At 28.3% G+C, this 72,089-nt stretch overlaps 3 protein-coding genes across 13 annotated transcripts; 1 reads left to right on the top strand and 2 right to left on the bottom strand.

The window, feature by feature from the left end:
• Positions 1 to 1,581: 1,581 nt before the first annotated feature.
• On the bottom strand, positions 1,582 to 3,881 carry LOC119608613 (NAD-dependent protein deacetylase Sirt2). The gene is made up of 4 exons (XM_037963091.1): positions 3,605 to 3,881; positions 2,921 to 3,012; positions 2,759 to 2,855; positions 1,582 to 2,702 (listed from the first exon to the last, which is right to left on the bottom strand). Exons 1-4 carry the CDS (start codon positions 3,678 to 3,680, stop codon positions 1,813 to 1,815), a joined length of 1,155 nt encoding a protein of 384 aa, XP_037819019.1. The 5' UTR covers positions 3,681 to 3,881; the 3' UTR covers positions 1,582 to 1,812.
• Positions 3,882 to 4,216: 335 nt separating this feature from the next.
• Positions 4,217 to 9,935, top strand: LOC119608608 (zinc finger protein 184). Of its 2 annotated transcripts, XM_037963084.1 has the most exons (6): positions 4,226 to 4,569; positions 4,646 to 5,365; positions 7,609 to 8,196; positions 8,344 to 8,891; positions 8,964 to 9,098; positions 9,194 to 9,935. In XM_037963084.1, the coding sequence occupies exons 2-5, from the start codon at positions 4,747 to 4,749 to the stop codon at positions 9,000 to 9,002; spliced, it is 1,794 nt and encodes a 597-aa protein (XP_037819012.1). In that variant the 5' UTR covers positions 4,226 to 4,569; positions 4,646 to 4,746; the 3' UTR covers positions 9,003 to 9,098; positions 9,194 to 9,935. The 2 variants fall into 2 exon arrangements, with proteins under 2 accessions (XP_037819013.1, XP_037819012.1); XM_037963085.1 differs by having other exon boundaries at positions 4,217 to 4,569; positions 8,344 to 9,098.
• Positions 9,936 to 23,057: 13,122 nt separating this feature from the next.
• On the bottom strand, positions 23,058 to 71,830 carry LOC119608607 (oxysterol-binding protein-related protein 8). 10 transcript variants are annotated; one of them, XM_037963075.1, is made up of 13 exons: positions 71,723 to 71,830; positions 68,548 to 69,167; positions 45,691 to 45,792; positions 32,401 to 32,459; positions 30,429 to 30,575; positions 27,944 to 28,175; positions 27,645 to 27,875; positions 27,086 to 27,547; positions 25,801 to 25,976; positions 25,548 to 25,729; positions 24,519 to 25,383; positions 24,154 to 24,446; positions 23,410 to 23,952 (listed from the first exon to the last, which is right to left on the bottom strand). In XM_037963075.1, the coding sequence occupies exons 2-13, from the start codon at positions 68,975 to 68,977 to the stop codon at positions 23,724 to 23,726; spliced, it is 3,408 nt and encodes a 1,135-aa protein (XP_037819003.1). In that variant the 5' UTR covers positions 68,978 to 69,167; positions 71,723 to 71,830; the 3' UTR covers positions 23,410 to 23,723. The 10 variants fall into 10 exon arrangements, with proteins under 10 accessions (XP_037819009.1, XP_037819011.1, XP_037819003.1 ...); XM_037963077.1 differs by having other exon boundaries at positions 71,632 to 71,723; XM_037963073.1 differs by lacking the exon at positions 71,723 to 71,830 and adding an exon at positions 71,108 to 71,614.
• Positions 71,831 to 72,089: the final 259 nt, after the last annotated feature.

The raw sequence follows: 72,089 nt of genomic DNA, 5'->3' as shown, positions 1-72,089 counted from the left end.
TAAAAAATTTGGCACAAATATTTATTGTTAAATTTTGGCACACATATACTTAGTTTGGGGATCCACTGTGTTAAAAATCGAAATCGGTCCACAATTTCTTGTACCACCCATAGGAAGTAAAAAAAAAAATGATTATTTTTCGCAAAAAAATTAAATAAAAACTGTCCAAAACGAACAGGATTCGAACTTAAAATCTCCCAGTTGCTAGTTCTACGTCATATTAACTAGCTTCTTAACTGTTTGCAACTAATGATCACATAGAAATTTCTTTCCTGTTTGTGTAAAAAATTGTTGCTAACCCAAGATCAAACAAAATATGCACATTGAGAAAGTATAACTGTTTAATTTTTATGCTATTCAGCAACATCAGTGTTAATAAAAGTTATTCAGCAGCAATGTTTTGTACAAACAGAAAATAACATCTCATTTGTATATGAAAACAAGTAAGAAAGTATAGTCGGGCGAGACCGACCATATGATACCCTACACCAGTTATGAATATTAAATGTGATTTATTTTTCATAATAAAGCATTTATCTTCAATATTCCCTTGTTCCGATACATTTAAGCTATTTATGGATGAGAAACTAATTTATATGGGGGCTAGGGGCAAATATGGACCAAGCCCGATAAAATTATGTGAATATATTTATATTTACATAATATTTTATTGTGCTGAATTTCATCGCGATATTTGTGTTTATAAGTTAATTTGGGACATTCAAGTAATTTTCTGAAGGGGACCTTATATGGGAGCTAGGGTCAAATGGGGCCCGATCTTTATGAAATTTGGCAGAGTCATCAAGACTTCTATAAAACTTAGTTGTGCAGTATTTTATCGATATATCTGTATATTTAACATAATTATTAGCTCAGAAGCCCTTTTCGGGGGGTTCTGTTCTATGGGGGCTAGGTGAAATAATGGACCGATTTTAACCATTTTCAATAGGCTTCGTCCTTGGGTCAAATAAAACGTGCGTGCCAAATTTAATTCAATTATCTTGAATTGCGACCTGTACCTTGCGCACAAGGTTTACATGGACAGCCAGACGGACGGACATAGCTTAATCGACTCAGAAAACGATTCTAAGCCGATTGGTATACTTTAAGGTGGGTCTAGGACGAATATTTTTGTATGTTACAAACATCAGCACAAATCCAATATACCCTCCCCACTAAAGTGGTGTAGGGTATAAATATTAGTTAACGAAAGACAAAATAATGCAGTGGTGTAGTGGATGGAACGGATAATTAACAAACTGAACGTTGCCGGTTCGATTCCTGGTCGATTTAATCTTTTTTTGTCATAATTAAATTAAAAAAATCAAATTAAATAACGAAATTCTGTTCAACTATAAAAATTTAAAAGCAAAATTTTTAAAATATTTTTCATAGGATCAACAATATTGAAAAACTATTGTACCTCCCAAAAAAGTTTTATAACTGATCATATTGCCATACATTTTTCTCACAAATAGAAATTATTTTAAATACATAACATTTGTTAAATTTAATACGCTCTGTAACATTCTGTTAAGTGGTAGTTTTGTTTTTAATTGCATATTCTAAGGCGTAATGAAAGTAAGAGTAAAATGTTAAGGTACTACATAAATTATGTATTAGTCTTTTATTACCTCAAATTGTTCAAAACAATTATTACTTACAAGAAATATGTATAATGTAACTGGGAATAAATATTTATAGTCCTGTATTACTAAATTACTAACGAAGCTTTTAAAATTGTCCTATTACATTCAAAATATGTAAATTTACGAGAAGAACATCTAAATATTGCACCAAAACCAGACAAAATTATGAATCCACTTTTCGTGCTTCATCATTTATTTTATCCTCATCCTCTTCTTTGTCACTATTTGCGTTTTTCGCAGTATTGCCTTTATCCTTTGGATTTTCCTTATCTAAACGTTCATGTTCACTTTTTATTAACTCTTGTAATTCATCCTTCCAGCCTAAAGCATCTGCCAAAGCCAGGCAGCCATCATCACAATCGCCAATATAAGCGATATCACGGGTATTTTTGGGATTATCAAACATAAGTCCGGGACCACTCATAAACCAAGAACTTATACCCCCGAAATCATTACCAACTTTAGTGCGATTGATTAGCAAACGTACACACTTTGAGTTGGCACGATCAATGAGCGAGGCAAATGGTTGTACCTCCAACGAAGTGCCCATTATGATGAGCAAATCACATTTATTGAAATCTTTGGCTGGTAGTGTATAGAATTTCTCGGGCAGATTTTCACCAAAGAAAACAATATCAGGTTTAACCACACAATTGCATACAGTACAAGTGGGTACACTATCCGCAAAAATTTGTTCCTTCATCCATTCCATGGAGTATAGCTTACGACAACCCAAACAATGATTGGTAAAGAAAGTTCCATGAGCCTCGACCAGTTTATCATCAGGCAAACCAGCAATTCTCTCGAGAGTATCGATATTTTGGGTATAATGACGTAAGAGCAAACCTTTATCATGTAAAAGTCTTACAAAATAATGTGATGGTGTGGGATTGAAAGAACCGGGATAAAGTTCTTTAGCTAAAGCAAAGAACGGCTGAGGATTCTCTTCAAAATAATCCATTTCAAAGATGGCCGAAGGATGTGGTAAATTATATTTTTGTAAATTGTCATATAAACCAGAGCCAGGCGAACGAAAATCGGGAATACCAGCCGCTAAAAGTAGTGAAACATAAAATAATGGAAATTTAATTCGACAAAAAAATACTTACATGTCGATATACCAGCTCCCACCATAGTTATAATATTTTTAAAACCTTTAGACTTCCAATGATCACACAAACCCTCAAATGTTAAATTTTCAATTACCTGATTTAAAAAAAAAATGTTTAAAGATTTTTGTTATTTAATTTTTATTTTATTTGTATAAAAACCTTTTTGGAGGAGCCATCTTCTTCATCCAGAGTTGTTACTAAATTAAGTTTTTGAGAAAAAAATTTCCTAATGGCTTCCATTGTATTATCATCTGGAAAAAGCAATCATATTAATCTTTTGTATATAGGGATTCATTTTCCCACTATTCATTTGGGGGTCCCGTTTGCATTGAAAAAAAATAAGCTACTGATGTTTCCACCGAAAAGTAAAATGAGTGCATAATATGACAATTTTTTGCTAGTTCAAAAATATTGAAAACGAAACGGTTTTTTTTCGTTTTTCGAAATTCGATCTAGATCAAAATGTTGCACTAGTTTAAAAAAATCGGGTAGAAATAAAATGATATCAAAAATAAAAATCTCTTTATTCAAGTTTTGGCGTTTAGAAAGAAAAATTAAAATTGTTAGTCAAACATCGGACACAGTTTTCAGTTTTTTAAATGACATTGTGTATGTCCGTTAAACTACAATATTTGTTCTATTGTCTAATGAAATCATATATATCTATGAAAAGCTTAAGAAATTACGCGTAGTGATATACATACATACTATGTATATTTTATGTTAGTCCTGATTAAATAGTTAACTCAACATCAGCAACTACTATTTCGGGACCACCCTACTGTTCATGTCTGACAGCTATGTTTTGTTTTTAACATGCTTTTTTTTGCTGCATTTACTAACCTGTTTCTTCTTTCTCTCGTTCTGATAGACTTTCTTTGTTTTCATTTTTTGACGATGTTGGTTTTTCTTCACTCATATTTATCAATTGTACAATTTCACGTCGTTGTAATTGATAATTTTTTAACAATTGCTTAGTAATTTGTACTCTGGAACGTAGTAAGGACGCCGTTTTGGTTAATTTCTCAATTAAACGATTTACCAAAGAAAATATTTACTTTACCAACAAGAAGAAAAATACCAAGCAAATGAAAATAACACAACAAATGTCAAAATAAATCAAAATGGTGTTGCCAGTTTTATAATACATTCGTCAATTATATATCAAAGCTGAATGTTGTAGAATTAAGCACACATTAATGGAATTTTGTAAATTTTCTTATATTATATAAGTAATAGATTGTTGTTAAAATGTAAATAAGTAAAGTTCGTAATGTTTCATTTTACCAAAACAGCATGTTTTTTAAAAAGTTTACTCTCAATTCGGCACTGATGACTTTCTTAATTGCTGTAAATAAGCGGCAAAATATCAACTCTGAAATTTCACTACCCATAATTACATCTCTGTAAAACCACGCTTTTTTCTTAAAATGCAACTCTACAATGTTGTTTTTAAAAACTTGACAAATTGACCAACCCAGCTGTTTGTTTTCTTTTCCTGAAAATTTTTTTGTAACCAACTAAAATCCTTGAGAAAAGAAAATTATTTAATGAAAATTTACAAATAAATGCATAAAAACCCAGTAAATTTATTGATTTTCGATAATAAGTGCCGTTAAAGTTGCGAATAAAGTGAAAACATGTTGAAAATCAAGTGAAATGTGAGCAAAAGAAAAAAACGTGAAATCACAGACAAAACGAAACTCTCTATTGGAAGAAGAAAAACAAGCACACACGTTGCCACAGTGGCAGTAATAATAACGAAAACAAGACACACAGCCAGCCAGTCAGTCAAAAAGTGAAAAGGGGTAAGTTTGGCCACTTTCTCGTTGAGTTTTCTAAATGAATGTGTTTTTAAAATATATTTTTTTTTATTTACTGAAGTTTTTCTTGATTCGAACCGTCCAACTGGGACCGTATTGCGTTAATTTGTACAAGACTCGAATAGGAGAGGAAGCGACGAATCGCAAAATACCTCATGCAAGATGCATCTCAATCATGCTACAGCTGTAAGTGCGGCCGCCATGGTCAACTATCAACACTATGCACCGGCACAAATAACGACATCGCACGGCGTGACCACGTCTTCGGGTCAACAGCAAACAACAATATCTGCAGCTGGCCTGCAGCAAGCACCCTTTACGCTGCATCAATTAACAGCGGTACAAGCCATACAACATCCCACACACCAAGCCATGCTACATCCACAACACCCATTGGTTCATTTACTGGACATTTCAACAACGGCGGCAGCTTCCTCATCGCTTAACAATAATCCTGCACCCATCACTCCGATGCCAGTGACAAAAATTGAAATGCCCGAAGAGATAGTCGAGCCGATAATCGACGATCCACGCAAAAAGAAACAGTGCCACATTTGTAAAAATAAATTTCGCCAGTTGACCACACTGCGAAATCACATGAAGATACACACCGACGAAAGACCCTACAAGTGTAAACATTGCGACAAGGCCTTTCGTCAGATATCAACACTTACGAATCATGTCAAGATTCACACTGGCGAGAAACCATTTAAATGCAATATATGTTCTAAGGACTTTCGACAACAATCGACATTAATAAATCATATTAAAACGCATAAGGGTGAGTAGTAAATAAAAGTCTATTGAACTGATGGTTGTTGTTGATGTTCGTTCTTGCTTCTCCTACTGCTACTATCTACCCATCTACCTCATCCGTTTAAAACTGAAATGAATGGTTATCATTATTTTATTATTGTTTTGTAAAGAAAATAGTCTTGTATTGGCATTTATTATTTTTCGCTTTATTTAATTAATTCCATTAAATCATCATTTTATACATGTATGTAATAACATTGTTCCATGTTTCACTTTTTTTAAATCGCATAATAACACTTTTTATTTTTTTAAATCGCTTTAAGTTTTTAAGATCGCTTTAACATGAAAAACATTCTTTAACAATTACCATGCAACATTCTATAATTTTAATTTTTAGTCTTAAGTTATTTGTTTTTTGTCTGCTTAAGATCGTTTAGATCTTTTATTATTGATACAACGTATTCTATGTAGATTATAGCTTTTAAACCACTTTTTGTTTACAAAAATAAATAAATATTATATATTATTCTCAGGAATAGTCCATTAGAATTACATCAAAATCTACTTTTGATTATGTAATTATTTAGCTTGCATATTTTTGCTAAATTTTGTACAGAGTTCTAAAATTTTTACTTAAAAACTCATAAATCATTCAAAATATGAAATTTATAATAAGTCTTTATTGAGAGTAATGAAAAAATCGAATAAAATATCTTATCGATTTTATTCAAAAAAGTGTTGATTTGTTTCCAAATATCAACCGAAGAAATGAACCAAGAAGTATTTTTATTTAAAACATTTCAAAAATTCTAAAAAAGTGTTGTAATAATTTAACAACTTCAAAGCGCAAGTTGTCCTCACACTCTTTCCAATCAAATACAAATTCAATTTCAAAAAAATACTTAATGCATCAGTTTTAAAATCTTAATCCATGACTCGTTTAAAAAAAAAAAAGTTTAATTAAAAAGAAGTTCATACAATATAATAGGAAATATGAAGCTATTTTGAGATGTTACGAAAGTAAGAAATTGCTTTGTAACTTCCTTTCTTTTTTAAAAATGTTTTTAAAGCTACGGCCAAAATGATAAAATCTGTGATCACTTGTATTTCCTACTAAAACTAGAATTTTGAGTGAAAACTTAAAAGTCCATTTTCTGGCTTAACTAGAAGAGCTACGGACAAAAGGATGAAAATCTTGTATTTTACAAAGTAATTTCGTAAAATACATGATATATTATTTTTTCCTAACAAATAAGTACATTTTACTAAACAAATTTAATTTTACACTGAAAGAAAGAATTTCTTTTAAAATAACAACCGAAATGCAACAAAATAACAAGGATTTATATTGTTAAATTCTATTACATTGTCGATAAAGAGGTTCTCAAATTGAACTTGGTGACAAATGCCACGCTTTATAAAATACATAAATTTCGTCGATAAAACAGTTTATATAAATTTAAGTGGAATTTAAGAAAATAATTCTAAAAGGAAAAATCTTGTAACAAATAAGGAATTAATTTTATTTATGGGTGATTTCCTTTCATGTGAACCAACTTTTGCAACTAACGTCTTCTAATCGGGATGAAATTTGCAACTAGGTTAGTTCTATTGGATAGTAGTTTACGCAGATTCAACAAGATCTCTCAAGAACTCTCTAAGTTACAGTGGGTCAAATGTGGGCATTTTTGCTATTATTTATTCTTAGCAAAAATTTGTCCAAATTGAAAAAATAATTAAAATTTTATATGCAAAATCAACAATTTTTTGTATTTTTATTTAAAATGGTGCTTCACCTTTAAAATCTTAAAAATGTTAAATGTGACGTTATGCAAAATATGTAAAAGCATTTGTTATCAGTTATAAAATATTTATTTTAAAAGATATCACATTCGTATCCCAATAAGCGACCAAAAAGCTCTTAAAGGAAAAAACCATTCTTTACCGTTAAAAAATTCAAAAGAGATTTTGTAATAAAAAGTCTATTTTTTTTCTAATTGCGGCAGATTTTACCACACATTTCTAAAACAATAGCAGAAAAAATCCTAATCTTATATTGCATGAATTTCCTTAAAGAAACAGTTCTTTCAGAGTTGTTGAAATGGTGCTTAAACAACATAGTCTGAATTATTACATGAAATCAACAACAAGTACTACAACAGTTATTATAGATCATTTAATTAAGCCATTCATTTCATTTACAACATTCTCTTCCATTTAACTAAATAAAAATAAATAATAAAATAATATTTAATTTTGTGTTTTCAGTTTTTGCTTCACTTGCAGAATCGAATCAAACGCCAGCAGCGATACTAAACTATCAGACGCAACAAACGCAGGGTACTTCACGCAAGGGTCACTCAAAAACGATTGTACATTCAGCAGCAGCTGCTGCTGCCCAAGCTCAACTAATACATCAACAACAGATGCAACAGCAGCAGCAGCAGCAACAACAGCAACAAGGACAGGGTACAATTGTAACGTATACGCCACAGCAAAGGCAAAACATAACGAAGAGCCTGTATACGGGCAGTTACAATTCACCGCAGGCCGATGAGCTGGTCAAGCCGTATCAGTGTAAAATCTGTCAGAAACGTTTCCCACAATTAAGTACCCTGCATAATCACGAACGTACGCATATTGATCCAAAACCTTATAAATGCGATACATGCGAAAAGTCATTTAGTCAATTGGCAACATTGGCAAATCATAAGAAGATACATTCGGGTGATAAGCCCTACGCTTGTGCTTATTGTTGCATGACGTTCCGGCAACAGAGCACCCTAAACAATCACATGAAGACACATGCCAATCAAGTGGCCACCATAACAACTAACTCTACAACAGCAGGCACAGGTGAGGCGCTTGTTTTGTCGCCGTTCCACTGAGTTGAAAAAAAGTAAAATTGAACTTTATTTACGCTTAACAAAAAACTTTATTTTGAATTTTTACACGCTAACCATCAACACCAACAACAATGACAACAACATCAACAAAATGTAGGAGGGGGAGGATCAGTTGTACAAGTAGGTAACCACCATCATCCCCACCACCATCAGGCGGGCGGTAATAACATCCCTTTAGCTGCAGCTACCATAATGGTGACACCGACCGCTTCAGGACACCTACAAATACAGCCACAAGTTGAACATCATCCCTTGTTACACTTTCTAGACAGCAATACAACCGTCAGCACTCTGAGCACAAAGGAGCAGTTTGCAACGGTAAACAACAACAACACTACTAATAATAACCACAACAACACAACCACCACAAGTACTGGAGTTGTGCCCCACTGTTTGCGCAACAGTTGTCCAGATCGTCCATTTATGTGCAGTGTCTGCCGTCGGACATTCTCGCAACAGAGCACACTGACAAATCACTTGAAGACCCATACCGGTGAAAAGCCCTATAAATGTAAAATATGCGAGAGTCACTTCAGACAATTGTCCACATTAAATAATCATATGAAAATACATACGGGCGAGAAGCCCTATGCTTGTTCCTATTGTCCTAAGCAATTTAGACAAAAAAGTACACTAACAAATCATGTACGTATTCATACTGGCTGAGGCAGAGTCGAAGGAGAAGAATCATACTAAAAACTTCTTTCAATTTCACAGAAACACAATAACATCTCATTCAATCACACACTCATCTAACTTCACGCATACGCATTACATACATATGCATATGTAGTAGTACTACTATACGCGTATAGTGTACAATTTGCGCTAAGGAGGAGGCAGGCGCGGGGGGTTCGTATTAAAATTATAGTTATAATGATTCCAAGAATTCATTAATTGACATATTTCATTGTTTTGTTTTTTTTTTTTGTTTTTCTTACGTTTAGATGGTTATAAATAATCCTTGTTGCAGCAGTTGGAAATCATTTAATTTTGTAAATATATCAATGAAATTGTATGTAAATTAAATATTTATACGTACTACATACACAAACATACGAACTTATATGCATATACATACATATACTGGCTTTAAATCATGTAACAAATTTAAAATTTAATTTTAAAATCATTTTCCAATTGCAGTTAATTCTATAAGAATTAATTAACAAAATTAATCATTTTAATTGCGATAAATCAAAAACAAACTAATTGTCACTTGTCACAAATCATAAACCCCCCTCTGGCCAATATCCTATAAAACTCACATCTATACATACATCTTGCTATACATACTAAATACATCCTTAGAACAAAACCAACAACAAACGATAAGATAAGAAACAAATTATTATCTTCTTAGTAAACTAGAAGTTACTGTTTTTCTTTAGAGAATTTCTTAGAAATTCGTTAAAACTAAATTTTAGGCTTAGAATTTTGATGTTCGTTAAAACTAAATCTCTTTCCTCTCCCTCAGAGACAAAACAAAAAAGTAAAAAACACACAAAAAAAAACTAACAAAAAATCTATCTAACTAGGGTATACAAAAAGAAGCTTCTTCTTCTCTTTCAAAGACACAAACTGCTGTGCAGCCATACTCTACAAACTACATACATACATGGTTACAAAAAAACTCTTGGAGTTAATTGAAAAATTGCTCTCTTCTTGTGTAATAATAAATTAAAAAAACAAAATAAATACTATTATAAAAATAAATAAATACAGGGTGTTAAACATTTTACTTTCCTTTTTCTACTACTATTTTGTTGCTGTCTTTTATAAACTTAAGTTTAAGTTTATTGTTTAAAATTTTACTTTAATAAAGTTTAAATTACTTGGTTTTTTTCTACACTATTTTAGTTATTTTCCCTATATTATTTAAATTAAATAAACTTTGCTTTTTAACAAACATGTTTTATTTTATTTTATTAAATAAAACTATTTAGTTTTAAATTTATTTTAAAGTACATTTGTTAGTAACTATTACTGCAACTACTACTATAGCATAGATTTATGCCGAAAAATCATAAAACATAATAAACATCAGAGTAAAAATTGAACAAGAAAATATAAAATCATTGAACAATTAATAAAAAAAAAACTATATGGAAATATAAAAATTTAAACAAAAATATATATATAAATAAAGTATTTTATCATGTATAATTTTTTTTGTAATGATTTTTTTATACGTTGAATTTTTTGAAAAACAACAACAATAATAATTGATAATGTACTTAAAATTAAAAAAAAAGAAGTATATAAAAATTATAATAAACGTTTAAAAATAAAGTATGTTTACAACATAAAAATTCACATTGAAATTTGTTTTTTGGGGAAATTTATTGAAATTGTTTCAAATACAACATCTTAACTCCGATATTCATAATCAACATTTTATTTTATTTAAAAAGGTTTATGAAGCAAAATGTCCATATATAATTTCATTTTTAAACTTTTTATAAAATATACAGATTTTATTATGAATAAGAACTTAAGTAGTTTTAGTTATTATTCATTTAGTTTGGCATTTAGACTAATAACTTTTATTCGAAACTGTTATATACTGTTTTGGAATTTGTTCTTTCATTAAAGGGTTTCGTTCGAAATCGTCACCTATTGAAAATCATATCACTCTAAGGAACAGTTCCAGATTTTTATACATATACATACATATATTTTTAAAATTATCAATATTGGAATCAGTTTTTAGAAACAGTTGAGGGATTTCTATCTCTTATTATATTTTTTAGAACCCCTAGATATCACCGTAATCAAAATCTTAAATAATTCAAATTTATTTTTTTAACTTTGGAACAATTTTTTGAAATGAAAAAAAATAGAAAATGTTAAAACAGAAAATGAAGCGATAATTGTCTAAAAGCTACTAGTACTATTACTAGAACAGCAGACACTAGTACAAACAATTTTAGTATGTAAGAACGTCTGTTAAAATTAAAAATTGCAGTGATCATATTAAACTTGGGTTTAATATATATTTTATCGTACTCAAATGTATTTAAGGCGATACCTGAATGTAATTTTGAACATTATATAACCCACGCTATTAACGTTGGTGATACGGATAGAAACCAGAATTTCTACAAACTTTCAATTTACATCGTTAGGTAAATGTATTTACAAATTTTTAGTGGGGAGGGTATATTGGGTTTGTGCTGATGTTTGGAACGCACAATAATATGGGTCCTATACCCACCTTACATTATACCAATTGGCTTAGAATCATTTTTGAGATAATTCAATGAAATTTGGTACATGATCATCTATTGTCTCAGTGACGAAGTCTATTTATTGAAAATTCAGCTAGCATTAATTCACCTAGCCCCCATACAACTGAACCACTGAAAAGGCCTTGTAAACCTTGTACTAATAATTCAATGAAATGATGATCTAGAGACGAATCCTATTGAAAATGGGTAACATCGGTCCAATATTTGACCTAGCCCCCATACAACAGAACCCCCTGAATAGGGCTTTTAAGTTCATAATTATGTTCAATAAACTCGTATCTCGACAAAAAGCTGCAAAACCAAGTTCTATACCGGATAAATGACCCTGATTAATTTTTTTGATGAAAGGGCCTCATTTGGCCCTCGCCCCTATAAAAAGCCCCCTTCGAAATATGGCTTAAATGTACACAATTTCATTCAACAAAAAATGGCTAAAGTATATCTGTGACAAGGTACAATTCAACTTAAATGCTTTATTATGAACACTTAATAACATTTTATTTTTATAACTGGTGTAGGGTATTATATGGTCGGCCTTACCCTACTATAACTTCTTACTTGTTTTATTTAAATTAAATTTTTATAAATAAAGCTAATATAAAAACAAATATTGTAGTAATTTTCATATGGAACCAGACTGTAGGATTACAAAGGAGCAAAATCACCAATTATGGGGACTAGCATTAGAACTAGCAATTAACTGGTTCTAAAGGACCCAATTGGGTCCAAGTGTACTAGTATAAGTCTAGAACTAATGGTACTAGTAATTTTTTAAACACTCAAAGTTATAGGAAAGTTTACTCTTGGGAACAAGTTCTGGTGATTTTTGTACTAATAATATAATAGCTTGGTACTTGTTCCATTTCCCTATTGTTCATGAGATTTTCGAAAGTGTTTGGTGTTGTTAACGATAAATCCATTTCCCTTGAATATAGGTCTCGGATGAATTTGTTGGTGTTACATATGTACGTATGATAAACTTATACATAACCTTAATTACCACTGATGGTGGTGGAATTTAATACAAACTCACTAACTGGTTGTTTTTCTTACTGCTATTTCATATATTAACATTATCTTCTTTCTTTCCAGAAACCATCTAGATGTGAAGCTCTCTGTAGTTCTACCATATGATACCCTACACCAGTAAGCCCCAGCAAAAACTTTTAAAGTATGTAGTGCAAAGCTAATGTAATTTTTGGGGCTTTTTTTTAAAACAGTGCAAATATAATTCATTCTAAATATCTTCCTAAATTCAACCTATTCCGTAGTTAACAAGAAAAGAGTTTCAAGAAATTTCATCAAAGTATCTTCACAGAGGGAAAAAGAAATATACACGCCTGTTACCAAATTGACACCAAAGATTTTATAATTTTTCTATAACATCCGTTGTCAAAGTATATACATACGTACGACAACACTATGTAACAATTAGTTGTCGAAATCTAAATTTTGTACACATCCGTTATCTAAATGTTAACAAACGTGGTAAGCTCACTATTGACAAACAATCCCTTGCCAATAGTGAGCTTACCACGTTTGTTAACGCTTAGACAATGGATGTGTATAAAATTTAGATTTCAACAACGAATTGTTGCAATGTTGACAACGTTGCGTTGTCGTACGTATGTATATACTTTGACAACGGATGTTATTGAAAAATTATAAAATCTTTGTTGTCAATTTGGTACCAGGCATGTATATTTCTTTTTCCCTCTGTGTTAATCGACTTAGAAAGTGACTCTGTGTCGATCGGTATACTTTAAGGTGGGTGTTACAATATATATCCACCTATTATAGTGATGGTAAAGTAACAAAATATTTTAAATATTGAATTAGAATTTCTTAAAAAATCGTTAAAGATATAAAAAATCCCAATTTCATGAGACCAATCAATATTTTTTGTTCTCATTAATGTTAGTGCAGAAAATACAATCTTTTTTCATAACTTTACGTGTAAATATTGCAATTGATGTTAATTAAGCCAAGAATCCCTCACCTATTAGTTTTCTTAAGAAATCTTCACATCAGGTAGCCCTGATCACGTATCCAATAAGGTTTTTATAAGAAACATTTTAAACTAACGCCTTAAAGTCAGCAATTCATTTTATTATTATTTTAAAAGCTAACATTTGCAACTTGTATTCCTATGTTAAGAGTAAAAATTAATGTACATTAGACCGAATTGATTTTTTATAAAAATTTAAGATTTTTTCTATTATATGTATGTATTAATTTTCAGGATTACTTCTGAATTGTTATTCTGCAATTAAACAAAAGTAGCATTATATATTTTGAAAGATAATTTGATTTACAATTCATCGAAAAGAATAAAAATATCAAAAAATTGAGTAATTTCCGCAAAATTATTAAAATTTAAGAAAACTTATTTATATTTTTTGGGATGTAGAATCCCTATTGAGAACATTGTTGGTAATGATACATATGTATGTATGGTGTATGTATGTATGTGTATGTAGTATGTATGTATGTATGTATGTATGTATGTATGTATGTAGTAGTAGTATGTATGTATGTATGTATGTATGTATGTATGATGTATGTATGTATGTATGTATGTAGGTATGTATGTATGTATGTATGTATGTATGTAGTATGTATGTATGTATGTATGTATGTATGTAGTAGTATGTATGTATGTATGTATGTATGTAGTATGTATGTATGTATGTATGTATGTATTAGGTATGTATGTATGTATGTATGTATGTATGTATGTATGTAGGATGTATGTATGTATGTATGTATGTATGTATGTATGTATGTATGTATGTATGTATGTATGTATGTATGTAGTATGTATGATGTATGTATGTAGTATGTATGTAGGTATGTATGTATGTATGTATGTATGTATGTATGTATGTATGTATGTATGTATGTATGTATGTATGTATGTATGTATGTAGTATGTATGTAGTATGTATGTATGTATGTATGTATGTATGTATGTATGTATGTATGTATGTATGTATGTATGTATGTATGTATGTATGTATGTATGTATGTATGTATGTATGTATGTATGTATGTATGTATGTATGTATGTATGTATGTATGTATGTATGTATGTATGTATGTATGTATGTATGTATGTATGTATGTATGTATGTATGTATGTATGTATGTATGTATGTATGTATGTATGTATGTATGTATGTATGTATGTATGTATGTATGTATGTATGTATGTATGTATGTATGTATGTATGTATGTATGTATGTATGTATGTATGTATGTATGTATGTATGTATGTATGTATGTATGTATGTATGTATGTATGTATGTATGTATGTATGTATGTATGTATGTATGTATGTATGTATGTATGTATGTATGTATGTATGTATGTATGTATGTATGTATGTATGTATGTATGTATGTATGTATGTATGTATGTATGTATGTATGTATGTATGTATGTATGTATGTATGTATGTATGTATGTATGTATGTATGTATGTATGTATGTATGTATGTAGTATGTATATGTATGTATGTATGTATGTATGTATGTATGTATGTATGTATGTATGTATGTATGTATGTATGTATGATGTATGTATGTATGTATGTATGTAGTATGTATGTTGTATGTATGATGTATGTATGTATGTATGTATGTAGTATGTATGTATGTATGTATGTATGTATGTATGTATGTATGTATGTAGGTATGTATGATGTATGTATGTATGTATGTATGTATGTAGTATGTATGTATGTATGTATGTATGTATGTATGTATGTATGTATGTATGTATGTATGTATGTATGTATGTATGTATGTATGTATGTATGTATGTATGTATGTATGTAGGTATGTATGTATGTATGTATGTATGTATGTATGTATGTATGTATGTATGTATGTATGTATGTATGTATGTATGTATGTATGTATGTATGCAAGAACATATGTATATCTGCTATTTAAAATTAGTAAAAAGCTTTTTGTCCAAGATTTATATTAAGTTAAAAGAGAAAACAAGAAATACACTTACTTGTTTAGTACTTCCTTTTCCGTTTATGCTAAAATTATACATTTCCTTTAGATATTGATATTTAATATATTGATATAACTAATTTCTTTTTTTGCATTATTATGTCCTATAGACATAATTATTATAATTTACATATTTTTTTTTAAAGCTCTAACCTTTTTTCAATTGAAGCTATTTTAACACATTATTACACAAAAACAGCTTTTATTTATTTTTTCTAAACTTTAACGTTTTTTATTCTGACATTTTTTTCTTATAAAGCTCATTTTAATATAACACATTATTTTGCTAGCACTGAGCTTTTTTTTTCTAAACTTGAGATCATGGACATTTTTTATTTATTTGAATACATACATACATACATATTATGTATGTATAACATTTTACTTAACTTTTTTATTCTCATCTAATATAACACTAACACAACACAGAAACATACAAACATATGCACATGTTGCATGTTGTATATGTATGTTTGCATGACAGAACAGACGCAACGAACGAAGACCTTAAAAAGAATTAAGAAATTAACAAAATTTCCACAACTTTACACACTTTTTTTCAATATTAATTTAGAACTTTTTTAAATAGATTTTTATGCACAAACATTAAACAATACTTTAATGGTAATTTTATACAAAAATATTTAATTTTTCTTTATTTCTTTAAATACAAATAAAAAAATTTTCTAAGCACTTCTACTTAACAACCGAACCGTGTGAAATTTGCGCGTAAACTGAATTTGGCATTAGAAAGAAAAGTACATTGTACCAAAAGCTCTTAATATGCAAATATAAGTAAGAGTGAATGCGTTAGTATGCGCAATTAACTTAAATTCTTTTATTGTGACATTTTAGAGGAGTGGGAGTAGGACATACTTTATACAATGTGAAAAGAATATATGTTTGTCAGTTATAATGTTAACTAGAACTACAATTATCCTACAAATCATGTGGATAAATACATACATACATATGCATGTATGTTTGTTTGTACATACATAGGTGTTTTTTTTATTAAAAATATGAATTTCACATTTGTTTTTAATTTTGGAAAAAATTAATTTTATGAACATCAATTACATAAATATTGTTATTTATTTTACAGACAGTGAAGTAAGTAAAGTATCAATGGTGAACAGTGTGACCAGGTCTCAAAAAATGTTGCGGCTAAATCCCATCCAAAATAATGCTAGAAAAAATGCTAAATTGATTTTAAAATGCCAAAAAAAAATGCTAAAATATTTTAAGTGTTTTTATGAACAATTCATATTAATTTGTAACTGAAATTCATTGTTATTTATAACAATTAAGAAAGTATATTCTGCCGTGGTTGACCATATGAGTATAAAATTTGATTTATTTTTCGTAATAAAGCATTTATGTTGAATTGAACCTTGGTTCCGATATATTTAAACTAATTTTCTGAGAAAGGCTTTATACATTTGTATATGTATGGGGGCTAGGTAAAATAAAGGACGGACTTTAACCATTTTTAAAAGGTTTTGTCATTGGATCAAAAAGCATACGTGCTTATTGTTTTGAAAATTTCAACCTCTACCAGACGTCAGACTTACATATATGGCTTAATCGATTCAGAAAATGATTCTTAACCGATTAGTATACTCAAACGTAGTATAGTGGAGTAGGGTAAAAAATTAAGTTCCGTGGTATTAAGATAAACAGAAATGCTAAAAATTATTTCAAAATTTTTGTAAATTTAGCAATATGTAATGTCTCTAACTTTAAAATATTTCTGAATGCAAAAATTACATTAAAACTCTATTAATTACACTAGTTGCTCATGGTATAAAACCTATATGTGTTTTCGGAAGGAAAAGTATAATAATTCTAGTTTTACTTTTTTTATATAAACAATTTTATTTGTCTTCCTCAAAACACTTTAAAAATGGTTTTCATGTCACAAAAATATTGAAAATTCCGTTGAAATAATTTTAAATCTCGGTGAATAGATGTCAGGTTTATAACTCATATTTCCAAGATTTTTTCGGAAAAATATATATGAGAATGTATGAAATGAATTGAGAGATATATACAAATTCGTAAGTTTGTAATTCTGGAATAAATTGTCAATAATATTTTCGAAATTTATGTATTTTTTTTTAATTAAGAAAAAAAACGTGACAACAAAATTACTAAAAATTTGGTAAAAATAAAAAGAACAGAAAGTAGGATGAGAAAGTCTTAATTATATATTATTGATTTTTTCAATTCTTATTTTCAATAAATTAACAAGAACTCCTGAAGGATGATAAAAATTAAAACCTCTTTATTTCGTATAGGAAAAAATAAAATTTATTAATTAACCGCCATACATAGCCTTTTCCAAAATTATATGTGTCATTCCATGAGCAAACAAAAAGTATTAGTTTGTAAAATAGCGTACTGAACGTATTTGTAAAAATATATGAAAACTCTTGAATTATTTCTATCACCTCGAATTTAAAAAAGCATTGGGTTCTAGAAAAATATTTTAGAATACAACATTTTAAAGTATTCACTTGTGTTGGCGTAATTTTAAGTTATTTATCTTCATGAATCTTTTTGCATTATTTTGAATTACAGTGTAAATTATTACATTTCTCATATTTCTTGTTGCTTGTGTTTGGGTAGACATTTAATTCTGAAATTTTCCGGTTAAACCTATTTCCAATATAAATCTTTTTTGCAAAAATTTGTCTTTTTTTGTTTATATACTAAAATTGCAAAAAAAGCTAAAAATGCTAAGAATATTTCATAAAAATGCTAAATAAAATGCCAAATGCTAAATTAAAATTTTACAGCTAAATCATAATAAAAAATGCTAAATCTAGCTGCAAAAATGCCAAAATGGTCACACTGATGGTGAATAATTTATTTAACATTTAACAGCGTTTGAGGATATGGTACGTTTAACATTTGACTTCGTAATGTAAAGATTATTTTAATGCAAAATTATAAATAGATTTCTGTTAAATAAAATACACTTACTTGTTTTTTGCTTCCCTTTCCGTTTATGTTATAATTTAATATTTTGGAAGATACTTAAATATAAAAACAGACATTTTTGTTTCTTACAAGATTATGACAATTGAACATTTTCATTTATTTTTTTAATGAACTTTTTTATTTTTTGCTTTTTACTAAATTTTAACTTTTTTAACCTATTTTTAGCTATTTTTTAAATTGCTTTTTTACACATATGAAGCCTTTTTTCTTCATTTTAGATCTTTTCATTTAATATAACACTAACAAATAAAATGCATTTACATGCATAGACATGTATACACATACATATCTACATATGTATGTATATGTAGATATGCTTGTAAAACAGAAAACGAACGACCGCATGAAAAGGAATCAAGAAACTAACAAAATTTCAACACTTTTTTCCTACATTATTTGACAACTTTTCAAATAGATTTTTATGCACTGGCATTAAACAACATTTAAATTATAATTTTCTGCAAAAATATTTAATTTAGCACTATTATTTAAATAAAAAAATAAACATTTTCTAAGACACTTCTAATTAACATCCGTACCGTGTGAAATTTGCGCGTAAACTGATTTTGGTACTGAGAAAACATAAAAAAGGTACATTTGGCTGAAAGCTCCTCATATGACCATTGAAGTAAGAAAGAATGAGTTAGTATGCGCAATTAACTTTAATACATTGATTATATTAGTAACTGGTGTTAGATGAGTGGGAGGGAGACATATAGTCTGAACGGAAAAAAAGTGTTTTTTATGACCGCAATACAGTGGTATGGGAAAAATAGGACTAATAAATATTTGACATATTAATAAAACGTAAACGGTAAAAACATGCAATTTAATATGAATTTCTTTGAAAACTGAAAAATCAAATAAAAATGATGTAATGATTTTAGCTAGTTAGTTAGTTAGTTAGTTAGTTAGTTAGTTAGTTAGTTAGTTAGTTAGTTAGTTAGTAGGTTAGTTAGTTAGTTAGTTAGTTAGTTAGTTAGTTAGTTAGTTAGTTAGTTAGTTAGTTAGTTAGTTAGTTAGTTAGTTAGTTAGTTAGTTAGTTAGTTAGTTAGTTAGTTAGTTAGTTAGTTAGTTAGTTAGTTAGTAGTTAGTTAGTTAGTTAGTTAGTTAGTTAGTTAGTTAGTTAGTTAGTTAGTTAGTTAGTTAGTTAGTTAGTTAGTTAGTTAGTTAGTTAGTTAGTTAGTTAGTTAGTTAGTTAGTTAGTTAGTTAGTTAGTTAGTAGTTAGTTAGTTAGTTAGTTAGTTAGTTAGTTAGTTAGTTAGTTAGTTAGTTAGTTAGTTAGTTAGTTAGTTAGTTAGTTAGTTAGTTAGTTAGTTAGTTAGTTAGTTAGTTAGTTAGTTAGTTAGTTAGTTAGTTAGTTAGTTAGTTAGTTAGTTAGTTAGTTAGTTAGTTAGTTAGTTAGTTAGTTAGTTAGTTAGTAGTTAGTTAGTTAGTTAGTTAGTTAGTTAGTTAGTTAGTTAGTTAGTTAGTTAGTTAGTTAGTTAGTTAGTTAGTAGTTAGTAGTTAGTTAGTTAGTTAGTTAGTTAGTTAGTTAGTTAGTTAGTTAGTTAGTTAGTTAGTTAGTTAGTTAGTTAGTTAGTTAGTTAGTTAGTTAGTTAGTAGTTAGTTAGTTAGTTAGTTAGTTAGTTAGTTAGTTCGTTAGTAGTTAGTAGTTAGTTAGTTAGTTAGTTAGTTAGTTAGTTAGTTAGTTAGTTAGTTAGTTAGTTAGTTAGTAGTAGTTAGTTAGTAGTTAGTTAGTTAGTTAGTTAGTTAGTTAGTTAGTTAGTTAGTTAGTTAGTAGTTAGTTAGTTAGTTAGTTAGTAGTTAGTTAGTTAGTTAGTTAGTTAGTTAGTTAGTTAGTTAGTTAGTTAGTTAGTTAGTTAGTTAGTTAGTTAGTTAGTTAGTTAGTTAGTTAGTAGTTAGTTAGTTAGTTAGTTAGTTAGTAGTTAGTAGTAGTTAGTTAGTAGTTAGTTAGTTAGTTAGTTAGTTAGTTAGTTAGTTAGTTAGTTAGTTAGTTAGTTAGTTAGTTAGTTAGTTAGTTAGTTAGTTAGTTAGTTAGTTAGTTAGTTAGTTAGTTAGTTAGTTAGTTAGTTAGTTAGTTAGTTAGTTAGTTAGTTAGTTAGTAGTTAGTTAGTTAGTTAGTAGTTAGTTAGTTAGTTAGTTAGTTAGTAGTTAGTTAGTTAGTTAGTTAGTTAGTTAGTTAGTTAGTAGTTAGTTAGTTAGTTAGTTAGTTAGTTAGTTAGTTAGTTAGTTAGTTAGTTAGTTAGTTAGTTAGTTAGTTAGTTAGTTAGTTAGTTAGTTGTTAAAAAATCTTGAAAATTTATTAACTTCGAACCCTCATAAAATCTGTAGCGTTAAGTATTTGGAAATGTATATAGGATGCCTTTCTGTTTATCTTTTATTAAGAATTGCCTATTGTTTCCATTATTTTCTTACCACTGTATTGCTATCATAACATTCTTTTACTTTTTACACTATACATCTCTTTCCCACTCATCTAACACCATTTACTAATATAATCAATGCTGTAAAGTAAGTTGCGCATTCTTTCTTACTACCATGGCCATATAACGAGCTTTTAGCAAAATGTACCTTTTAAATTTTTTCTGAACGCCAAAATCAGTGTACGCGCAAATTTCACACGGTCCGGATGTCAATTTGAAGTGTCACGGAAAATTTCTATTTTTGCATTTAAATAATAGTGATAAATTAAATATTTTTGCGGATAAACATACATAATTTACATGTTGTTTAATGTCTGTACGTAAAAATCTATATGGAAATTTGTAAAATAATGTCGGAAAATTGTGTGTAAAATTGTTGAAATTTTCTTAAATTCCAGATTCCTTTTTGTCGTTCTTTTGTTTTACATGCATACAAATATACAAAAATGCATTGTGTACATACATGCATATGTATGTATGTATGTTGGTGTTTGTATTAATCTAAGATGAAAAGAGCTTAGGGTAAGATAAAAAGCTCAAAGTTATTATGATATATGATGTTATATAAAAGTGTTATATTAAAGTTATTAAAAAGGAAGTAAATTTGAAGTTAAATGAAAGCTTTATATAAGCAATATAATAGATATAGTAATATGAGCTTGATGTTAAAAAATGAAAATGTTAATTAAGAAAATAAGTGTAAAATATGCAGTTAATTGAAATAATTAAAAAATGAATAATATGATCTTATATATCTAATATCTTTTGAAAAATCCAATTACGTATGTATACATATGTATGTATAATTAAAAATTCAATGACAGAGAGGAAAAGGAAGCGAGCAACAAGTAAGTGCATTTCTTTTAACATAAAGCTATTCAAAGTAATATTAACATTGCAATGATGAATGTTGTTAACATTAGTTTGAAAAAGCTTGTTTTCTCGTACATAAAATAAGTGCAGGCATAAACCAATTGTGTTGCCAGATATTTTTTTCATCAAAACGTTGAAATAAAAATGATTAGCATTTCTTTAATTTTAATTTTTTGCTCGAAAATTGAGCATCTTGATATTTAATTTAATAACATGGACTAAATCCGATTTCTGCGCTTTATTTCTTGCTGGAACGATAATTGTATTAGTATATTATTTGTATGTACATTAGAGGCTTTTTAAGAATTTTATGTAGGAATGCCACTCAATCGATGCGTATTAATGTACTGAACACGAGACAAATAAAAAATATTTTTTGGAATGGTTCTCCGTTCCCTACCAGCGATTGAAAATCCTGACCTCAGTATAATTTTAAAAAAATAAAATATTTTCGATTTTTTCGAAATTGGTTTCAAAAATTCCGTAATTTTGAGCTGATTACGGGAAAAATAATTTTAAAATTTTTGTAGAATATTTTTTGGTCCACAAAATGATTTTTAGTGGGTTAGAGAGGCATATTGTTTTTGTTTTTTATCGAAATGGGTGTCAAATTGACACCCAAATAACTTTCAGCTTTTAAAGTTGAAATATGATAGATTTTATCACCTAAGTGATATCGTTTCGATAAAGCGTTATAATATCGTAGGTTTATTGGGTTTGAAGAAGTTAAAACAAAATCGATCAGAATAACATGAAATTAAAACCATTTCGATTGGAATATGTATTCAATGACATGATATTGTGACAAAATTTGTTGGTGATACAAAAATCTGATATCAGATTTGCTTTCAGCAGCTACATATAAATAAAAAAATATATGTAAGTCAAATAGGTTTTATTTACAAGTTGTCTGGTAGCAGTGTTTACTTACCAAAATCCAAAAACCAATAAAAACAAATTTTCTTCAATTTAAATGGAAATGTAATTTATTAAAGAAATTTCGTTATTAAATTTTTTTTTTTTTTTTTGAAATGAATAAAATAATTAATTAAATTTATTTATTTTTTGTTTTTACACAATAGTTTTCATTAATTTTTGCTTTAGTAAATATACATTTTAAACAAATTTATTATTATTAGTTTTTCCTTTTTCGAAATAGTGTGATTATTGTAAAAAACAGAGGCTCAATAATTATTAATATTTTAAAAGTGCAGTGCATTTAAAAATTCAAAAAATTTTATTGATTTAATTAAAATGTCTTAGATAAAGGGAATAATATATAGTTAGTAAAGATAGAGAGATATAGTTGCAGAAGACAAAATTAATATACAAAAATTTTATTTTAAATTATTATAGATTTTCTTTTTAAGAAAATAAATAATAAATAAAAAACATTTACTTAAAACTAAATTGGAATAGGTAAATAAACACAATAAGAAGAATTTACATACACAGAAATATATATATATATATATATATATATATATATATATAAAACAAAAATTAAGAGAAGGAAGAACACAGTTAAGAAAATACATATGTATGTATTAATAAATTGTTATAAATATAAACATACATAATAATTTTATATATTTTTTTTTTTATCAAAAGTCCAATTATAACAAAGAAATTATTAGTTTTTTTTTGTTTATAAAAAAAGTATTAAACCACACTTGTACAATTATTTTCAAAATAATCAAATGGAAATTTACCAATAATTTCGAAATGCCAATAACAGCAAAACCTGTAGCTTAGGAATAATGCAAAAATATATATAATATTCATATATTTGTTTTATATTTTTTTATATATATTTTGTTTAGACTTAGAAAAAGTTAATTTATTTATGTTATGAATTATATTATTATCATTATTTTTGCACATGTTAACTAATTAATATAAAAGCCACTTAAGGCAAAGGCTTACTAATAATGCTGCAAATGCATAAGCTGAAGCTCTAATCACCAGTGATTGGGGCAGGGCACTCCACAGCGATGAATGACTTTGTGTGCTAGCATTATGTGGTGCATATTGCAAACGCTCCAATTTCGAATTGATCAATAGCAATTGTCGCTTATGATCATCCAAAGATTTATTAATCTGATCTACGGCCAGCATAAGTCTATAAAGAAAAAAACATTTTTAGAAATAATATATTATTTTTAAAAACTTTTATTTAACTTCAATGCAATTTCAAACATTTTTAAATATATAAAATATTTACTAAATATCAGGATTCGTAAAAATATCAATTTTGTTAATTTTGAGGTCAATTTCTTAAAAAATGTTTAAATATTTTCAAAATATAAGAATTAAAACTTACTTTCTTATAGTTTGTGATGAAACTGGTTGATCACATATAGTAAAGTCATCGTGTGATTGACTAGAATCTGAATTATTTGGATCATTACTGACCAGTGCTGCTGTGGATTTATTTTTACGTTTAGCCTTCATAAGAACCATTGATGATTGTCTTGGATCTACACTCACTATGCTAGCGGTGCGCACCATGGGTGCTTGGTGTCGTGTTTTAGTTAATACTTTATAATCCCATTCATATTGTTTAACATCGTTGCGAGGATCCCAGGGTCTTAGATCGGCGTATTTGTAAATCCACTTTAAAATAGAATATGATAAAAATGTTATATGAAATATAACAAATAATAAAAGATAACAATTTTAAATTACCTTGCCAGTAATTAAATCTTGTTGAAAATGTGCCGGTTCCCATTCGGCGAATGTAGCCTTACGCTCTTTAGCCGCATTACGTTGTTGTTCTTCCAGTACGGTTTTCTCTTCGGTAGCACCTACTTGATCATCACGTGCAATGGCGGCCGACACTAAATTCCACAAGCGTTCGGACTCATTGGGCAACTGAGACTCAAGTGGTACCACATAACGTAATAAACGCTTTTTCATTGTTTCACGATTGGCTGCAAACAATACAGAATCCTCACCGGATTTACCATCTTTAATACGCATTTCACCATCCCAATGACCGCTAATGGTAGCCAACGTCTCTTTGCCCAATTTTATTTTGCCAGCAATAATATTAGTACTATCCGAACCGCCCAAGAAAGGTTTCAGCTTGAATTCCAGCTCCGTCTTGTAACCAGTATTCTCACAATCGATATTAATTTTACCACCCAATTCCATGGAAAGCGTACCCATGAGAATACCTTTGCAATGGGCATAAGGTGTGGTTAACGTATAACTTTCTCCACGCGGCAAGAGAGTTAACGTAGCCACACCTTCTAGCACCGCCGAAGTGCTATTGCCGTAAAATTTTGACTTGGCCAAGATGGAACAACTGATGCAGAAACCTTCTTGGCGATTTGTAACGTAAAATGCCGAAACCGGAGGATGATGCGAGACCTGCTCGGCTATATAGTAAGTGCGACTACCATTAGGATGTTCCCAATAGCAACGGAACGTTTCACCCAATATGGGATTGTAGGGCTTCTTAAGACCTTTAGGCTTCTTATAGAAACCCGATAAATACCATTGCACAACGAGTTTCATGCGTGTAAAAGGATCATCTTCATTAACAGCTCTGTAAGAATGAAATTTATGGGTTTTAAATATTAATATTTAGAATAGAACCATTTATTTTTAGGCTGTTTTTCCTAAATTTCAAATATTTAACAAAATTTTTATTTTTTTATACTTTTAAACTTTAAAATAAAATCAATTAAATTCAAACATATTTCATTTTACCTTGATAATATATCAGCATGATAATATGAATCCGAGAGCTTGTCCAGAAATGAACGTGGTTCCAATATGAATGTAGGTAAAACAACTTTACTCAGATCCATACCTGGACGGACTTGTTTAACCAAACACCATATTAAACTTTTATTCTCTTCAGCCAATTCTTCAACTTGTTCACCACTTTGCTAAATTTGTTTAATTTTATAAAATTCAATTAAATACAAAATTTACACATGAAAATTATTTCATTACCCACCGTATTTATTTCCTCCTCTGGCATTGGTATATATGGCGTCTCTATAGGTTCTTCATTGTCAATTTGTTGCAATTGATTATCGACACCAATGACATCATTGCCATCCGAATCAGAATCTGTATCTATGCCCGACATTATACCTGTGGGAGCCTCATTTTGACTATCGCCATCAAGATCTAGTAAGAAAACAGTGAATTGTTTACAATCGTAGTTATAAAAAAGGTTTATAGTTTCTTTTTAGTTATTAAAGGTTAATTCACCTACTGCTAAGTGATGTTTTCTAGGGAATTAGAGAATAATATGGTTTTATTTTTCTGAAATGTCTTGAGAATTTGAATATTTTAAGGTGACATTTGTTAAAAGTTTTTGTGTATGAAGAAGAAAAAAATATGTATCAACATGAAGAAAAGTTGTAAAAACTTTAAAGAGGACCTTTTAATCTTCTAATCCAGCTCACAAAATATTAACACTTGGACAAATATGTTGAGAAACTCAAGCTTTTTTAGAAGGGAACAACTTTTAACAGCATAAAACTGTAAAACTTTTAAAAATGAACGAAGCAGACTTAAGAAATATGATATACCCTAGTTGGACATCCAATTTAAAAGATGCATTTAAATCGTAAGGAATACATGGGGTCAATGAAGCATTTTCAATCCTAACATCTGCAATATTATAAGATCTCACAATTATGTAGGTACAACTCCGAAGAATGAACTAGAATAAGTTTAGGAAGTTCGTGTATGACAAAAATTTCCTACGGGGGGTTTTCGTCATTAAACAGTGGTTAGAAATTAGAGGATAATGATCTAATAGAACTAAACTAGAAGTATGTTGAAATACCCAAACTTATAGGCGTATCGTGTACAGCGATTTCTTACGAATAAAAACGTTAAGCAAGTTCGTGCTTTCGAAAAAAGAAAAGTTTAAAGTGGCGGCTAGTTAGAACTAGCAATTTATAGGTAAAAGAAGTCAAAACTACTTATAGTATTTTTAGCATTTCCCCATACTATATTACACGATCTAATAAATTTTTTTAAAGTTCTTAAAAATATCCTAATTTATACGTATATGTGGATGGTAATAAACTATATAGAAAGTAATAAAAATTCGATAAATTTTATAGTTGATTCTTAAATGATCACTTCAAATGAAAATGTAATTCTAATAGTCTACGTTAAATCGATTTGTTTTTATATAATCAAAAGAAATCTAGCCAACTAAAGTATATGATGATTTTTAATAATCCCAACCCTTTAAGTAAAAGTAGTAGTAGCATTAATACCGGGTGGACAACTAATAGATCGTGATGTTACAACATTCATTGATAGACTTTTCTGTAACATTATTGGTTCATATTCTTCATCGCTAGATGATGTTGTTGTGTGAACCGAACCCAATGATTGCGATTTGATTAGAGGAGCTTTGAATGTTTTACGTTTTTTATTCATCTTTAAAGATGTCGATAATTTTGGTGAAAAATCAACACTGGATGCATCGCTATAATCACCACCAGTATTTTTCTTCGACTTATGTAGTTTGCGTAACTTTTTATTAAACTCTAGAGCATTTGAACCAACTAAACGCTCCCAATTGGTCATGGACAAGTAGAGTTGTTGTAATAAGGGGGTTTGGGTACGAGATGATACTATACTAACTTCAGAGCCGTGTGGTGATTTATGTAGATAATCCATATCGGGTACTGTGAGATATTGTGACTTACGTATCACCAATTTGTGTAATTTTTCTTAGTTTAATTGTGTTAAGAGTTAGTGTTAAATAATAAAAAGTTTGTAATTATTTTGTTTAAAATAAAATACCAATAAAAGTATTTAAAATCTTACCTTGATCATCGAAATGTTTTTCATAATCAGCCTCGGACCATTGGGTTTCATGTGATATAGAAGCCTCGACGGTACCAGTGCCTTGATTAGTTCCTGGTGTTGAATTCGAACGCAACAATAGACCCGAACAGCGTAGTGACAACTCTAAGGCGTCCATCCAACATTTACCAGCTGCTTGACTTGGAGCCCTAAATATTAAATATGCTGTTGGCAAAGGTTGTGTAACGGCGCCTGTAAAGGATATAAATAATAGATGGGGTGATTAAAATAAGGACACTTATTTTGTTATAGGATTATACCTATAGTTTCCTTATCGGGTCCTCTGGGTGCCCATATGGATTGTTCCAAAGGATGAAATAGTTTAAAACAAAAACCATCCTTTTTACTGGGCCTCTCAATAACCTGACATGATGTCAACAATATAGTCCCCACCCAATGACTACTTTTAGTCTTAGGACTTTTATAAATTAGCAATAAGCCCGGCTTTAAGACACACCATAGTTTTGTCCACGACTTTAGGGTTCCGCGAACCTAGAAGTAAAGAAAAAATTAAATTATTATAATCAACATTTTGCATATCGCTCATTCAGTTCTTTTTCGTTTTCTATAGTTTTGTAAGAATCGGTCGAGTACACGACCCAATCCTTATTAGTTACGCATACAAGGTCTTCAAAATAAAACATTCAGTTTCATTATTTTGGAAATTTTTTTATTTAATCATTTATTTAATCTCAAATTTATATAATAAAATAGCCCTTTATAACATTCACAAAAATTCCTATATCTTTAGTGTGAAAAATGAGCTCACATGCAAATTCATTTGCTTCCGCCAACAAACAAAATTAGTATTTTTCTTGGCGATAGTCATATGAAATAATTTAATTTAAAAATAAAAAAAAAACATTTTAATTTCCTCTAAACAATAGACCTATTTAATAAATAAGATCTTTATGTTATAGTCCGTAATTTTTTTCTCCATTGCAAATTAAAACTAATTTTATTTCTAATAATGTCGTTAACACCAAGTTGTGTACAATTTCATTTCAACAGACTTGACTGAGCGATAAATAAAAATATAAATAAATTCAATTTGTTTGCAATTAAAACGCTAATCAATTTTGAGGAAAGCGTTTAATTAATATATCAATGGCAATAATAAACAGAAGAATAATAAACATTCAAAATTAAATATTTAGAAATTCAATATAAACACTGTCGTTCGTGAGTGGTGGGTGTTGGTGCGAATTTTCTTTTTGTTCATTTTTTGTGTAAAGGAAATGAAAGGGAATTATGAATTAAATCAAGGAAAAACTACAAAAGTATGAAAATTTTTTAATGTACTAAATTATGTACAAATATGTATATAATATAAAAAGTGGGACCGATTTTAAACACCAAATATCAAACAACGATTTTTTTCCGTAGGGGTATTTTCACTTTCCTATACCTTAAAAATGCAAAAAGGGAAAAAAGGAATAATTGTTCATAACTAGCCTGATAGTTTTCAAATTCTCACCCCCAGATCTATTGTGACTCACAGATGGCCCGACCTGAAACTCTATGAAAACTACGACAAATGTTAGAATCAGCTCAATATTTTAAACAATATATTCCCATAGCTTTTATTTATCTTAAAATAATTAATTGTAATAATAGTTACAAAAATCAATTTGTATAAATCCCATAATCTACTAGGATTTTCTTTATGGGTGCGTAAAACATCCTACGCGATTTATTTAAAATTCAATTTAAATTTATGTTTCTCCACACCTTTTTGTTTATTTTTACAAAAAAAAAGTACATACACCCAGCAAAAACTTACATTTGAAAGTAAGGGGTTTAAATGCTAAAATTAACTTACACAATAGCATTTCAAGTCATTATTTCAACACGGTGATGACAAAAAAATAGCCTACGATGATACGTCCACTGCGTGTTCTATTAGTTTTGACAAAAAAAAAAACTACAAACGTCAAGGCTAAAAAGCAAGTACTTATGTGTATAGTTATTTGTAAGTCATTACTAGACTTCTTCTAAGTAATACAGACTTTATGTAGTAGTCATTGAAAAGTAACCCAGAGAAAAATTTGTAATGACTTGCAATTGTAACCACTTACCTATTAACATACTTTTCAATGACTACTACATATCGTTCTGATTACATAGAAGTATTTTAATAACTTCTTATTAATAATGTGTTATATAAATACTTACTAATTCATTAATCAGCTTCTGCACGATTTTTCTAATTACTTGTAAGCGATTGTGGTAAGTACTTGTCTCCAATAACATCATGATTTAAAATCCTATTGTGTAAGTAAATTTTAGCATTTTAACCCCTTACGTGGTAATGAAAGTTATTGAGTAAGTACAAGTCATTACCATGTTTTTGCTGGGCATATATATACATATACATATAACTCTAGCAATAAATCTAAACAAATTATTTATTTCTTTATTATTATACTACGGGTACAAACATCCGGCATTGTACGGTTCAGGTTATAGTTTTTTCAGATCATATATTTTATATATTTTCTCAATAGGAACATTTTTTAAGGCTCCATAGTCGATTTTAGGTTTTACTCATAAATTAGTTTTTTATGGAACATACGATCACTAAACCGTTTTATCTAATTTTTAACGGAAAATATGAGTGATCACGTTGTGATTTTTCCATTGAAGTGTCAGAATTTTAGATGTCATTCCGATTTTAAGGATCTTATATACAAATATATTTTTATATTAATATATAATAGTATATAGGATAAACGATTTTCTTACCTTTAGCCAATCTGCCAATACAATCACAGCCGGATCTTGCAATGAATTTAACAGTTCAGATGCGACACGTTTCTTTTCACGCCTATAGTTTTTGCGTTGCGCTTTATAGGATTCTTTACGATTAAGTTTAGATGTGTCTGTTGATGTCTGTAACAGAAAAATAAATACATGTGATTATTCAAATTATTATTTATTTTTTTTGCAAACAACTTAGGTTTTATACGTATATTGTTAATATACTTTAAGTTTCATACATACTTGTATGCCAGATAATAATAGATAATTTATTTTAAAATTATAATAAAATTTTCTCATAACTATAAAAAGGAATTTAACCATGTCTGTTCATATGTTTGTCTATGTTGATGTTGACCTTGTGGCCAAACTTTGAAATGTTATGTTAGGAAAAATAGTTTAGTTTATAAAATCTGATATAAATAAAAAATTAGAGTTCTGTCCATATTTGTACCAAGTTCCTTCTAATCACTCTAAAAATCGATTTATTAATGATAAACTGGTTTTCGGGTTATATGTTCAGTAGGGTCTATTAAGGATTGATCCTCAAAATTTTTGTTTGTGTTTATGGAATTCTACGCAAAGTAATTAAAAATGGTCCGTATTCGTCGTACTTTGTTGTATTACTTTCGAATGTATAAAATTATGTACATATATATTGTATGTATTTAAATTGTATTCGGATATTACAAATTTTTGATACCAAACATAAGAATATTTCAGCCTCCCACTGCTCCCACTACTCGAGCCCTATCATTACACGCATACAGACGGACTTAACTAGATCGTCTTAAAACATAATAAGGAACCAGTATATACATATTTACATACATACATATTTCGATGTGTTACAATATTATGATGTTCGATATGAAAAATTAATAATTGACCCATCTAGTTAATAATCTTTTATTATAAATATAGCTTCAGATATATGTATTGAGACCGATCCTCAAAGAATTTGTTGATTTTGTTATTAGACTTATTTATTTCGAAAATGATCGCTTATTTATTAAAATTTTTGAGAATGACTTCAATGGAGACTTGGCTCTTATATGATTATTCATATATTTAAACGAAAAAAAGTTGAAACCCAGAGTCCAATGTTTGCTTTTATAAAGGATAGAACCGCTCTGAATTTGAATTCTCCATCACATCAGGTTTTACAGATATCGCGTCATAAAAATTTAAAAAAAGTCTGTGGCGAAAACATGTTTATTTTAAAAGTTTGTTGTATCATCTGAAAGTCCAATCCGTCGTCTTCTCACCTCTATTATATACTCCTCTTATTTCGAGATATCTTTATCCAAAGTTAAAAAAGTATTTTTATGAAAAAATCTATGAGATATTGCGACATATAAGTTTACCATAAAATAAAGGCGAAATGATGTCTTCGCGCTGTTATAACTGCTCAAATATAGGCGAAAACGGAATTTCTTTGATTTTATAGACACGATATCTCGAAAACTTAATAAGATTCGTATTCAGCGCAGCTCAATTCATTAAAAAATTATACTTTGGTTTCTGGGTTAAAAATTTGATGGCGTATTTAGTGGTAAGCTGATTTTGTGTAATATTTGTATAAAAATTACAGTAAAATTTTAGCAAATAAATTAAGAACTTTTAATAAATTATTACAAATACCTAATATATTGTCATCTTAATATAAGAAAGACGTATCTAACATTTAAATTTTTTTTGGAAGAAATCTTATTAAAATCGAATGGTTAAGATGTAAGAAAAGCTTTACGGCCGTTTAAAATGTTTATTAAACAGTTATTATATGAGAAAACAATAAAATTGGAAATCACATATTCCACGGAATTCTACAAGAAAATGAAAAATATTTTTTAATATGTTAGATACGTCATTCTTAGATTAAGGAGACGATATGTATATTTAAATATTTATGTATGCATGTAGTATTAGTTATTAAAATAATTTATTACAAACTTACCTTATCTGTTTGATTGCCATCATATTTGTCCCGACTATCGCTTGCCCAATTGGCAATGCCTAAAAAGAATTTCATCTCGTTTATAAATAATGTTCACAAATAAGATCAGATTAGCAGATCATAGAAAATACAGATGGATTGAATGGTTTTGGTTTTTGTTGGTTGGTTGAATGTGGATGGATATTAGATAGTTGGTTATCACAGAGAGAACTACAAAATGTGTAGTAAAAAAATAATAATAAATAAGTAAAATCAAAGTAAGAATAATCAAAGTAAAAAGAATTGCATGTGTAGATTGATTCACATTTTTTTTTTTTTATTTTGGATTTAGTGTACTTTGCACAAAAAAATTTACATAAATTCACAATTTGCTTTAAAATGTCAGGTTTTTTTTACTTTTTTCTTGTGTGTAAATAAAAACAAATCACAAAAAAGTCAAAAATAAACAACAACTATCCAAGGTTTAAGTTTTTTGTTGTTGTTGCCGTTACGTTGCTTTTAAAAAATAGATGATTTCTTTTTGTTGGTTTTTGATACAATTTGCGTGCGAGTGGGTGTCTGTAAAATTCTACATAGATTTTGTTTACAAAATATTTATGTTTATCTTAAAGGTTTTTTTCATTGTTTCGTTATGTTTTCACCATTTTCATTTCACTACATTTTGTTTTGGTTTTTTATTCATTTTGATTTTATGTACTGTGTGTAGTTTATATTATTTTTATTTTTTTTATTTAAAGATGCTGTTGTTGTTGATATACTAAAAGATTTTTATGCAAATTAAAAAAATATTTATGTATTTAGGCAAAAAATATCAGCCCTATTTCAGAAAAGTTTGTTCATGAAAATGGTAATTGATGTGATCATAAGATCTCTTCAAACCTGTTCAACTCCTGTTCCACAGTGAGACAGTATCGAATTTTTTGGAAGTAACTCTGCTATTTTTCACAACGCCGTCTTTCAAGCGCTTTTAGTGCCCATTTTCAAAACTTAAACTTTAAACTGCTAGACTGGACAAGACCAGCTGTTTAGAATTGCCAAATTTATTAAAAAAATAAATAAATTCTGTCCCACTCTAATTAACTTGTTCAACTTCTTATAAAGCACAATGGGGCAGAATTTTTCTGAAACAAATCTGGCATTTTGAATCGGTTTGTTCGATCGCAATAGAATTAGACTTGGACGTAATCACAGATAATTCGAGGTTAAACAAAATCTAATTTATAAATTGTTTATAAAATAAAAATTTTGTTAGTGAATAAGGGGGTAAGAGTTTATATGGTCTCCAACAGTATCAAGTATGAGCATTTAAATTCTACAAGGGTATAGCCTGAGTATTTTACAGTATCCACCAGTCAAACGTAACCTCACATTGAGGTAAAACGACAAAGCATAGCTTTCTACAGTTATACGACCGACACTTAAAACTGTCGAAAGACAGGCAACAAGCACAAGGCTGTTCCCCCACCTAGGCCTGAATTACGACTGTCAAATTTCTTCTCAACCGGACCAGCTGTTTAGAATTGCAAAAAAAAAAAACAATTCTCTCTCACTATAATTTAAAAGTGTTTAGATTTTCACCATACTTTAGGGTTAAAATTTTGACTTTTAAAACAAAAATGCTGTACTTTTCTTATGGGAATTTTATAAAATAATAGACCAATTGAAAATAATTTCAATGGATTACATTTTAATCTAAATGAAGTTTCATAAATTCGTTTCTTCACGAACATTAATCTGCTTTTTACATGAATACAACACGAACTTTTAACAAATGACGATCACTTTATAAGTCATTAAATCGATTCGAGAACGTGATTCTGAGTAGTTATTAGGGTGATCGACTCGGTTTTTCAACCGGTTTTAAAACCGGTTTTTTCTGCTTTACCAGTGTCGGTTTTTTCTTAATGTTGATTTTTCGAATATCGAATAACCCGGTTTTTTCACTTTTTAAAACCCGGTTTCGAATACTTTTATTTGCTTTGTATTCAAAGATTATTTAAATGAAATTTTTAAGTAAATAATAATACAGCCCGCCTAAATTTTAAAAATATTCGAGTCGAGGAGCTAACGTATATTTTTCTAAAGCTCCTTTGGTTAAACTTTTTTGATTTTTCTAATTAATTAAAAAAAAAATTATTTGTAAAATTGATAACTGTTTGATAAAATTTTATCAATCTTAAGATTATATTCCAATTACAATTAATTTACGGCTGAAATTTTATGGAAGTGTTGGAATGCCTATGCAAATTTCCTAAACAGGGCTTTTAAAATAAGCTAGGATTACATAGTACCTTATGTTTAACGGAAGTGTCCCACTTTTTTCCTCATTTTTTTATATTAAAGAAATAATGTAAATCAGACGACTAGATCTAAAGTTATAATCTTTTAAACTGTTAAAAATCATTTCGGGCCATGTTTTATTAATCAAATTTAAACATAAACATTAAGTTTTTCAAATTAAAATATATTTTTTTATTTATAATGAAATAGCGGTTTTTTCTGAATTTGAAAAATATCAACCGGTTTTTTTAAATGTCAACTATTCGAAAACCGGTTTTTGGAAAATGTCGAATAATCGATCACCCTAGTAGTTATGTATATTCTGGTATGACAAACATTAGTGCAAACCCTTTGCTTTTCTCCTATTATGATGGTGGGTAGGGTATTATAAATTCTATAAGTTCGGGATTATTAGTCATAATTCTAACGTATTCCAATCGTTTTTCTTCTGCATATGCAATGCTAACAATTAAGCAAAAGTATATATTTTCTTTATACGTTCTCAAACTTCCTAATCAAATAAGTGTGGCTTTAAAATTATCGGATTTTAATGGTTGATTTTTTCAATTTAATAAAAAATATTTGTTTTATAAACAACACTCTAGTGTAAAACGCTTAATGGCACAAAATTATAATTTGAGTACCGCAAATTCGTTTTAATTATTCACGTTTTTTTTTAATTTTTTATTAATTATTTACATTTTATTTAGGCAATACTTAAAACGTAATAACATTATTACGTTTTCCTATAAATTACCAGGTAATATTTTTTTCAGTTTTTCATAAGTATTTTTAATTAATTAAAAATATATTTATACTTTTCTTAAACAGAGCTGATATTATTTGTTAAAAAAATATTAAAAAAAAAAAATTGTCACAAATAAAAAAATTAGCACAACACAAGTTCCAAGTATTTTCTACAACAAGACATAAAAAAAATCACTGAATATATTTTGAATAAATATTTGTATTTTACACTATATACTTGTACTACGCTTAAGTGTAATAATGTAGTTGTAGTTCAATTTTATAAAATCTCATCAACAAAAAATGTATTAAAAATTGTATTTATTTTAAATTATTTATTAAATCACATTTATCTGAGCGGTATATCTTATGGTTCGCGTGTTATTGTGTTTTTTGTTTTGTTGTTTGTTTTTGTTTTCTTTCGTTAAAATTTATTATTTGTGTTTTTTGAATTTGAATTTAGCGTGTTATACGCGACGTTTGACACTCGAAAACTGATTGAGATATTGAAAATATAGAAGACAAAAAAAAAACTGGCAGCAACAGGCCGCTCACAAAATTCGACAACAAATGAAGAAAACAAACTGAACAGTTGTTGTCTACTCATTGTATTACGACTACTACTTCTAATGGGACAACAACATTGAATACTAAATTTTGCTCATATGACTAAAGCCCACTAAATTAGTATAGTCTGTTCTAGCTCATATGTAGGGTATGGATTTGTTGTTAATTTTTTCAAACAATACATACTAATAAATTCGGCTGTGGCACAGGCTAGCAGCATAGTTAGATAGCAAACAAGAAAGTAAGCAAACAACCAGGCACGCAGGCAAACCATTCAACTAGTCAGACCAGCCAAACCCGGCATATTAATGGGGTTTTGCCTCTTATATCTCTCATACAAGAAAAACAAAAACAAAATATAAGAACCTAAATAAGCAAACAAACTAATAAACAATAATTGTAAAATAAAAAACAGAAAAAAACAATAAAAAACAAAATATTTAAATGGTGTTAAAAAAATTAACAAAAAGCGAACAAAATGATTGCTAATAAATTTCAAATTTTAACGTTTTGTTTTATAATTTAACAGTATTTATTTGTTATACACTACAGTGAGAAGGGTATTATGCCTTTGTGTTGATATTTGGAACACTTAACCAGCTTCAAATACGCCATATTCATTCGTCTATAATTAATCAATGACTTGGAATAGCAAGAGTATGATTCCTTCTGGCTCCTAAATTTTATATCCCTAAATAATTTTTATGAAATCATACAGCTGTGAAAATCTGGCCATCATCTGGGTATCTATATAAGGTATCCAAATTTATTTGAAAGTCGGTCCATTATTAAACATAGCTTACGCCGGCCTTTGACAATTTTTGAAATTAGTTTGTGTAAAAAATGACTTAATTTACTCTTATTTTCAAAATAGGTTAACTAAAGAATCTTGATTTGAAATATAATATGCCTTTGTGTTGATATTTGGAACACTTAACCAGCTTCAAATACGCCATATTCATTCATCTATAATTAATCAATGACTTGGAATAGCAAGTATATGATTCCTTCTGGCTCCTATATTTTATATCCCTAAATAATTTTTATTAAATCATACAGCTGTGAAAATCTGGCCATCATCTGGGTATCTGGCCATCATCTGGGAACACTTAACCAGCTTCAAATACGCCATATTCATTCGTCTATAATTAATCAATGACTTGGAATAGCAAGTGTAGGATTCCTTCGGGATCCTAAATTTTATATCCCTTAATAATTTTTATGAAATCATACAGCTGTGAAAATCTGGACATACTTTGTATCTACATAAGCTATCTAAATTTATTTGAAAGTCGGTCCATTATTAAACATAGCTTACGCCAGCCTTTGACAATTTTTTAAATTAGTTTGTGTAAAAAAATGACTTAATTTACTCTTATTTTCAAAATAGGTTAACTAAAGAATCTTGATTTGAAAAAATAAAAGGAAATTAAATTATTTAATTTTATCATAATACGTATTGACAATTTTTAAATATTTTAAGCAGATTAATAATGATCTCTTCCATTTCGCTCGCCAATTTTAATTTTACAAAATTCTAGTTAAATTTTTCCTAAATTCTTTGTATTTTCAATAAATTTCAAATTTATTCATTATTAGTCTAGGGTATTCAAACATAACCTCCAATAAATACTTTTGTACTTCCAATAAATACTTTTTTATATTTCTTTGCATTTGTATGTATATGTGTGATATCTTAACTAACAAATTATTAATAAATAAATTCAAAACAATAGATAATATATACTGTTTATGTGTTCATTACAAAAACATAAATTTCATGATTAATTGTTTGTGTTTCTAAAACTGGAAAATGCTGAAAGTGTCAGTTATTTTGGACAATTTAAAAAAACGCGCAATATTTATTTAGTTATCCAATAAATTCATGTTGATAGTCCTCTATTCTTATCATATCAATTAATAAATTAGTTAACCTATAAAATTTAACTTGTCTTTATCTATTGGCTAATTTTAAACTATGTATGTACATAGTTTTTAGGGGTATGTTTATTTTGTCGTTAAACTTGCAACAGACATTTCGAAAGTAATTACAAACAATTTGTATTTTTAAAATTATAACAATATTATGTTTAATAATACCTAAATTTTATATTCTAACATTCTATGAAACGTTCTGGCAAATTTCATCGGAGTTACAAGTAAAAATCGATTTACTAAATTTCAATGAAAGAAGGTTGGGTTTAAGAGTCAATAGGGGGCTAGAACAAATGCTTTATAATAAAATTTTGTGAAAATTTTCATCAGCACTGCTACCTAGTGAACATATTTATGACTGTTAAATAGGGTGATCGACTCGATTTTTCAACCGGTTTTAAAACCGGTTTTTTCTCCTTTACCAGTGTCGGTTTTTTCTTAATGTTGATTTTTCGAATATCGAATAACCCGGTTTTTTCACTTTTTAAAAACCGGTTTCGAATAGTTTTATTTGCTTTGTATTCAAAGATTATTTAAATGAAATTTTTAAGTAAATAATAATACAGCCCTTCTAAATTTTAAAAATATTCGTGGAACTAGCGTATATTTTTCTAGAGCTCCTTTGGTTAAACTATTTTGATTTTCCTAATTAATTAAAAAAATTTATTTGTAAAATTGATAACTGTTTGAGAAAATGTTATCAATCTTAAGATTATATTCCAATTACAATAATTAATTTACGGCTGAAATTTTATGGAAGTGTTGGAATGCCTATTCAAATTTCCTACACAGGGCTTTTAAAATAAGCCAGGATTACATTGTACCTTATGTTTAACAGAAGTGTCCCTCTTTTTCCTAATTTTTTTATATTAAAGAAATAATGTAAATCAGACGACTAGATCTAAAGTTATAATCTTTTAAACTGTTAAAAATCATTTCGGGCCATGTTTTATTAATCAAATTTAAACATAAACATTAAGTTTTTCAAATTAAAATATATTTTTTTTATTTATAATGAAAAACCGGTTAAACGGTTTTTTTCTGAATTTGAAAAATATCAACCGGTTTTTTTAAATGTCAACTATTCGAACTATTCGAAAACCGGTTTTTGGAAAATGTCGAATAATCGATCACCCAACTGTTAAAACTGCATAGGGCGGGAGTAGGACGATATTGCCCATTTTCAATACCAAACAAACCTTACCTTTTTCAGTTCTAACCCTATCGAACTTTTAGCATACAGACGGATATTACTAGATCGTTGGCGTCACTCTCTTTGAATCTAATAAGGACCTAGAATATACATATATCCGCAATTTCGTGTCAAGTGACCCAACTTAAAAAATCGATTTGTATAAAATTTGTATAAATTAAAACCAACGTATTTACTATTGGATAGTAGACCAGACACAAATTTTAAGCTCTATCAGTCAAGAACTGCCGGAGTTAGAGGGGGTCAAAGTTGGTCATTTTGGTCATACGGGGTATTTTTCAAATGAGTGTAACGTTTCGCCTATTGGTCCTTGCTAATATTGTCCAATATTTAGAAAAATATTCGTTAATTATGAGAGGATGTTTAAAGAAAATAAGAATGTCAGTGTCAATTTTTTTTAAGATCTCAGATCTTTAGATCTAAGCGGAGTTTAGCAGCCATTTCCTAGAAAACTACAAAAAATTTCAAAAATCTATTTATTGGAATAAAATTAGGAGATTATAAACTATTGAAATCCAAAATTTTATTTTAATTGGTCAATTAGTTTTGTAGATATCAACGATTAAATATTGTTCGATTTTTGGTGGTTTCAACTTTTAGAATAAAGTTTCATTGTTCAAATCCTTTACTTAAGAAATAGTAAAATGTCATAAAACATACAATAAAGTGGTTTTTCTCGAAACGTTATTTTTTGACTTATGCCTGACTTGTAGTAAATATGCGATATTATAATCATATCGTGGCATGTTTTTAATCATAAAGGAAGTTATAAATTGTATATTTATTATTTATTTATTAGACAAGATGAAAAGAATAAATTTACAAATAACATACTTTTATTCTAGTTTAAATAAATAGCTAAAGCATAGTCTAAACTATTTTTTTGTGGTAATATTTAAAAAAAAGTTATAACGAAAACTATTCTATTAATACATACATTATCAGATGTACATACATACAGCAAATAAAATCAAAACTTGTTCTATATAATGATAAACCCCTCTAATCTATGTATATGAATAATAAATATTTGCAAACTTTTAGCGAATTATGCAAATTATATTATATTTTATATTTATATTTTTTACAAAACTATATTTATTTGACATCTCTTTTAATTTTATGTACATATGTATGTATATTTTTGATAACTTCGTTTGACCTTCATTAGATTTTATTTGTTTTCATTAATACAGCAGCTAAGAGCTAAATAGTAGGTCAATAAAAGTGAATTTATTCCAATAATCCAACATGAAAAAAAAAAATTTACTATAAAATGTGCCAAAATGTTTATTTGGCATAAGACAAAAATATTTAGTAAAATTTATTTATCTTGTTATTTATAATTAAAATTATAAAGTGGAATATTTTTTTTTTTAATATACAATTCCTAACACGATAATATCGAATAGATTTCCGCTTAACATACAATTTCTAATAAAAATAGAATATTTCATTGTAATTAGACTTTTGATTTAATAATTGGTTAAATACTTAATTAACATTTCAAATATGAGAAAAAATATTTAAATTGCATGTATCGTATATCATATTAATGATGACGTTAAATAAAAATACATTGTTAAATAAATATAATAAATGAAGAGTGAGAGATAGAAAGAATCACATACGGTTATTTGAAATAAAGAAACGGTGAGTAGGTTCACTAAAATCTAATAAAATTCCGGGTCCTTATTAAATTCTAAGACGATCTAGTCATGTCGGTCCGTCTGTCCGTCCGTCCGTCTATCTGTCTGTTGAAATCACGATAGGGACCACACAAGAGTAGCTAGACAGTTGGAATTTTGCATAAATATTTTCTATTATTAAGGTTTGTTTGGTATTGAAAATGGGCAATATCGGTCCACTTTTTCGGATAGCCTCCATACAAGTGGACCTCCAAAAAACAGCTTTAACGGGCATAACTGCTTTAGAAGTACAAGTATAGCGATGAAATTCGACATAAATAAGATTCATATGAGCCAAAATCTTTCCACCAAATTTTTGGAGGATAGGCCCATAAATGACCCTACCCCCCATATAAGGTCCCCTTCTGAAAATTACTTTATCACTCATTACTGGTCCCCAAATGCATGTATAGCGATGAAATTCGGTATAAGTATGTTCCTTACGAACCAAAATCTCTCCACCAATTTTTTTTAGGATCGGCCCATAAATGACCCTACCCCCCATATAAGGTCCCCTTTAGAAAATGACTTTAACACTCATTACTGGCCCCAAAATGCAAGGAGGATCGGTCCATAATTTACCCTACCGCCCATATAAGGTCCCCTTCAGATAATTACTTAAACGATCATTGCTGGCTTAAAAATATGAGTTATGAAATACGGTTATGAATTCGCTCATGCGGAATGTGTCGGTAATTCACAAAAGTTTCCCTTCAGGAAAGAGTTTTGTTTAATAAAATACGAGTGGTCCTTATTTAAAATACGAGTATAGCGCTGAAATTTTGCATAAACAAGTTCTATACATAATCTATGTACAAAGTATCGGTTCATAATTGACCCTCACGGTTTAAGAATTGAAATAAAATATTTGTTTTTTAAAAATTAATATTTTGTTAGTTCAAAAGAGCTCGGTCCATAATTGACTTAAGCCATATTCCAAATATGACCCTGATGTTTATAGAGGAGCATTCCTTTTACGGCATACGGTTTGATGGTGGGTATATGAGATTCGGCACAGCCGAATATAACACTCTTACTTGCTTTTTTTTTTCAAAATTACGACCTTATAATTATTTTCTTGACTGTAAATATTTTGCACTTTAAAGCAATATAAAATTTATGAGGCATAAAAGCTATAAATAAAATACTAAAAATAATAATTTAAGTGTTGTTTATTATTTGCCTTAACAATACTCTACAGACTGTTAAAGGGTTATAATTAGTTTAACAATTACTTTATATACATTAAAATGCCAAAACCAGACTAAACCTGGTATTCATAAATTTAAAAAAGATTTATTTTTTATTCATTAAGCACTTCTTCCATACAAAATAAGACAATAATAAATTTATTATTAGTTTATGAATACCGAGTTAAACATTTAATAATTCCATTATGGAAGGAGGATTCATTGTAACCCCCGCAACCTTTGTGTATAAGATGTTTCTAAAGTGCAAGTAATAAAATAAAAATTAAATTTTATATTTTTCTAAGTGACTCTAAACATTTTATAAATGGATTTTGTAAGTAGGCGTGAAAAGCGTTGTGAAAATAAATGATAGTGCGCAAATTGGAAATTTACATGGACTTTAGGTAGTTGGGAAATTTTCGCATACAGGTAACAACAAACCTTGTATTGTTGGTCATAGAAATTTCAATTAAATCTGGAGAATAAACATATGTTTTTGACTGGGGAAAATTAAATAAATTTCATATTTGCAAACAAATGGAAAATGTATTATTTGTATTTCAAGCGAACATGTTAAACTTGTATATATTTATTTATTATCAGCATTATAATAAAAACTGTTAAGTAAACTAGATAAATAAATGTTATTTTTATTATATTTTGATAAATATTTAAAGAATAGATGTATTTTATGAACACCTGTTGATATGGACTATGATAAATTTAAGCTTTTGAAAATAATAACTTTTGTACTTGGAGACAAATATTATTAGTCATAAAAAATATTTACAAATTTTAAGTTTTAAACGCGTAGTTTTAAATTATAAATTTTTAATTATTGTCAGGGCTACGACTTTCATGGAAATGCTTGTTTTTTGGTAAGTTTGCTTTGTCTTCAGTTAATTTAAACTAAATTTGTTTGCCAATTTTCAAAGAAATTAAACCAAACGTACAGCTCTATAGTGGGTGTTTTTTTAATGTACACCTTCCATATAATAAAGGTTTTAAACTTTATTTTGAAGCCAACATATTGGACTTTCACACGACTTAACAAATTTTATAATAAAAGGTACTTCGTGTGTTATAATGTCTCGAATTTAATGAACAAATGATTTTGCAAACCTTAGGCTTAATCAGAGATGGGGGTAGTGCACTAATTTTTAACTACCACTAATAATTAGTGTTTAGTGATGCATTTATGTTTAGTGATGAATTTAAATTTTTTAAAAATTTAATTTAATTTAAAATTTTCAATTAAAAATATTTCAAAAATAGTTAATATATTTGTTTTTAAAGTTTAGTGAAATAAATTTTTCTCCACTAAATTATTAGTAAAAAAAATATTCCTGCTCTGTTCAAATTTTTAACTATTTGAGTATAGTACTTTTTTCTGCACTACCACTCAATTGAGTTATAGTTAAAATATATTAGTGCTAAAAATATAAGCTTCACTACCACTAAGCTTCTGAAAATTAGTGAAAAATAAATTTTTTTAAATAGTATTTAGTGCTAGTGAAATATTAATTTAACTAAAAATTTAGTGCACTACCCCCATCTCTGGGCTTAATATTTGTGAGGTCAATCCTGTAGAGAATTATACTCTATTCCCATCGTTTCGACTCTTTTCTAATACTATTCTACATTGGTTTTTCAATACATCTTGACATCGCAAAATACAGCAGTACCATCACTAAATATTAAATACTTTTTCTATATTATAAACTTTTGTTAAGTATTTAAGTGCCAGTGGAATAATCCATAGTCAAATGATTATTCAATATATTAGACCATAGATTAAATAGTATACTGGTCCACAGACTAGTCAACTAGCCCATATACTATTCAGGAGACTTCTCAATATATTAGTTAATAGACTAGTCAATAGATTTGTGAATAGTTAATATAATCCCAGCAAAAACTTGCATTACCAAGTAAGGTATTTAAAATTTTTAGCTTACAAGTAATTAGAAAAATTTGTCAATGTAAATTATATGAAAAACACCTTCTATAGCTTCAAAGAGAAATTAGAAAGTTTTTATAAAACACATTATTATGAAGCGTTATTTGACTGCATCTATGTAATTGGGATGATATGTAGTAGTCATTGAAAAGTATGTTAATAGGTAAATGGTTAGTATTGAAAGTCATTACGAAGTTTTTGCTGGAATGTGTAGTCCATAAGCTATTTAATCCATAAACTTGTCATTAGAATAGACTAGTCCATACACTAGTTAAGAAGCTCATAGGTCTATAGTCTAGAGACTTTTTAGTAGACTGGTCCATAGACTAGTCAACTAGTCTATATACTATTCTAAAGACCTGCAAATATAATAGTTAATAGACTAGTAAATGGGCTTATGTAAAGACTAGTCAATATATTTGTGAATAGACTAGTTAATAAAATCTCAGCATAAACTTTCATCAAATAAGGTAATTAAAATCTTTATCTTACAATTAATTATTTCATATAATTTATATCAATTTACATTGAGTAAATTATATGAAAATGACTAATGAATTAGAAAATAACAAATTATTAATAAGGCGTTATTAGACTGCTTCTATGTAATCAGGACAATATGTAGTCGTCATTGAAAAGTATGTTAAAAAGTAAATGGTTACAATTTAAAGTCATTAAAAAGTTTTTGTTGGGATAGTCCATAGACTACTACATAGACTTGTCACTAAAATAGACTACTCCCTTCACTAGATACTCATAGGTCTATAGATTAGCCAATAGACTTGTGAAAAGGATCGTAAAACAACTTGTGAACAGGCTAGTCAATAGGTTAGTACGTAGACTAGTTAATTGAATACTTAACTAGTCTTGTTAATAGACTTGATACTAGTTTATTAAAAAAAATCTATAAACTTGTCAATAGATTAGTCAATTGAATAATCCATAGACTAGCTTATAGAATAGTCAATCAGTGAAATGGTCGATAGGTCAGTCTAAAGACTAGCATAAAGGCTTCTCAATAGACTAGACTATTCGGTGGGTCATAAACGAATTTATTGAAATTAATCCTAAAAAAAGTTTTCTTTTTGATAATGCTTAATCCATAAAACTTTAAATTTTTATAACGACACAGGTACAAAGAGCGTGTGGATCACAATGAAATTTAATTTTTATGTGCAGTGTGAACAAACAAATATAGAACTAAAAAAAAAAGACGACTATGAATTCAAAAATAATTATAAAATGCAAACAAAAATATATATTTTGCATGCAAATTATAAATAAATAATTATAAAAATAAACAAAGTGTGCGTCATTGTCATGTAGAGGAATATAAAATTAATTTTTATTTAAATATAATTTACATAAAACTATGGTTAAAGTACAACAACAGATTCTGTGAGATTTAGTGAAGTGAATTGTGAATTGTTTGACGTTGAAAAAAGAGAAATCACATTTATTAAATGTATTAGTATTTTTTAACAAAACTGTAATTTTGTGACTTAGAGTTAACAGAAGACTTTTATTGGTACGTATAATGTTTTGTCTTTCTGATTTGAAATTTACACACGTTTTTTGCTTTTAAATAACAATTGTTTTAATTGCTTTTTTTGGTGCTTGAAATTGTGTAGTTTCTTTTTGTATTAAGTATTAGAAATTACAAAACAATTATTAATAATAAACATTTTAGCAAACATCTACAATTGTCACCTGGTGATGATGGATCTGGACTGTTGTTTAAACTATCTTGGGATGATAATTTTGGCATAAGAACTTTTAAAGATGTACGTCTCATAAATTTGAATTCAAAAGCTAAAGAGATTTTATTTGTTTTATTATAACAGAGAGACATTTAAAATACGTTTTCTTTGATTGAGCTTTTAGTTTTATTTGTTAAATAAATATTTTTTTATAGACTTAGTTAAATTACGAATTGAAAAGAAAAAAGAAATAATAAAGCAAGGAATTGACGTAAAACATTTTAAATTAATGAACAAATTAAACCATTTATATATAAAAAAATTTAAATTAAAATAATTTGTTTGTGTTGGTGTAAGTGATGTTGTCCTCTTCCGGCCTAATATTATATTTATTTGCTTGTTATAAACTAATATTGATATGTATAATTAAATACACCACAAGTAGTTTTTTTAAGTTCCAATATCATTGGTCAGAAAAAAAGCGAAAAAATAAAGATCGGATATCTTTAATCTATCCAGTAACTGTCTGAAGTAGTAACAATGAGTGAACAGAATTTTACCACATATTTTTTCATGACTCCGTTAATATGTTGATTAATAACTTTTTTATATTATGACCTGATTTCGTTTTAATAAGTTTGACAAATAATAGAAATCTTTGTATAGAATAGAATTGAAAACAATATGCTATTCAAAATAAAGTTTTCAATGGATTTATTATATTCTTTTGAAATACTTAAAGCAGAAAGATATCAAAACAAACTGCTTGGTACAATAAATAATTAATTAAATATGTTATAGTTACTTATTCCGACTATAAGTTTTGTATACAAAAATCTATATAAACATTTTCTAATTTCGAAATTATGTTCGAATAAATTTTAAAGCGGTTAACGTTGTCTCAAAATCGTGAGGATTCACAAAATTTAATTTTAGGTCTTTATCTTATATTATCCAAAGTTTTTATTGTGTTTCAGAGAGAGATAATCGGTATGTTGTCTGTAGTATGTATATTATATGTGATAGAGGGTTAAAGCTGTTAAAGTTATCTCAAAATCTTGAGGATTTGCAAAATTTAATTTTAGTTCATTTTCTTATATTATCCAAAGTTTTCATTCGACGTATTTATGCAACAAAAATTTTGCCGACTAGTTCTTTGACATAAAATTTCCAACCCTATCGGTCGAAATCTGCCAAAGTTAGAGGCGGTCAAAGTTGAACATTTTGAACATATTGGTCCTAGCAAAAATTGTCCAAAAGACCCCCTCTAGCTCCGGCAGTTCTTGATCAATAGAGCTGAAAATTTATGTCTGGCCTACTATCCAATAGCACTAATAACCTTGGAGCAAATTTCATCCAAATCGATTTTTTTAAGTTGAGTCACTTGTCACGAAATTGCCCATATATGTATATTATCATAGTTTTTTAGCTTTTTTCTACCTAGAATCAGAAGAATTCTTTACATAGACATTATTTGCTTCAACCAATGATAAATTTAATATCTACAATGAGAATTGCTGTCTTTTCTTTAATCGTTAGATTTTTACCATCGAGATTTATTAACTAAAAGTGAAATTCTTATTGGCGCTCTGATTGATTACAAACATTCAACAAATGTAACCAGATGGCGTTATTAGCTCAGTTCATAAAATTTAAATTGCTTCATTCTATATCTCTGATATACAAAAGCGAATGACAAACTTAGAAATTTTTATAGAAAATTATATTGTTTAAGAGTGTAAATAAATGGAATTAAAAAAAAAGAAAAAAACTTATAGGATAAACTCATTTGTCATTATGCAGTTACGATGATTACATCATTCATTCTTTCGTTCGTAATGAACATCACGAGAGCAGGAGGAAAAAGAAGAAAACAAGAGTAAAGGGCTGTAATTGGAAACCAACACAGCTTCCCTGTGTAGCAGCAATAAAGTGCTATAAGCAACTTTAACAGCATAAAATTGTAAATTACAAAAAACACAGAACGAGTAAATGTATGCAAACGTGTAAATACATACATTACACCATATTGCAGAAATATACATACATACATATGTATGTATGTAAGTACGTAAACCTATTATTTGCCTAGCGCTTGTCCCCCCCTATTCACTAACATAGTGGAGCCAAAGAGCCAAAAGGCAATATCTTTAAAGATGTAATGTGTAACGGCAAACAAATTGAATAAAAAGATGATGACAATAAAGACGTTATACTGATGACTATGGAAAAACGAAAAGTGTTGGTAGTGAAGATTAAATAAGGAGGTTAAGAATGGATTTATGGCGTCTATACAATTTACAAAGAATGCTTCAAACTTTAAGTGTTATAAGATTTCTAAAAAGTACATGATGAAGTTGGAATCCTGGGAAGAATCCTAAAGGAAGAAATAGAATATATATATTAAGGCATTAGAATGTCCTGATTTTTAATTAAGCTTAAATCCTAAAAATATTCGTCCTAGACCCACCTTATACCAATCGGCTTAGAATCGTTTTCTGAGTCGATTAAGCTATGTCCGTCCGTCTGGATGGCTGGCTGGCTGTCCATGCAGTGATGCCAAGTGTAGGGATTTTTCCCTTTTTGTAGGGATTTTTTTCAAAAATGTCACGTGTAGGGAAAAAGGGAAAGATTTCTTACTATTGTCAAATTGTAGGGATTTTTAAATTTCATAGTTTTTAACAACTAAAAATATACTCTTTCATGTATTAAAATTTTAAAATTAAAAATGAAATCAGTTTTAAGTGTATCGTTAGTAAAAATTCCGCTTGTAATTTCTACAATATATGTAGTACCTACATATCGCTACAAGACTGGCATAATCCAAAATTCGGGTTTCTTGAACTGAGGTCTGCAAAACATGCGACATACTAAAATCTTTCATATAGATTTATCAAATTTCAAATATGTCTATTATTTTCGATGTGAAATCGATTTTTTGTAAACGTAAAAACTAAAACCCACGTTTTCGTAAATATTAGACAACTAAAAATTTAATTTCAATTTAGATGACAAACATATTAACCTCAACTATCTGAATCTGGATTTTTAAAATCCCTTGATTTGTTTAAAAGTTATTAAAAAAATAGTTAAATGTCATTAAATATTTATATCCATTTTTCCTGAAACGACTTTTTGGATTATGCCAATCCTGTAGGGCGATATATTCTGACTCCTTATAGATAGAGTAGTCGGGGGCTTAATGCAGTAACTCAGGATTGAAAAAATGAATTTAATGTTCTGAAAATTTATAAAAGTAAACCGCAAAAAGTAAACGCAAAAGTAAACCTTATTTTAAATAATTATTTTATGAAAATTTTTTTGTGGAGGCACATAAAATAAATTTTGTTATCACTATTCGATATACTGCCATAAATCTATTAATTGTCTTGTTTTTTTTTTTTTAATCTTAACTGAAGAGTCAGGGTTGGAAGATTTGTATGATGTAAAATTGAAAGAAAAAAAATTTTAAATTCTAGAAATTTCATTCCTAAAAATTAAAAAAAAAATACATATATATGTATATTATAAAACGGATCTAATATTTTAGTTTTTGATGTTATTTTTGTATTTTTTTAAGATAAACTTTGAAAAAAGTGGAAAAAAGTAGTGTAGGGAAAAATGTAGGGAAAATAAAAAGTGGGTGTAGGGAAAAAAGGGATTTTTTCTCATAAGCGTAGGGATTTCGGAAAAAAATCTCCTGGCATCACTGTGTCCATGTAAACCTTGTGCGCAAGGTACAGGTCGCAATTTTCAAGATAATTGGATGAAATTTGGCACGCACGTTTTATTTGACCTAAGGACGAAGCCTATTGAAAATGGTTAAAATCGGTCCATTATTTCACCTAGCCCCCATACAACAGAACCCCCCGAAAAGGGCTTCTGAGCTCATAATAATGTTAAATATACAGATATATCGATAAAATACGGCACAACTAAGTTTTATAGGAGTCTTGATGACCCTGCCAAATTTCATAAAGATCGGGCCCCATTTGACCCTAGCTCCCATACAAATTCAGAAAATTACTTGAATGTCCCAAATTAGCTTATAAACATAAAAATCGCAATGAAATTCAGCACAATAAAATATTATGTCAATATAAATATATTCACAAAATTTTATCGGGCTTGGTCCATATTTACCCCTAGCCCCCATATAAAGCCTCTTTCAGAAAATTAGTTTTTCATCCATAAATTAAATGTATCGGAACAAGGGAATATTGAAGATAAATGCTTTATTATGAAAAATAAATCACATTTAATATTCATAACTGGTGTAGGGTATCATATGGTCGGCCACTCCCGACTATAATTTCTTACTTGTTTTCACTTTCAAACATTCTGCATGAAATAAATGATATATGAATTCTAATTGAACGAAATAAAACTCAACAGTTAAAAAAAATAAAACTAAATTGATTTTTAATTAACGAACACATCATTCTATTTATGTTTTCTTTTAATTTATTTTCTTTTTATTTGACTCTAATGAAAACGACTAATTTTGTGTATAAACATACACAATAAGAAATGTTGGAAAAATAAACAAACTGGGCGCACTAAATAAAATCCATTTAATTTCAGTATTTAGTAAATACTGAGGAAAAATGTATACAATACCAGCTTATATAGCTATACTAAATAGAATTTATACACTGCAAAACTATAGGTGAATGGTACGTTGGTGATGATGTGTGTAACGTGCATAATATCCGGTTAAAATACCGGGTCCTTTTTTCTGTATTTTATATGAAAATATTTATCTGGTTCAACCGATTATCTATATCTTCTCTAACCAGAAAATCGACCAAGATTTCAACTATTGAAAATGGTTGAAATCGGCCAATTATTGCATCTAGCCCCCATACATTCGAACCGCCCGAATGGGTTTTTTGACCTCATAATTATGTTAAATGTTCTAAAATTTCTACAATAAATTGCAAAGTTTTATATAAATCTAAATAAAACTGCCGATTTTTGTAATGATCGGGCCTCATTTGACCCTAGCCCCCATACAAAGTTCTCTTTAGAAAATGACTTGAAGGACCACAATACACTAATAAACACCAGTATCAAGATGATATTCAGAAAAAAATAACTTTTATATCACCCCTCCAGATTTTATAAGGGACCCAGCACCAATATATCGAAATTAATTCTTGAAAAAAATACACTTTATGCTATACGTACAATTGGGACGAACGACGAATTTTTCGGAATGAATATTCGTCGTCAGAAATAGAACACACTTGGGTATATGAAAATGTACACAATCATTGCGTATGACGAAATTCGTCGTACGTAACGAACTATGCGATAGGTTTATTTCTATTTCTTACGCAGACGATCGACGAAAATTGTTTTAAGACCAATTCCGGTAGCCCGAATTTGCTGAAATTTTGCGGTTGTGGGTACAGCTAATGACAATAAAATATTATGTTCGAATATTCGAAATTATATTCGAAAATTCGAAGTTATGTTCGAAAAATTTTTTATGCTCTTAAAATAATCTCTGGGTCATAAAAACTAAAAATAAAATTTTCGAAGTTGTTAAAATAATCTCAAAATTGGAGATATTCACAAAAATATAATTTTAGTTCTTTTCGAGGCCAATTTCTTACATTTTCTAATTTCGAAATAATGTTCGAATAAATTTTAAAGCTGTTAAAATTATCTCAAAATCGTGGAAATTCACAAAAATATAATTTTTGTTCCTTTTTCTTACTTTTTCCAATTTCGAACAAACAAATTTTGAAACGAATTCACAGTACGAATAATTTGATTGTGTTCCATTCGACGAATTTACGCAACGAATTTTTGTCGATTAGTTCGTCGTGCTATACGAAATTCGTCGTTTGTCCCAATTGTGCGTATACCATTACTTATACTCATAACTGATGTAGGGTATCATATAGTCGATCACGACCGACTATACTCCCTTACTTGTTTACAAATAGCCTTACATTCCTAATACTGACTTTCTTTATCTTTTTGTAAATGTTTAAGGGATTTAGTTAATTAATACATTTTAAATTTATTTCACTAAATTGAATTTAGTTTTTACGCATTGATTTTTATAATTAATAGGATTAATTTAATGTCCTTAATTTGCATAATGTTGTTGGTTTGACCTTTTTTAATGTTTATTTAAGATAAAATGAAAAAAAAGTTATGTTACTGTAAATATAAACAATTTTAGCTAATATTAATTGAAAGTAAAATGGATGGCATCGTTATATGTATATGGCTGTTAAAACCTTATTATTTTTGTATACATAGGTATGTATGTATGTACGTTGTCAAAAATGTAAAGAAATGTTCGAGTTAGGGTGTATGAATTTCAGGAGATAACGCTATCATTAAGTCAGATCAGATCAACAAATATTCTCCGTTTAAGTTTGATATTGCATTGAGAATGTTAGCAAACTAACAACTCGATATAAAAGCTTTACTGTTACAGTATGATTGACATAGTCTACTGTCAAACAGCAATGTCAATCATTCATTAAACGAATTATAGCTAAATTTAAGTAAATCTGCAGCTGCTGTTCGTGTTGTTTTAACTTAAATTCAAACTATTTTATACGCATTTACAAGAAAAACACAAAACTGTTCTTAAATGTAACTAAGAACACATTTTATTGAAATTGAATATGATGAAGTTATATCGATAAAACCTTTATAAAACGCCTTTTCCATAATGTTAGTAATAAGTGGGAGGGAGGTTTATTTATTTAAGAAAAAGTTAAAAATAAGAAAATTAAATATGCGCAATTTTCATCGATGAATATTAAATTTATAGTCAAAAACTTTTTTCAAGGATAAAATAAAAAGTTTTTATTTCAAAATAAGGCATATCCATGAAAAACGCGTTTTGATGTTATGCGAAGAACAACACACCAACTTAGACTTTTACAAAACTAAGTTTTGCCGATCAAAAACTCTACTCGGGGGTACGGTTGTATGGGGACTAGGCAAAATAATGGACCGATTTTGAAAATTTTCAATAGGCTTGAGCCAAAGTAATAGTATGTGCCAATTTCTATTAACTTATCTTGAAAATTGCGACCTGTAGCGTGCGCCCAAGCTTTACATCGACACACAGAAGGACTGACGGACGAACATAACTAAATCGACACAAAAAGTGATTGTGAACCGAAAATTGCGACATGTAACATGCGAACAAGCAAGAAATCGATCCTAAGTCTATTGGTATATGACTGTAACAAACATCAGCACAAACGCATAATACACTCCCCACTATAATTGTGTAGGGTATAATTAGAAAGTTAAGCTTGAAATTTATTTTTGCTTGTATCTGTTTGTACCGTAACTTAATAAAATCATTTAACAACAGCAAACAACGCCGGGTACATGATACTAGTAGATGTATAAATAAAAATATAAAATAGAACGGAAAACGTTTTCAGTGTTGAAAAGTTAATACGGAAATTTCAATTTTCGTACGAAGGTATACAAATGAAGAAACCTTTCATCTACACGTGTATAAATTGTTAACACTGTGTATACCTTTACTTAAGTATCGCTTACGACGATAATATGAAATTTTAAATTTCAATGCCAATGTTGTTATTGAAAAGGAAAATAGAAAATAAATATATACATACGTACATACATACATATGTATATTGTATATTGTATATTTTCTGCATATTCATGTAGCACAGTGGTATAGGAAAAAAAAAGAGGGAAATAATTCGGTAACTTCTAAACGGTTAATCCGATTTTAATGAAATTTGGTGTGCACAAAGAGGAGGTGTTGCCGAGTTTAGGTTTTGAATTTGGACCTTATAGGCCAACCAGGGGCCCGGCGGGGGGTCATCAAATTAGGACACCTCGGCTATGTTAAATTTTTAAAACGATCCTATTTCTTCATTTGAGTTCCGATTTAAAAAAAATTTCGTATATGATATATAACATGCCTACCTAATGTTTTTTAAGTGACAAATTAATTAGGGAAAACTCAACATCTTTTAGAAAATTTGCCTAGCACTATTATTTTCATCCATAAGGTTAACTCTTAAATTTGTTACATATATGGATGAAAATAATAGTGCTAGGTAAATTTTCTAAAAGATGTTGAGTTTTCCCTAATTAATTTGTCACTTAAAAAACATTAGGTAGGCATGTTATATATCAATGGAAAGGTAATTTTGTCTATTTTTCAAAACTGTATATAATTTTTGAAAATTAAAAAATTCGCGGAATACTTTTTTTAAAAAAAATTAAAAAATGTTTTTTATTCAGTTTTTGCGAAGATACAAATTTTTCAAATTGCAATAAAAATTTTATTTATGAATATTTTTTGATGAAATTTTACAGTTAGGTAGATTTTTTTACTCAAAATCCAAAATTAAATAAAAATTTCGAATTTTCTTATTAGAAATCCCGGAATTTCCAAAAAAGTTTTAAAAAATCCCAAAAATGGGATTTTTTGGTTTTTTGCCTATTATATCCATACCAGGGGCGGGGTTATCGAAACCCGTTACAAAATGATTAAGAACTTATTGGGTCATATAAAACAGGTCACTATAATTTGATATCGACTATGCGATTTGAGAATTTTTGCTCAAAATTTAATTTTCCATAAAAAATAGGGTTTTTTGGATGGACCTGGTCCCCTCGGTATCAAAAATTTTTAGGTTTTGTTTCATTTATCGTATTTTATGTAAAGTCAGCTTTCCAAAAAGTATAAATTCTATATACATCTTCTTAGAAACTTTTTAGATAACTTAAAAAGAAAAAGATACTTTTTTCTCAAAAAAATGACAAAAAATCGCCTTTTTTTAATTTTTTAAATTTAAATGCCTATAACTTTGGACTCAGTCATGATTTTTACATAATTCTTTCACTGCTTGGTATATAAACTTGTTGTTAAGCAAATAAAAAAAATGGCGAAAATCGGAAATATTTGGACCTGCTATTATCAAAAAAACTAAAGTAAGGACGGTAAAAATTTTAAAATTTTAATATTCAAATGCGAATATCTCCTAAACTATAAGAGATAATTTACTGCTACGACGACATTTTTTATAGTGCTCGATGAGGAGATTCTATATACGAAATTTTTTTTAAATCGGAACTCAAATGAAGAAATAGGATCGTTTTAAAAATTTAACATAGCCGAGGTGTCCTAATTTGAGGACCCCCCGCCGGGCCCCTGGTTGGCCTATAAGGTCCAAATTCAAAACCTAAACTCGGCAACACCTCCTCTTTGTGCATACCAAATTTCATTAAAATCGGATTAACCGTTTAGAAGTTACCGAATTATTTCCCTCTTTTTTTTTCCTATACCACTGTGTGTAGTCTTTAAAATGTGCAATTTTTTTCTTCTTTTATTTTATTTATGCCATTCAAATGGAGCGTTAAATAATATTGTACTGTAAGTTACATACATACATACATTCGTACTTATGTATGTATGTAAACGTAAATACAAATGTAAATGAGTAATAATAATAATAATTGTAAATGAAAAACTTTTTCTTTAAAATTTTCTATGTGGGCAATTTTCCATACAACAAATTTATTCAACCTCGTTTAAGTAAATATGTAATTTTAAATGAAAATCATTTTCAAAGTGATGAAATGCAAGAACAATTACCATTGTTTTCGAAAAACTTATTGAAAATGTATTTCAATGCTTAGATTTGGTATTCAAACTCGTATACATACAAAGTGAATGTTTAAACAAAAGTAATTGACCAAATGAAATTCAATTTAAAGCAATCGTCTGTTAAGAAAAGTACTTAAAAGGTTAAGAGTAAATATCAAAGACAATTCTTATAAGAATTATGAGAGAGTATGAGAGGACTATTTTTGAAATAGATGATATTTTTAAAATCCTGAAGTGGTTGAAAATAAAATATATTTCCTTTCATTATGTTCATAGTTTTTTGGTTGATTGAAGTATTTTATTAGTGAATGATTTAAGTATTGTTTAGTATATATTAATATCAGAAATGTGGGCTAGAGTTCACGATGTTTTGATATCGGTTAATACCAAAAATTGTCAATAGCAAAAGCTCTTTTCGTAAAATTTTTAAAAAATTCTTACAAGAAATTTCGGATAAAAAGTCTTGCAATCTTATTCTCTTGGGGAGCATCAAGACTCTGCGACTTCAAACCCCCGATTACGAAATCTACCTAAAACTGTAAATTAGCAAAATGCAGAAAGCACATGCGTCAAAATTTTGTGAAGTGGAGTACGAATGCGATAATCTAAAGCAGCGAAATGCAATGTGCTCTCTTGTAGAATTTCCATCACGCGTATTTAAAAACTAAGAAAACTAGTCGATACAGGATTAGCAAAATTGGCAGAATTGTACTTTTTTAGTACAATTCGATCTTCAAAAGTACAATGGTACACCAATGAAAGAACTACCGACTTCGGTCAAATTTTTACGAAACTTCAGAAGAGAACATATACAATTCTTGTTTATATTCTCTCATACTGTAAAGAATCCTGGAAGAGATTACAACCAGACAAGTAGTAATAACATATACCAAAGAGAGTACATTTTAGGATTATCTGATCGTTTTTTTGTATTGTCTATTAACTAGACTAGGGACTACTCTATGCATTAGTCTTTGTACTAGTATGTGGTCTATTTTATAGACTAGGCAATACACTAACCGAATATATAATCTATAGAATAGTCTATTGTCTAGTTTATAGACTCTATTCTCTAGTCCATAGAGAGAAAATAGACTGTCTAATCTAAAGACTACGCTGTGAACTAGTTTATTGTCTGGTTTATAGGCACTGTCGTCTATGGAATAGCTTATTACCTAATCAATGGACTAGTACACTGACTAATGGACTTCCTTATTGATATATATAATTAGTTTACTGACTTATAAAGTCGGCTTGAAATGCTTCATATAAATTTGCAAAAATATGGATTTGGTACAATCGGATTCAAAAAAGTAAAATTTTAAATGCTGTTTTGTACAATTTGAAAATTCCATTTGCCATCCCTGATCCAAGATATTATTTTATACTCTCTCACTTTCGCTACGATTGAAAATGGACGAGCTCAGTTAATTTTTCTTTAACTAGCCCGATACTAGAACCCAAAAAATTGAGGGCCTTGAAGGTCATAATTATCTTAAATATAAAAGTATATCCACAAAAACCGACACAACTAAGTTTTATAAGCATAAATGACTCCGACTCTTCAAAATATCCAGTTTAATTTGACCCTAATTCCCATACAAACTCCCCTTCAGATAACGACTTGACGGTCCATAATTATCTAATAATCACGAAAATATTACAAATCTCTGCAAAAAATAAAAAATAAATATACAGGATGTAATTATAAAGCAAAGTATATATTCATAAAAATATGTATATAAAATGCTTTGGAAAAAAGAGTTAATACTTTAACAGACTGTCAAGAGTTACAAAACGTAGTTCAACGATTTGTCCCTATTTGCGTCAATTAAGAATTTGTAAATAAATTCAAGTGATTTTTGAATAAATTAATTGTCAAGGTCTTTAATATAAACTAGTAACAATACTAGTAAAAGTAAAATCTTAATTGATGATTTCACGAAAAAAGTAAATGATAAGAATTTAGAGAATATTTTCAAATCTTTTTCTTATCAGTACGAACGAGAAAGTATGAATTAATACATACAATCCACTCAATACTTAATTCTAAAACTCACAAAATAATTCGCAGTACATTTAAAACACCTACCATTTGTTGTATTTTGCCATTTCTGTTCTTCAACCATTTTTAACTTAAAATTCTGCAATAATTGTAAAAGTTTTTGAATTTTATTATATTTAGTTATAATGTAATTTTGTCGTTTAACACAATATTTCATTAAAAGTACTTGCATGAATAGTAAATTTTTAAATTGTTGCAATTTTAAACATTTGATTTTATTAAGCAAATGTGAATTATTTAAATATTCTATTGATTGTTTATAATTGATATTTTTCATATTTTCTTTGTAACTTGTGCCCGTAAATATTTAATGACATTTAATGAAAAATAATTTTGCAAACATTGTTATTTTATTGCACACATAGAAAAGTGATTACTTTTATATGCAAACTATGCAGATTAATTTAAAAATCAATAATTGAAAAAAAAAAAAATTTAAAAAATTAAATATCGAAAATATTAAACAAATTTTTAATTAAAACTGACAAAAGTTGAAAATTCAAATTGAAATATACCGAATAAATTTGAAATCAATAATAGCTTTGTTCCATGATATTATGGCTTTGTTCTAGATTCGTAAATTTTACAGCAAATTGTGTTCGTACTGGATATTATTTCGAAAATTTACAATAGTTTTGGTAACGCTAAATTTTATACCATGTTTACGCATTTTTTGTGAATTACTAGAGAGAATTACTGCGTTCACATGAATTACTGCGTTCACATCAATTTGGTTTGATAGTTTGCTGCCTTTTTCGAATAACTCAATATCTAGTGATCGTAATAATAATTTTTAGTGTCCGACCGAACGTTCGGGTACGGGTTCGGATTTCGGTAAAAAGTGAGGTTCGGTCAATGTTGGGTGTTCGGCGAAATTTTGACCTTTTTATAAAATGTTTTTTTTTATCATATTTTTATATCATCAAAAAGTTTTAAAAAGGCCTTTTAAACCGTTCGTTTTTTCGGCTGATTTGAAAAACTGTTAACCAGAAAGTGATTAAGCTAAGAAAAGCTAAGCAAAGAAAAGTGAAACATTTAATTTGAATTATCTAGTTTCGATTATAAATCTTTGATTTCATTTGTAACATCGAAATTTTCTAGGTCCTTATTCTCAAACGATCTAGACATGTCTGTCAGTCAGTCAGTCAGTCTGTCAGTCTCTTGAAAGAACAATAGGACCTAAACTATTGTTGCAGTTTGATTGGTATTCAAAATGGACAAAATTGGTTTACATTTGGACATGGCCTCCATATAATGTTCGCTTTAGAAAATTACTAACGTTCATAACAGGCTTAAAAATAATAGTTAGTATTTTTATGAAATTATGCTTAAATTTCTTTATGAACCAAAATTTCGTATAAATCGGCAAATTGAAATTTGGGAATTGTGTTAAGTATTGTATATATATTTTTTATTTTTTTAAAAACTAATTTTACTGATTCGATTAAATTCATGTTGATTTCGATACATATTTAAAACGAAATTTTGATCACATTGGATCATAATATCATGTATAACAATATTATGATAAATACAAAAATATCATGATGAAATATTTTGACGGTAATTAATCATATGATATTTTAAAATTGTTACAATAAGGATAATATGTTTAGCCTACAATCATAATTTTAATCATAATATGTTGCTCTTAAAACATGGTTACCACAACCATGTTTTTTCTCTGCGTGCTCTTACAGATAATTATAACATTGTCAATAAATCGTTTAAAAACCAAAAATAAAAAAGTATTATTTTTCATTTAAAAAAAGTTCGTGTTCACTGAACTTTGAAAACCGAACAAAGTTCGGGTTCGGTCGAACTTTCAAATTTACCGTTCGGGTTCGGTGTTCGGTACCGAACGAAATTTTGAGTTCGATCGGACTCTAATAATTTTAATAGACAGAATATTTTTCCGATAAACGATTTGAGATAATAAGGCTGAGGCCATCAAATTCTGGTTAAACTTGTTAAACCTCTAAATCCTGATCAAATAACAGACGTACTTTTTAATTTGTAATTAGTTTAAAAATTAAAAAAAAAACCCACACATTTAAAATTTTTTCTATTTAATCAATTATGTATTTATTATATTCATTTGTAAATTGTATAATAAGGTGTCCTGGGTGTTTGCAGATTATAAGAACCACGACTGCCAGATGCCTTATTGGCATGATGAAATCTTGCCAAAACATTGCCAAATGTAAAAATAACTATTAGTAGAAACAAAATTATGTTTAAATTCATGTCAAAGATTTTAGAAATACTAATATTTAGAAACAAGATGTAAGCGTTATTTAAATCAAAGTTTAATACTAAAATGTAGAATTTAGTTTTTTAATGATTTGCTTATCTGTTAAGGGGGATTAACCTAGAAAGGGGAGTTTTTACTGAATTTTGACTTTTGATGGAAATATGTAATAGCTTTATATTTAATGGGAATCACATTTATCAACGAAATCAATAATATAAAACGTCCGTCCATTTGTCGTCAAAAAACTGCACGCATAACTCTTAGAAACTGACAGGAAGATATCTCGAAAATTAAAGAAGATATGTCAGATGTTAAGACTTTAAAGCTGACAGAATGGACTTTCAGATGCCATACAACATTTAATAAATAAATTTGTCTTGGCGGTGCTATAACGTTTCAAAAAGGGACAAACATTGAGCTTTTTGGTTCGAACTTCAGGTCAGGATATCTCGAATTACAGATGTAATAAATTCTGAGATTTCAGATTTGAATTAGAAAAGGCTTAAAAATTTATCGGCCTGTGTAATCAAGTATATATAATCAAATTTTAAAGGATATATTTGAAAATATAGAGAGTCGTTTAATAGCGCCAGAACTTATTTATATTCTGAATATATTGCTAAATATTTTGCCATAATAATGAATATAGTCCTTCGATATATTTTCCGATCTACTCTATATGAACTATATGAAAATATAGAAATATATAACCAAACTATATTTCCACGAGAAGGTCAACCAAGACTGAACCAATATGCACCTTTGAAGAAAATTTAATGAAATTTGATTCATTAATTTGATTTGATTATTCTGTTACACTATATTGAAAATACTTAAAACCGGTCTATTATTTCACTTTGGTCTCATACGTTCGGATCCCTAAATAACACTTTAGAGCTCATTTATAATTATTATGACCATTAACCGCCCTGCAGATTTTTGTAATCATTGGACCTCATTTGACCCTAGCCCCCATAAAAGGTAATTTTTCAATCGAAAACTTGTTCTTCATTTTAAACTTTTATAGTCCTTTTTAAGGATGAAACGATCAGAAAAAACTGAAAAAGTAACATACATAACTACCCTGCAAAAGAATTACATTTATCATCACTACAAAAGTAGGACTAAAAGTATTTACATATTTAGCTTCTGTGGAAGTTATGTTTAATGACTTCCAAGGAAATTTTATAAAGATGACATTAATCCAATGACAAGCCTGTGTTAAAATTATAGCATCTGCAGGTACCTTTTAGTACTTCCATGAAATAAATTCTACTTCTTTTTCGCTTCTTTGGAAGTTAGTTTTTTGCTTGATATGTATATCAAGTATTCGGTTTCCTATGTACATGGTCTTGCTACAATGTACAAAAATATTTCCATTTTGTTGTATGGTGTTTACCTTTATTAAATATTAAACGATTTTTTTAATTTTCCAGACTGTTACACTGAACGTGATATTATTTACAAAAAAATTATCAAGTGCAATAATTACCCCGTTAAATTCAATTACTTTAATTATGACATAATTATTTAATTTTTGTATTCCTTTTATTTTTGCGTCACCATATTATTTCAGTTGTAATTTTTGTTTAATATTTAATAAGCTAGAAAAGCAAAAAAAAAAGAAATGTTAGATGATGACATTCTGACATTTCCTCCAACATGAACTTGATAAATGAGAAAAAACTAAATGCTGAAACGTTATATAGACAAAACCATTATAAAAGGAAACAAATAAAACAAAATACTATATTAAGGATGTTCATTAGAATGAATTAAAACACATTTATTTTCAAGTAAAATATTTTTATTTCAAATTTAGTTTTAACAAAAACTTTTAATTAAAAACTTTGGCCACTGTGTGATTTTTTAATTCGTCTAAAATCTGGGTGGTGGAGGATTTGGATTATATGGTCCAGTACTGCTAGGAAATTTATCCTTTTTAATCCAACTCGCCATTACTTGACGATCCCCCACGATAAGGATCACCAGCAACAATAATAGAGATCCAAATTTAAAATCCATACTTAAAGAGCTTGATTAGTAGTTTGAAATTATACTGATTTGCATAAAGTCTCTGTAGAGGTATTTATACAAAGATTTCTTTGTATTCTGAAATGTGAATTACTTTTTCTTAAACACTGATAAAACAAAACAGTAGGGGATTTTTAATATGTGTTTGAAATATGTGGCAATTTTTGATAAGGGGAAATACAAAATGTTAGTATATTTCCTGTAAAAACAGATTCGGCAAAGCTTAAAACTTATTTAAGATCAGATAGAACAATTGCGAAATTTTTATTTAATTTGTAATAGATTTTAATTTTAAATTAAAAAAAAATACTCTAAACTATATTGTAAAAATATTATATTGTGAATATCCCTTTTGTTTTACATATTTTTATATTGTAAATATTTGTACATATCCATAAACAGTCTCTATTTCTTAGAGCATACTCACACACATATTTATGTCCACAAATACTTTAACATGCGACTACATAAGGCAGTAGAATAACTATTCAAATAAATGAAAATGCCATCCAAATATAAAATATTACTTTTTCAACTCCTGGCCTATCCTAACACACGCCCACCAAACTCTTCCTACAGCCTTGGACATAAAATCTTAAATAAATATTTTACTTGTTTTCAAATATCGCACATATATTTTACCCAACAGTCTTGAATGACTGTCCCAAGCAATAAAAAAATTAAAATTTTAAATTACCCATGAAATACGAGTCAAATTCAATATGAAAAGTACTTAAATATAACACAGACTACTTGGAAAACTGCTGGGTTTAGTGAATATATCCACTAATGATGAATGTGACATGTTATTCTACTCATGCATGTACTTGACAGGAACGAACAAAGAAAAAAAAACAATATATTTAATAACCATTACTTTAAGTAATTATGATAGTAATTAATTAATATGACAGAAAGAATAAAATATGTGTATAGGCCAAAATGTAAGATGTTATCTTTAAAGAATAAAATATTTTATCGAAATATCTACAAACACTTAATAAGTGAATTTTAAGGACCTTTTATCACATACAAGAATAATACATTAATTTCTAATTAGAAACCCAACTGGAAATATTCTAAATCGTAAGATGTCCGTAATGTGATTAGTGTTTTTTTCGGATTTAGTTGAAAAATGTCATTTTGCGAAATATTATGAATTACTTAATAAGATATTTGATTGATTCGTTAGGTATATGGATGTTGCCATAAGAGGGATAAATTGACCTTTGAATATCAATAGCAAAAATTGTGTCCAGAACTATCAAGTATAAAGAGTGTTCAGGCTCGTGACGATTCATCGGGAACGGAAGTAGACGACGACTGTCTCGACATATACAGTGACCTCACTCCGCTCGCTACGCCTGTGGTTGTTCAAATTACTGTGAATGACGCTTAGGAATATTTACAGGTGTCATTCTGACTTTCTGTCAATCAAGTTTGTGAAAAACCCCAGCAGCATAAGTTCTCGGACGGCAACAACATTCCTTATGTTTTGAGAACGTTTGAGAAACTTCTCGATTTTTATTATACTCACGCAGTAAACAAGTAAGTGCATCCTGAATTTTATCATAATGTTATTTATCCGTCTTAATAAATAACAAACTTCTTCATATAATGGTTGAAATTTGTTTAAATAGTTAATTTTTTATTGGTTTAAATGCCAACTTTTTACTAATTTCCTGATTGTCTGAAATTGTAAATCTCCGTTTTATATATGTACATAACATTTGTTTAACAATCTTAGGTCTGTTTTCATATGCACAAACGTGAAATAATGTTTAGAATTATCTATCCAAAATTTTTAAAAATCAAAGAAAACATACAATTTTGTACCAAAAATTAGATTTTTTTGAAACCGGTTAACCGAGACTTAAAAACCGGATAACCCGGTTAACCAAAACCCAATGTTTAAAAAAAACGGTTTGCGAAAAACCGAAATATGCAATAAAAACCGGGTTTTCGGTTAACCGGTTTATAAACACTAAATGTGATAGGTTGACTTTATTTTCAAGTTCACATAAATTCATAAATTTTTAACAATCGCTTTTTTCATGATAGCGATACTTTTTATAGATTAATTCAATAATTGATTTTCTATAATTTGTGGATCAGTTTTATATAGAAAACTTATTTAATGATATGTTTGCTATAGAAAACATACCTAACGTATGTTGAAGAAAACCTATTTAACCAACACTTTTCTATAAAAATCCTATTCAATGATTACTTTTCAATACAAAACTTACTCTATATAGAAAACTTACTTAACGAACAAATTTCAATAGAACATTTACTCAACGATCGGTTTTCTATAGAAAACATACTCAACGATCAAATTTCTATAGAAAACTTACTCAACGATCAGTTTTTTATAGAAAACTTACTTAACGATCAGTTTTCTATAGAAAACATACCCAGCAAAAATAAAACGAAATATGTCCAAAAGAATAACATTTATCAACACTTCAAAAGCAGTTCAAAGTGATTTTTTCTACATTCTGTGGAAGTGATGTTTAATGACTTCTGAATAAGCGAAAATAATTATATTTTTTAATGCTGAAGATATGTATGTATATGGGTAATTTCGTGTCAAGTGAAATCGATTTTGATGAAATTTGCATCAAGGTTAGTACTATTGTATAGTAGGCTAGGAACAAATTTTCAGCTCTATCGCTCAAGAACTGCCTAACTTAGAGGGGGTCAAAGTTGGACATTTTGGTCATACAGGGTTTTATTCAAATGAGTGTAACTGTTCACCTATTGGTCCTAGCGAAAATTGTCCAAAGGGGTTCAGATAACTATTTCTTCATTTTTTTTCAAAATAGGCCTTTTTTGCTCTAAAATTTCACTTGCAAATAGGTAACTTCCAAAAACGAAAATAAAAATTACTTCTTGAGAATGACTTCAGAAAAGCTTGTGGTAAAATCATATTTTCTGCAGGTATTTTCCATTACCTTCGTAGAGAAAATTCTACTTCTTTTTAGCTTCTTTGGAAGTTTTTTTTTGGAATATTCTTTGATCACTTTTCTGTTGAAAACTTATTTAAAATTCTATCTTAAATAGGTAATATGTTCAAAGACTTCTATTGAAATCTTAATCAAAGATAAGTTTTCTCTGCAATACTTGATGAACGATTATTTTTTATAGAAAGCTTATTAAAAAATTAACTTTTCTATATAAAACTTATTATACAAAAATCGGTATGCCAAATCTTTGGTAACTGGTAAAAAAAAACTTTTTTATGAAAAGCAAAATCGTATTTATAATCAGAAAATATTTTGAATCCATTATGTATGTATATTCAATATAGTAAATTATTGTATTACAAAGTTGTGGTATATTTGCATATTATGTGAAGAACTTTTCTTTTTAACATTCAAGTGACCTAAAGAGATTTATTGCAAACAATTTTTTTAATATTCTCCTATCAATAGTATTTTTAAGAGAAATGTAAATAAATGAAAGAAAGTTAAGTAATTGATGCTTTATAGCTAAACTTTGAATAACCCAAACCAGAAAATCTTAAAAAATATCACAAAAAAAAAAAACATACGTACGTCTAAATGGGATCAGAAGTTAATTTAATATTATAAAATTAAAAGGAAATACCTTTATTAATGCATATTTTCCCTTTCATATACGAATCTTTGGACTGTTCAGACTCTGATTTTAAATAAGGTTTGACATTAGTTATACTTTAATTTAAGTTTAAATGCATTTCTTGTTCCACCACATTCATTTCGTATTTATTGAATATGCACGCAATATACTATGTATGTAAATAAAAATTTAAATTGTATAAATTATTTGTTAAAATATTACAAAGAAAAATTAATTTAAAGTTCTGATGCATGCGTTTTTATTTTGAAATTATATTTTTATTGCAAGTTACAGTTGAATGTGGTTAATTACTGCTATTAAAAGTAATAACCGCAAAATATATCTACATACAATATCGTTACCTGAAACGCAAACGGCCCTAACTAACCAAAAATTCAAAATCGATTTTATAGTTGATTCTAATCTATTGCATCAAAACAAATGTCCACACAAAAAATTGTAATCCTCCGACCAAGAATTAGCGATTTTAATGACAAAAACAAAAGGCCCTATCTACAAAAACATTTAAATATTAAAGGTAAAAAGTCCAATTTATACATTTTTATATACGCCATTGTCAACTATCATTACAAATGATAGGTTTCACTATTAAACAATTTGTTTATTTACTACAAATAAATCGCGCTGATAGAAACAAACTGTTCAATTTGAATAGTTTTTTGCTTCTCCTGTAAAATTTTAAAAATGTTAGATAGGGCCGTTTGCGTTTTAGGTGACGATATGTAGTATATAGAAATATTATGTATAAAAGTATTGTAAAGTATAAATAAATTAATACACGCATAGTATAATTTGTATATGCTATGAAAAGTTTTATACAAAAAACATAAAATCACTCAAAAAGGGATTAGTTTATGTAGTCAATTCATTGTATGTACTCAAGTAATTATGTAATATTAAATTTTCACATAGCGCTTTACATTCCAATTGCTAGAATATCCTCTATCTATCCAAATGAAGCAAGTAATGATCATCTTACAAATGTAAATGGAATTCTTCATACACACATAATATTAGAATTAACATCATTTGACAGAAATGTCCCTTAAAATACCTTATTTCAAGATAAAAATCGTTCCAATTAAAGTGAAATATCAGAAATAGCCCACACCGACTTATTTAAATCATAAGTTTGAACTATGGCGTAATCACAACCCTGCAGGAAATGGAACTAGTACCAAACTAGTATTTTACTAGTACCAAAATCACCAGTACTATTTCTCAACAGTAAACTTTCCTATACCATCATAATGCTCAAATTAACATTGAGTGTGTTTGAAAAATTACTAGTACCATTAGTTCTAGACTTATACTAGTACACTTGGACCCAATTGGGTTATTAAGAACCAGTTCTAATATTCATAAAAATTCGCCATAATTGGTGGTTTTGCTCTTTTGAAATCCTCCTGCACAATTCCAAGTGAAAATTACTACACAACTAGTTTTTTATAAGGTTTTATTTCTAAAAAGATACAAAAAAATTACAATAAAAAATGTTGTAAATACATTTGCCTAACAATTCAATATGAAAGTTTGAAGAAATTCTGGTTCTATCTGTATCACCATCATTGATTTCATTATGTCCAAAAATTCCTTTCAGGTATATATTTCCAATTGGTTATAAAAACATTTGCCGTACGATAAAATAAATATTAAACTTATTGAAGTTTTTAAATTTAATAGACGTACTTACATAGGGATTTGCTGCAACTGGACCTAAATTTGCATGCACTATTTATCCTCTCATTTGAAGGGATATGTATGAAAATATCGTTTTTTATGCAAAATGTTTCAAAATTATATTTTAATAATTTAAAAAATTTATTTTTACCAACACATGTCAAACAAAAATCAGTCTACAAGTGGCGCCATTCAACTACTTCTAGTACTAGTATTTTTCCATATAAACTCTAACCCAATTTGTACTAGTGTCTGTTGTTCTAGTATTAGTACTAGTGGCATTAAGACAATTATCGCTTCATTTTCTGCAGGGAATAACAGTTGTCGTTGAATTTGTGCACAAAATTTCACTTTCACAAGGTTATTTTATTCGACCTCACGAACATTTCTGCATCATATATTCTGATTTATTGGTAAATATAATAAGTGAACTTCTAATGAAATTAGATCGGGTTGAATTTAAGCCACCGTAATGTTACTTAATAATGATTAAGATTTTCCGTATCAATCATGAAATTTGTTACTCAATAATAATAATAACCATAGATGAAAAAGCTTTTGTAATAGTTTTCACTAATCCCAGTATTATTTGGTGTGGTGATTCCGAAAATTATATTTGTATCACGCACCAATTTTCCACATTTTGATATTTTAGGTCTCGTAACTGTATACTTGTGTCCTAAATATTAAATTCTGTAATATGTAAACTTGATTGACGGTTTTCCATTAACAAAAACCCTACTTGTTCATGAATCCAAAGCTTTAAATACAAAAAATTAAAGAAAAAAAACCTGCACAATTTGCATAATACATTTGAATTGGAAAAAATGTTTAGTAATCTAAACCATTGAATAGCAATTCATCAGCTATTGATTACAATAATGTATATTAAAGGATAATGGTAAACGGAAATTCAAAATTTTATGAAAAGCAAATATTTTTGTTTATTAAATATAGCAAAAGGAAACGGATGTTATCGATAAAGGTAATAAAACCACAATCTGTGGTTTAAATTATATATAGTTGGTTCGTAAAAAGAGGTATGTTTGTTTATTATATTGATGGAAAAGTGTGTAGTAGTATAAAAGAAAAACACAAAACTAAAAATAATAATAAAAAAATAAAAACCACTATAAAGAGGTAAAACATCGTCTTAAAAATACTCTACACCGGATTTATATCGATCTAATTTGGAAACCTTAAAACGGCTCGTTTGAAGATTTTTTAAATGAACCAATAAAACAATAAAAAATGTATCAGAATTGGGTTTCTTTAAATATTTCAATTAAATTTTAGTGCCCGTAGGATATGTTTTAGAAACTAAAAAATCTACATAAGTTTGGTGTAGAGTATTGCTTAAAATACATAAGAGTAAACTTTTAAATAAAATCCTCGCAATACAAACACACACACACACAAACCGCAAACTTAAGTGTTAAGAAAATAAAATAAAATTTCAACAAATTGGAAAAACATGTAAATTTTTGAGAGCAAGAAAATAACAAAAAATATAAGAAATAAAACAAAAATAATAGGAAGTAAAAAAAAATTGCATGATTTTGTTGTAACTTACCACCCGATTGACGTAAACCAGCGCTATTTGGTGGTGTTATACTTGTACTCATGGCATTTGTTGATGCTGATTGTTGTTGCTGCTGTGTCGAAATGCCCATATTTAATGAAGCTGAACTTTGACCCAATTGACCAACGACACTACCACCACCACCACCAACGCCACCAGCTGACGATGGCACACTACTTGATTGTTGATACTGTGGACTTTGTTGTTGCATTAAACTAGCCGTCGATGATGGTGTCGGTGAGTCGTTACCCGTTGACGACGAAACATGACCATGATAACTAGCAATACGTACAGGTGTACTTGTACTACTGCCAGTCACAGTTAGATTACTATGCGAACCAGATTTCATTGAAATTGAGCTGCCACCAGCACCACCACCTGCTGTTGTTCCACTGCTGCTGTTTACAGAACTCTGAGCCATTGAAAAATTGATGAGGAGGAGTTTTTTTCTACTTTTGTGTTGTCGTTAAGATTGACTTTGTAAATATTTGAAATTTATTTACCGAAGAATTGATTGTACGTTATATATTTCAATTTAGTATGCACTTATTTGGAAATATATATCATTTGTCCTTTTCTATATGATTTTTATAATGTTTTATTTAATTTAACTGAACAAGAAGAAACAATATTTATTCAAAATCATACTAACTAACTTCAAATTAGGGGTGAGTGGTATATTAAATATATTATATAATTGTATTGTTTCAGATGATTTTTAAAAATGTTGCAGAAGATTTCAATATTTATTTATAATAAAATAATAATATAAACTGATGAAACTTCATATTATATTCTAAATTAACTTTGGAACTGTTTTGTCAAAACTTATACATATTTCTTGAAAACTATCTTAACTTATTTTACCAAAATGTATAGAAAACTTTTAGATAATAAAATTTGTGGAGGATGTAAAGTTTAAGGACAAACACATAATAAAACTGATCGGTCCTTAATCGGTTACATATATAATCGATTTAATTTAAAGCAATTTCTTATCGACCCATAATCGGTTACATTGTATGACAGCAAAAAATGACTCAACACCATGACCAAGATTAAATCACTATTTAGAATTTTAAATGTGGATTGTTAATTTTTACCGGATATAAAAATGTTTATCCCAAATTTCTTTAATCCGATTTTTTACACTTCTTAAAAATTATGCACACTAGGGATAGGTACATATGTATGTATACTTTTTAGAAAGTAAAAGAGACTTTGAACAATTTTCTAAAAAATAAAATCGGATTAAAGAAATTTCAGATACAAATTTTTAAAACCGACAACAATTAAAGTCCCGTTATTTGAATTATATTAAAAATTTTTAAATACTCGACATTGCTCACACCATGTTATCAATATCGAGAATAAATTCAACACAATCTTTTTGTAGATGTATTGTCGGGATAGACTTTATAATTTGTTTTAATTCATACTACTTGTTATCAACATACTTTATTACTTTTCCTTTCAGTGTACTATGTACAATAGGGTAATAACCAAATTTTGATGCTATTAAACCACATTGTATGTATTTACTAAAATACTTTTTCCAGCCGTTTATGAACAAAAATCTTCCTCATAAATGTTTATTTTATTTTTCTATTGAAATAGCGAACATTTTCCATAGCTATGTTTGTGTTAACGAAGTTTGAGAAAATTCTATTAAAAATCTAGATTTTAAACTTCAACGCGAAAAAAGAAATAATCTTCCTTTATTTTTAGTCGCTAATTAGGATATTATAGCAGAGCCAATTTAATGTTTGCAAACATATTCAAAAAGTTATGGCCCTAATGTACAAGTACTATATGTATTTAAGAACAAATTATAATTTCTTTATTACCCGCAATGTTTACTATATGGTTTCAAAGGGTATGTTGTTGCTGTTGGTTGAATTTTATGAGATAACGGAGCATTAAATGTGAATTAATTGTGTGCGTAAACTCGTGTACATTACAAAAATGGGTTAGAGGTCATCAATGGCTTAAGATTAAGAGAGGAAGCCTTATTTTCTTATTATTTTGATAATATTTCTAACAAAAAAAGAAACATAGTTCATCAATATGTAGTCGTCTTGTTGAGAAAATCAATAACTTTAAAATGTTGGATTCTCCCAAAAATATGTACTGACTGATTCACAAGTATTATTTATTAAAGTATAGTACATATGTATGTATATCCATATATACATATGATGTGTTTTGTTACCCCGTATGTATGTATGTATTGTAGTTAGTTATGTATGACTTTGTTTTTTTAGTTTTTTGCTAAAATATTGATTTTTTTTGTAATATTATTTATATTTTCACTTTTTTTTTGTTATTTTTTTAAGAACCAGCTTATTTGTTTTAATTTAATTTATTTTGTTAATAATTCGTTATCTCTTTTTCTAATAATTTATGAGTTTCAAAGTATTGAATCACAGCTTTCAAATTTTATTCCATAAATTTGCAGTGTTTTTTTTTTTTTTTTTTTTTGGTTTTTATTTTATATACTACTTCGTCATCAAAATAAAATATTAAGCAAAAAACTTTTTATTTAACAAACCACCACCACTTGACAATTTTTATTTTCTTTGCTTAATTTCAATTCCAGCGTTTTTTCATTGAGTTTAATGCAAACGTAACACGTAACCACGAACAACTAACTCAAGTAATTCCGTAAAATGTATTTTCTCCCCATGAAAACTGAATGTTTATTTGCTCCAAACTAGTTTTTCATTTCTACTGTGTTTCTGTGTCTGTTTCGTTGAGATTTTTAGATGTTTTTCTATATATTTTCTGTAGTCGTGCGTGCGCATGTTTTATTTACCACAGATGAGTACAACTAAACAGTTGTTTTGTTTTTTTTTTTAAGTAAGAAGGAATTATGATGCTATGAGCTCATCATCCACATCATCATAGCATAAGCAAGCCCACAAAACCAGCTAGTCAACAAGCAAATAGTGTTTGTCATCAAACTTAAGCTTTTCTTGTAGGGTTTACTGTTTTATATTTCTTATCCACAAAATGTACAATAGCAACTCTTGGACGACTAAACGAAGGAATTAATTAAAAACTCAATGAACCAACCAAGCAACCGGCTTTTATGCTGGTATCTAGCCAACTGCTTTTCTGTCATTTCCAATCCAAAACCATACTAATGTACTTTCACTGTACTTACATTCTATTGCTGTTTTGCTTGTTTTTTAGATTTTTTAACTGAAATGTGGGAGGGAGGGGTCTTTAAATTGGGGTCCAAAGTTTTTATTATTTTGTTTTTCTTATGGTTTCTTTTGGAGGGATAAAATGTATTTATTGTTGTTTTTTATCTTCGTTTGTTTTGTGTATGTCACAGCTGTTTTTGATTTCTGTTATCTGCCGTTTAAGTGTGTTACCATATTATTTTTCTTCACTTACAACAGAGATGGATTGTCGTCACGAAAAGAAAATGAATTTAAATTTTCACAAAATAAAAAATTAGGGATGGAAGAAAGAAATTAGTAAGTAAGAAAGAATAAAAATCGAAATGTATTATTGTATTGTTTAAT

Source organism: Lucilia sericata, unplaced genomic scaffold, assembly GCF_015586225.1.
Source record: "Lucilia sericata isolate MDLA Ls3-8-SP2 unplaced genomic scaffold, ASM1558622v1 Contig000856F_arrow, whole genome shotgun sequence".
In the NCBI taxonomy this organism is placed as follows: Eukaryota; Metazoa; Arthropoda; class Insecta; order Diptera; family Calliphoridae; genus Lucilia; species Lucilia sericata.
This window is presented reverse-complemented; position numbering and strand designations above follow the sequence as displayed.

Bases quoted from the DNA above. Each gene is read 5' to 3' on its own strand.
- LOC119608613 (XM_037963091.1), bottom strand. From the start codon at position 3,680: ATGAGTGAAGAAAAACCAACATCGTCAAAAAATGAAAACAAAGAAAGT. The intron at 3,013-3,604 runs GTTAGTAAATGC...TGCTTTTTCCAG, and splicing joins ACGAGAGAAAGAAGAAACAG to ATGATAATACAATGGAAGCC. The intron at 2,856-2,920 runs GTTTTTATACAA...TTTTTAAATCAG, and splicing joins AAGATGGCTCCTCCAAAAAG to GTAATTGAAAATTTAACATT.
- LOC119608608 (XM_037963084.1), top strand. From the start codon at position 4,747: ATGCATCTCAATCATGCTACAGCTGTAAGTGCGGCCGCCATGGTCAAC. The intron at 5,366-7,608 runs GTGAGTAGTAAA...TTGTGTTTTCAG, and splicing joins TCATATTAAAACGCATAAGG to TTTTTGCTTCACTTGCAGAA. The intron at 8,892-8,963 runs GTACGTATTCAT...TCAATTTCACAG, and splicing joins AAAGTACACTAACAAATCAT to AAACACAATAACATCTCATT.
- LOC119608607 (XM_037963075.1), bottom strand. From the start codon at position 68,977: ATGGCTCAGAGTTCTGTAAACAGCAGCAGTGGAACAACAGCAGGTGGT. The intron at 45,793-68,547 runs GTAAGTTACAAC...AAATCTCTTTAG, and splicing joins TGGTTTACGTCAATCGGGTG to CTTTTGAATTCAAATTTATG. The intron at 25,730-25,800 runs GTGGGTAATGAA...AAACAAATTTAG, and splicing joins CAGAGGAGGAAATAAATACG to CAAAGTGGTGAACAAGTTGA.